The sequence below is a fragment of the Rhinolophus sinicus genome, linkage group LG02, assembly GCF_036562045.2.
Source record: "Rhinolophus sinicus isolate RSC01 linkage group LG02, ASM3656204v1, whole genome shotgun sequence".
Lineage (NCBI taxonomy): Eukaryota > Metazoa > Chordata > Mammalia > Chiroptera > Rhinolophidae > Rhinolophus > Rhinolophus sinicus.
In genome coordinates, this window is record NC_133752.1 from 155,111,755 (window position 1) to 155,183,843 (window position 72,089).

Sequence of the window (72,089 nt, forward strand, 5' to 3'; positions counted from 1 at the left end):
CTATTACATATACAGTGTATGTCACACAGGTTAGCATTTGATTAGATATCATATTGTTTTGTAGCAAAAGCCTAACTTCAGTGAAATGAAAAGGGCTCGTATTTTTTTCGTTATACATGACACGGCCCAGTACCCGGGTAATCATACAGTACGTGCTTTGTAAATGCTTGATCTTGTATTGAAAGGAAGTTTGTGAATGCCAGGTTATTGGCAAGCTGCTCTCAGAATTATCAAGGTCCAGTTTATCTTAATGCAGTCATTCATAAAGCATCTTATAGACAAGCTGCAATAAAAAGAATAACATGGCCTCTCTTCTCAAAGAAGTTGATTTGTCAAAGTAAGGATAAAAGCAAAGTAATCTGACTTTTAAGTTAGAACCACATTTTCCAAATGACGTCAAAGGCTTTAGTTACAGGCGCATCTTTTTTTCTACTGTGACTTCTGGTATCACAGAGACCCCCAAGGCCTGCTGATTATATTCCTTGTGACAGGGTTCAGGCCTGAGTAGCCCCTGCTGCGATTGATAGATGTAAACAAGACTTGCCTTAGGCTTGTGTAATCCAGAAATTAGAACTAAGATTTATCTTCTCAACAGGGAAAAGGCAAGTGCTTCCCAGGACTGGAATTCAATGTACAATATGGCTAATAATATCTATCCCATAGAGCTTCTCAGAAGTTTACATGGTGATGGGTAGTGATAAACCCCTAGATGGGACCTTGATACCACTGGGTCGGGCACTCAGTAAATGGAGAGAGTGTTGCTATCATTATAACCTTGATTTAATTGTCCATCTCCAACTGCAGCATTAATGTCTTAGGAATCCAATTTGTTCTTTTGGTTCTTACTAATTTTTATTCAGGAACTTTTCTTATCTTTGCCATTCCCCACCCCTTATAAATCCCTCTCCAGGTCATTTGGTGCCCATCATACCAGTCATCCAAGGCTGACATGGTAGAACGCAATTACCATGACTGACCTTTTCCCAATAAGCTGGTTCACATCTAAAACAGGCCACTCTCAGATACTGTAAAAATTTCATGTCCTTATTTGTCCTTCTTTCTGGCAAGCTGCTTTTGAGTCTCTCTGTACCTTTTAAAGATATCACTTTGGGGGAAAAAAACAAAACTAAAAATCAAAACAATGTTCATGAGCTGTTTGTTGCAATTCTGGTAAACGATTAGATGGGATGAGGGTAGAGATTAAAATTCATAGATGAAATGAAGTAATGAGGTTTTAAAAGTATCAGTTGCTATCAGCTATCTATATTCTTTCATGCTCTCCTCCCCCACTCAGCTTCCAGTTCTCATTACCATGGACAATTGAGAAATTAAATATGCAAATTCAGTGTTATCTAATTTGAAAAAGAAAAGAAGAGTTGTACTAAGGAGTTATATTATGACAAAGGGTAAAGATGTCATGAAGGCAGTATTTTCTCATTCCAGAATATCATTATTTCCTCATTCTAGAATATCATTATTTCTTATCCAGACATTCTGTCAAGAATTTTTTTCCTCATGCCTGACTTCTGTCTCCAACCAACCGTGTGCCACTTGAGGATAAATTTATTCAAGGCCCAGTTTGTGTCTAATTTCAATAGTAAGAGTAACTTTCTAATGCCAAATGAAGAACAGAACTTTAACCTAAAAAAAAAAAAATGAAAATTTTCAATTATGACAAGTCAAATTGAATTTTAATCTTCGTAATTTGTTCCACTTTCTAAGACTTTTATAGTCTTCACATACTTTCCTAGATTGTCCTAATCTATCCCTCCTTGCTCCTTTTGTTTACCTAATAATCAAAAGAACATAATATTCTGAATTTCAGCTAAATATAAAACATCCTCTCAATAAATTTGTTTTTATTATATTGAATTTGGCCTTCTCCAGAGAAGCAAACACATAAGCAAACACAATTGGTAAGTTGGAATTTAGTAAACTCATTCATGCTTGCTTCATGGTTTATCCTTAGCCCCTTTCACCATTCGATTGCATCCAGCAAAAATCTATTGAGCACCTACTCTATTCCTCAGCATATGTAAAGGAAAAGGAAAACATAATTCCTAACCATCAGAAGTGAACAGTTTATTTATTTAGTTTCTACCATGTTCAAAGCACTATATTAAAGTATGTTCACTTATTAATAGTTACATAACAGTACACAACAGATACAGTGTTTTCCCGAAAGTAAGACCGGGTCTTATACTAAGTTTTGCTGCAAAAGACACATTAGGGCCTATGTTCAGGGGATGTCATCCTGAAAAATCATGCTACCATAGGGCTTATTTTCCAGTTAGGTCTTATTTTCAGGAAACATGGTACTAGGGTTTAAGAGAAACTACTTTGGATTCTGTTCCATCTATGTTCAATGACAGTGATCAGCCACTTTGCCTACCATGCCCAATATCTTCTTCTAATTTTTTAATTTGACTAGTTCCATTCATGTCCCATGAAAGGCATAGCTCTACTTTACAGCATGACCCTTCCTGCCCCAACAAGAGCTGCTTGGGTCAGTGGTGGATTCTTGATTAGTAGTGGCAATCCATAGGTTAGGAGGAGTCTCTCTCTCTCTCTCTGTCTCTCTCTCTGTCTCTCTCTCTCTCTCTCTCTCTCTCTCTCTCTCTGTCTCTCTCTCTCTGTCTCTCTCTCTCTGTCTCTCTCTCTCTCTCTCTCTCTCTCTCACACACACACACACACACACACACACACATATTTTTTAACTAAGAGAGAAAGAGACTATATAGTCACATTGTAGTGGGTACTGGACCCCTGATGTCACTTATGCATAAGGCAAAGCCAAGTGTGAGGAGGAGGTGAAAAGAGAATGAGCACTCTAGTAGACTGCAAAAATGACCAAGACTCTTCCTATCCCTATAGTCAAGCACCTTTGCAAGGTGACTTTGCATTTCCTCACATCTTCAAGGTCAAGTTTCTCTCTCCATACTTTGAATCTAGACTTGGTCATGTGGCTTGCTTTGGCCATGTGACACAAGGAGAAGCTGAAAAAGTGGATCTGCATTGGGGTTTGCCCTCTCTTACTGGCCTTTGGAATCCTGAGACCACCACCATATAGAGAAGCCTAGGCCAGCCTACTATAGGATGAGAGAACATATAGAGCAGAGATGGGCTGCCCTGCTGAGCTCCCCATCCGCTAGCCCATAGAACCAGCCTGCCACTGCCAGGTATGTGAATGAAGCCATCCATTCCAATGGCATGCTGCCCAGCTGAGCCACCAGCTGTCTACAGATATCAGCAGAGCCTGTTCAAACCTAAAGAAACTCCCAGCTGACTCACAAAATCAGTAGAAATAATAAAGGTTTGTTGTTTTAAGCCATTTAGTTTGGGGGTGTTTTTGGTCTGTTTGCTTTGCTAAGATTATATTGGAATGGACACTTTGTCACCTCAGTATTTTTCCTGTTCAGGTATAGCACTAGTCCTGTGCAGTGGAGCTGTCAATCACATGACTCCCACTTCCCCACCACAGAGGTGCACATGTGACATAGGCTGGCCTAACAAAGCACCCCATGCCCCTGGAAACAGCCATGGCCCGTAACCCAGGTAAGGACAAGGAGAGTCTTTTTTTTCTGAAATTGCACCTGATCAGAGCCTGCCTAAGATTAAAACCAACACAGAAAGCAAAACCAAGAGACAGAAAACAAAAAAGAAAGAAAGAGATCAATTTTTGTAACATCATGTGAACTGCTAGGTCTAATCACACCAAAAGCTCTTGGACTTCATAGTCACTATTTTGTTTAAGCTATTTTAGTTTGATTTCTGATTCCAACAACTCAGAATCCTAATGCATTATATCTTCTCAATCTGTTTAAAGTTATATATATATATATATCCCATATATATATATATATATATATATATATATATATATATATATATATATATATATATGGTGTCTACCCCCTCTATTTGATGGAGGTGAAAGGTGAGGTCTCTTGTGTTTCTCTCTCAAAAGATCAAGGCATCAAAAAACAACTTCAGGAAAACAAACACACAGATTACCTTGGAGAGAGAAGCCTCACAGGGAATGGTATCACTGATAAATTATAACAACATATATTATCTCTGAAGAAAAACAGTAGGGAAAAGAATATGTGGTGATGATTATAAAGGCAGTTACTACATTCTCTGACTCTGCAGAGGTCTGTCATACTTTCAAAAACTTATAATTTCCAATCTTCTCTGCTTTGTTCTGGTAAGTGGTGCTCTTCATGGTAGAAATTGGCTTTATCATCCTTTCTTACCTCAAAATTTACATCTGCTGTGAAAGACGATGAATGAATATTTGTTGTTTGGGCCACCTTGCATTGATTCCATTTCCTATAGTTACTGAATGTTCTTTCACTTGAAGAGTTAGTTACCTCTGGACACAGTCTGAGGAGCAGGCAAATGACCCAAGCTAAGCCAGTCACATAGCCCTCATGGGAATTTGAATACTGAACAGAGGAACAATAGAATTTAAAAAAAAAAAATGCTTTTTCTGTCTGACTTATTTCGCTCAGCATTACACTCTCAAGATCCATCCATGTTGTCACAAAAGTCATATAAGTCAGACAGAAAAAGCAGAGAACCATGCGATTTCACTGATATGTGGTATATAAACCAAAAACAACAAAAGAACAAGACAAACAAATGAGAAACAGAAACTCATAGACACAGACAATAGTTTAGTGGTTACCAGAGGGTAAGGGGAGTGGGGGGTGGGGAGTGGGAGATGAAGGTAAGGGGGATCAAATATATGGTGATGGAAGGAGAACTGACTCTGGGTGATGAACACACAATGGGATTTATAGATGATGTAATACAGAATTGTACACCTGAAATCTATGTAATTTTACTAACAATTGTCACCCCAATAAATTTAATAAAATAAAATTTAAAAAAAAAATGTCCATTTCAGCAGCCTCATTTTGACAAAACCTTCAGGTGTTTTTGCAACTTCACCCTAGCAATGTCCCTATTGGTTGTTTGAGCCACCTAATATCCTCCTAACAAATTCATTTTACTACTAAAGTTCTCCAGAGTCCGTTTCTACTGCTGACGTTAAAGAATGTTGGAGCAAAGCAGGCTAACTCTCCATCAAGTATCGTGCGCCCTTAGTAAAAGTTGTTTCTGGGAGATGCTGCCAGCCAGGGTTCTGTTTCCAAGCACCCTGCCACCCGTGGGTGTTCATGTGGCTCATTCTCATTCTAGAAATTAAATGTCATTGATTTGTGGCATTTGCAGACCCAAGTGGTTAAGAAATAGGTGTGGCTTCTCCACCCTCTCTTTATTCCTGTCTGGGTAGAGTAAATGTTGACACCCAAGGCAACCTTGGATGTCACATGTTGAAAATTGTACATCTTCCATCAGTGTGAGTCCCTGAATAACTGCATGAACCAGTGTACCAGCCACCCCCTCCATGACCCTTACCTCCACCACCTCTTGCACATTATGAAAAACTGCTATTATGTTAAGCCATTTTAAATTTTATCTATTATAGCAGCTGGCAGTACTTTAATACAAGCCCAGCCAACACAAATGAAAATGTGAAAGTATTTTTATTAGCATTTTGAAGACTCTGAAACAACTGGGGAAAGCCTATTTGGCAGGGGCAAGAGTCATCCGACACTTTCCCCAATGATCCAGCTGTCAGGATGCCAGACACTGACCCACTCACTCTCCCTGTCCCCACTCCATTCTCTCCTTACCAGCAGAAAATGACATTTTCTCTCTTCTCAGCAACAAACTGCTCAATATGTACATTATCCAAGATGAATTAAGTTCTGAGGTCAGTGTTGCCTTATTAATGACATCATGAAGATATCTTAACACTTCTGCCTTCTTACTAGTACTTTTGGAGCCTTCGAAGGGACTCTGAGCCAGAAAGATGCAGGTTGGACAGACCCAAACAAAAAAGCAAGTAATATGTCCTCTGAGAAAAAGAGCTTGGAAAAAGGCTGGGGAGCTATGGTTTCTATTAAGTGTATGTATTCATTCTAGCACAAGACTAAGAACTTTGAGCTATATTCTTTAAAACTTCTAAGTGTTTCACACCTGAATATATTAACTGTATTAAGCAAAATGTTTGTGCTAATTTTTTGCCTATAATTCTTTCTTTCTTTTTTTATAATTCTTTCAATAATAATAAATTATCATATAGCAATTTGTAGCTTTGTGTATGTGTGTGTGCGTGCACGCACACACACACGCACACACAGGATCAAAATGAATAAGAAATGCTTATCTAAAAAGTTTTGAGTATTGTCTGAGCACCTGGTCAGTAACTCTCCCTCAGCCTGACCTTCAAGCCCCGGACCCCATTATTTGCATTTTTGGAAAATGTCTGTGAGGGCAGAATGGGTTCTGGGTTAGCACAACCCCATTTGAACCACTCCACCATCAGCCACATATAAATCTGTAACCTCCCTGTGACCACTTCCCTAGCTGAAAAATGGAGCTATGGTATTATACTTTCCCGACCACCTCCAACAGAGATTAGGAGAAAATGTACCAAAATGCACAATTGGAAATTTATACTGCTCTGGAAGTCAGGGCTCTGCAGGGCTCAGAGTTGGGGTGCTCCAACCCCCCTCATTTTGTGTGGCTGTGTAATCATTGCCCTAAAGCTTCTGTCCTCTCACCAACATTTAGCTAAGGAGGGAGTCAAAAAGTGAGCCTACTTCTCCCAGTTTCCTCAAGTATAAAGCAATATATCTCTGGCTGGTTTGTTGCACTCACTGTATCAAAGGTAATACAGTGCCAGGAAATCTATATAGTGGACCCTCAGTATTGAAGTAATTGTAAATATTATGCTTTACCTGGGGCCACACAACATCTTCGTGAAGTCTTAATGCAGAGGATGTCCATATTTCTGACAAGGTTTTTCACTGTCTTATGTACTCCAGTTTCATCTGTCAACCCTAATACTTCAAACTTTTGTGGGTTCTTTTAGAACTCAGCTGGGGGCATGACTAATACAGTCCCTTTATCTTCCCTCCTGAGAGCGCCCTAAAAAGTACTCTTTTGTCAGCTGAAATTAACCCAGTCAACCACCCTTGGATTGCTGGAATAAAGACTTCATGGTCATAACTGTTCTCTCTCAAGTGTTGTTTACCTTTACAAAGTTCTTTGAGAATATGTTTCTCTTCAGAGTATGGTAGTCTATGGTAGATTTGTCACTTTCACACTTATTTTTCCTGTCTTTTCCACAACGTAGACCGGAACTATTTAGTCAGTTCTATATTTCGATATTAGGGATTTGCAAATTTCTGGAGTGTATGTGTGTGTGTGTGTGTGTGTGTGTGTGTGTGTGTGTATTCCATTTCTATTAGTGTGGAAAATTGTATTTGCAAAACTCTTTCTTGTGAGGTTGGTATTTAGAGTTAAGATATTTTGGGGAAAGATTGTTAACAACATAAAAAAGTGAAGTGATTTACCCTAACTATGTGTGGTTATCTGTTTGATTTTGTATTGATCTTAAGATATCAAATTCTTAAAAGAGCTTAAGAAATATTATCTGATGATAACTTTGATGATTTTGAGGTAAATTGCACATTCAAAGAACAAGATGTAAATTCTTGTTTCCTGGATGTCATAATGTCTCCTTTTAAGCCACCTTGTCAAGACTCATTTATAACTTTCTTATGGGGTTCATAACTCTTTGTTCTTACTTAGAGATTTCCTACCCATTAGAGACCATAAATTAAAGCACACCAAGATAACCATTGGAGGAACATACTTCCATTATGAAAGCTTCTTGGATAATACCCAGTATCCTTGTTGCCAATTCTTATAAAGAGTTCTTTTCTTTCTCCAAAACCTCAAAAGCCCTTCTTTACCTAATTGGTAAGTGCCCCACACATTTATTTCATAACACAAATATTCTTCAAAGTGATAAGATTAAAAATCACATATACCTTTTGTCGTTCAATCTAAAAAGTTACAGTTCTGTGTGAAATCCAGTATTATATCAAGTTTTAACCTAAATCATCACCAAGCTGTGAAATCAATGCCTTGAAAGGTTCAAGGTTTAACCTTAAAGAATTTACTTTGAATTTAAGTCACAACCCTCAGAAGGGAAATACATTGAAAGACTGATATAACATATATACCTTGTTTTGTCTGACCATTTGTGTCTTTATCAGTAGGATCTAGAGAAGTGCCTAAAGGAAGGAAAAAAGGAAGGAAGGAAAGAAGGAAGGAAGGAAGGAAGGAAGGAAGGAAGGAAGGAAGGAAGGAAGGAAATTGAAAGAGGGAGAGAAGAGAAAGAAAAAAGAAAAGGGAGGGAGAAAATGGAAGGAAGAGAAAGAAGGAAGGATGAGAGGAAGGGAAGGAGGGAGGGAAGAAGATGAAGGTTATTGTCTAAGTTGTCAGAAAGTTGATTTGTTTCTTCTTTCAGTAGGTGAGAGGGCAAGCTCCTTGCCACTTCTTATGATTTTTCAGTGCTATTCAGTGTCTTGGAGCCCACAAGGTACTATTTCTGTAGGGGACATTCCCCAGCAGAGCCATCACTTCTGAATCTCCACATTTTGGAGAAGAAAAATTGACACTCTTTTGTTTTATAAGGTAAAAAAAATCTATGTTATGGGAGTCCACAAGTTGGTTATTCCCTTCATGTATATGGAATATGATTCTTGCATTCCAGACAGAGATTTTAGCTGCTCTGATTCAACAATATTAAATGTAAGAAACTAACCATACTAAACTCTGGAGTGTAGAAGTCAATATTCTACCACTCTTGTGCTCTTTTCTACATACATAGTCTAGCTTTAAATTACGCGTACAGAGTGGAATTCAGTTAAAAAATATCCTCATTTGTCTGGGTTGTGAAAACAATGTAATAGTTCAGTTTTCATAAACCAGGCAAGAAAATGATTTCTACATTTTATTACATGTAGAAATCATGTAAGTGGTTAGATTGAATTTTTCACTTCTACACTTGTAACACAGCTTTTGTAATTCTGCTTGGAGTACCTTGTTCCAATGCATAAATATAGTGAAGACATGTACCTTTCTTCATGGAGAAGACTAGTTGCTACACCACTGAGTTCCATTTGTCCACATCCTCGAAGAAGGGGGAATGAGGCCCTGTAAACCTGCTGATATGGTTATCAGGGTGTGGAAGGAAGGATTTATCAAGAGGTTACTGACTTTTCTGCTCCTACTTGCCAGACTGACTAAACCAACTAATTTCTCTCCTTCACATGCATTCCTTGGGTTGCCTGGACTTTGAAAAGTCACTGGATATTAATATATTTGGTTCTATTTTTCTGGCAAAGCAGACATTCTGAGCTATATTGCAGAAGAAGCCTTTTTTTCTTGCCTTCTGGCAGTCTGTGAATAGGTTAAATCAACTCATACATTTTTTTAAAAATCAGTGTTCAATTGATATACTGAGATTATGATTTTCAGAGCTGCAGTGAAAGATGCCCTGTTTTTTTTTTCGTTCAAAAAGGTAATTTTGTTTTACATTTTAAGAAAATGTTTTTAAAAATACAGTTCAAGTAGAATTTCACCTAGTCTACTTTAGCTTTCAACTATATTACTTTAATGAGAAATAAAGTTTAAGAGCCTCACTGAATCAGAGAATTAATTTTCAATGGAAAGAAAAAGTGTATAATAATTTAACTGAGGATATACACAGGATCAAATAAATATCAATAGTTGCAAATAATATAAGAACAGGTACTGTTTTAAGCACTAAAAAAGGTATTCATGCAAAATCTTCAAAATTACTAACTTTTTTTCTTTCCTGTCTAAAGCCCAGCATCACATCTACCCTTTTCCTCCCAGTGTATATTTTGTCTGTTCTCTGGCTTATGGATGCCACTCTCTTCCAAACAGAAGCAACTGCATCTTCGACTTGGTCAAGTATTAATAGAGGCTTGCCTCCAAGCTGGGCAGAAAACACAGAAAGTATGAGCCACGGTAGCTCAGGTTACATCACTATAGGCTTTGCTGGGGCTGGAACAGAAAATTCAGTGATGAAATAAGGTCAAGCACACAATTAGTCATTCTCCCACGGACATTTCAGTTAAAACCACTGTAGGTCTTTGGCCAAAGAAGCCAGAAGTGATGCGTATTTCTCTCCTCATTGGAGGAAAAAAAGAGAAAGAAAGAACAACCCAAGAAGACAGACATGCGAGGCTCACTTCGCCCTTCTTGCCCTCCTTCTGAGCAAGTCAAAGAGTATCTTTCCACTCCAGGATGTGGTTTTTTTGCCTTAGATCAGCTGCCCAGTTTCATGACTTAGCTTGATACTTTTCTCTACCCTCAACATCTAGCCCATTTCACCTGGTTTCTCCTTTGCCTTGATGTCATTTTCTCTAAAAAGCCTTCCTTTTATTCCAAAACCAGACTAGGTACCCCTTTCAGTGCTCACAAGGCCTGTCTTTCAATTGCCTGCCTGGAGTATCCTTGAGGACTGGCATACGGAGGAGAGAATGGGGGAGGAGTACTTGACATTCAGTTACAGAGTAAATGAATAAATCACAGTTTTACCTCTCCATTTCCTTCCACTCTTCTCTCATCACGCATTACTTGTCTTTCTCAACTACCTTCATGATAGCAAAGGTAAGAGAGTTGTAGAGAAAAAACACTAGATTCGGTTTCAGAAGACCCAGAAGTCCTAACTCAATTATTGTACTATTTGTGCTAGCTTGGACTCAGTTTCCCCTTCAAATCTTTCATATTTGTGGTAAAGGTAAAAACATAATTACTAGAAAACAGTTTATAAACTTTAAAGTGCCATTCAAATGTAAAGTACTATTAAAAGTATTATTTTTCCATTCCCACCAGTTGAATATAATACCTTTTGAAGTTATCATCAAAATCTTTTGTAGCTATGACATCAATCCCACTAAATACAGTGATCAAGCGCATAGGAATAGATGGAAGACAACATGAGTTCCTGCCACAAATATATGGGCATCTGAAATTCAATTCAAGAATCAAGAATGGGGCTCACTTCCACTGGGCCCAAGGTCATGTTCCTTAGCACCATACTCAAAGCCCTCTGGATTCTAAACCTACCTATTAGTCAGCATTATGCCTTTATTGATGTTCACATGAACATTTTGCCTCCTCTGGCCCATGCATATGGCTCCTGTGTCTTTCCATATAGACTGCCCTTCCTCTATCTGACATCGTTAACCTCAATATACATTTTCCTTTGTGATAAGCTTCTTCCACTAAGTCATACATGAAGTCCATTCACTGTGGAGAGTACATATATTCATACAGTCGTATATTCAGATATTCATTCATTTATTCCATAAGCATATATTAGCCTCCTACTATGTACAAAGCACGGCTCCTGATGTTGTGGAGAATACCAAAATGAGTGAGACCTACTCCTTCCCCAGAAAAATATTACATTCAAGGATAGAAGACACAGACTAAACAAAGAATTGTTATTTGATGTTGGCAGGGAAAAGTAAAAGCACTCTAAAGAGGTTTAATCAATGCACTACGGCAGCATGAGAAAAGGAGTGATAGTTTCTAATCACGGTAACTAGGGAAGACTTCACAGAGTAAGCCAATTTGAGCTAGGCCTTGAAGAGAAACTAAGAGAGATTTAGTTATATAGGCAAAGGGAAAATATGAGTAAAGGAACAGGGCCCACTTGGAGAACCATGAGTTGTTTAGCACAGGGAATGCGGAGGGACGAGGTAGTAGGACTTCGACCTGGAAAAGCTAACTTGTTTTTGCAGTCAAACAGGAGTTTCTTGTGGCCATGAGATATGTATAATTGTTTTACTCAAACAAGGTTAACTAGCCCTAAAAGGATAGTAAGGAAAGGATAGTAAATGAACATTCATCCATCCAGTTAGGATACATGGAGCAACTTCAGTTGGAACTGTGCCAGGGGCTGGAAATAGAGCAGGAAGCATGCAAGCGGCTCTACCCTTACGGAGATCAGCAGCCTGGTGAGGAGACTGACTGACTGACAGGTAATTACAATACAGTGCAACAGGAGAAATAAATACAGTTTTGCCCCGGGGGATGGGGAAGGGGTGTAGGAGAGGTAGTCTAGACATTATGCTCCATAAGAGAAGAGCTGGTGTGTCTTGTTCGTTCCTCTGTCTCTAGTGATAGGAAACGGCCTGGTTCATAGTAGATATTTGATAAATATGTTGACTGAATAAAATAATTAATTAATGTGATATGAAGTTCCACCTATATCTCCAATCATAAGAATAAGTGTAGGGATAGTGTGCTGATATGCTTCCTTGAAAAACAAAACAAAAAATGAAAAACCCATATATTCTCAAAGATATTAGTCTTATCCCCATGATTCAACATTCCAAATATAAAACTTAACTGTTACCAATATAAAGCATCCGCTTTCCACATATGCCATTGTTTTCCAGAAGTTCTCTAGATGTCATATTTTAATGTTATCTAAGCTGGCCACATGTTGAAGACTTAGAAAGGCCAGCAGTCAATGAATTTGCATGACATTTAATTAGACCTTTAAAAAATCTTGGATTTCAATGGTAATAATTACATTAATAATAATATATACCATGTATTGACATATACAATGTTTTATTCTAAGCTAACCACACAGAAAACATTTCTACAATTCAAAATTTGCAATGCAGTCACAGTTGTCAACAAAAATACTTCCTTGAAACTTCCAAGCTAACCTTGGGCCATGTATACCAATAATCATGGTGTAAATTGGTAAACTTCTCTGGAGGGCACTACAGAATGTTTCAAAAGTCTTCAAATCTGCATTCTCTTTAATCCAGAAATTATAAAAACTTACTCTAAGAAAATAATTAAGGATAAGTTCAAAATTTTCCTAAAAGACAAAGTTATTCCATGGTTTTTATAGTAGCAAAATATCAAAAACAATCTTAAATGTCCAACTACAGTCATGGAAAATTATGCCATATAAAAATATTTATGGATGTTAATATCAAGTCCTGATTTACAACTAAGCAGGAAAAGTATGTTATAAAATAGTATGTAAAATGATCCAAATATGTGCTTGTTTGCATGCACACATGGACACGGGGACCTACAAGAACAAACCCCAAGGTATTAACAGTGGCTATAATAGGAGTATAAAAGACTCCTTTTCACTGATCTGGGTTTTCTATTTTATTGTTTTTCACAATGAACATTGTTTCCGCAATGTAAAAAAAAAAAAAAAAAAAGTTACTTTAATTTTTTAAAAAATTATAGTTTTAGCTTTCAAGAAATTTGCTCACACCTCAAAGAGAATAGCCCACAATTTAGGTCCATTGACAGAGTCAGTGGGATGCTTTAGCCATCTTGTTTTAATAAAGAGGCCCAGGGTTTCCTTCTCAACATTTTATATCCCTGCAAATTCATAATGTATGCTATTTTTGAAAAGTTTGAAATATTCTTATATTGAAAAATTACAATATGACCCTTCCATTCTTTTCATTTTTTCTTGGTCTCCTCCCTCTTTTATTTATAATTGATTTGATAATAGTTGGGTTGATTGAACTGTGTTATCTACCAATGCTCCAGTCTCTCTCTTTCTCTCTCTCTCTCTTTTTCTCTCTCTCTCTCATGATTTGCTCTATACTTTAATAAAATCATTTCTGACTAAAAATTTTAACTCAATTTACAATATCTATCAGTTTCCAAGCTGACATTTTGCCACCTAAAAAGAAAATCTAAGACTTAAGTTGTACTGCTCTTATGCTTCTATAATTGTTGTTTTCCATTTGAAAGAAATAGATGCTTCTCCAATGAACCCACATATAAGTCCATTTTTATGAGCAAACTTCTTAAGTAACAAAAACTTTCAAAAATATCCATTCCTTCATCTTTTTTTAGTTTAGGGGGTCATGTTTTCCAGAAAAATGAAGAATATTGGAAGAAGTCCAAGCAGCATCACCATACATCATGAACATTCAAGTAGAATCCCACTTTCAAATATTTTGATTTTCAGCCTTTTAGTTTGGAAAATGTTATTTTCTAAAGTATATATGTATATCTAAGATTTCCAAACAACATCACAATGACAGAGGCATCTTTGATCTGATAGCAGGTAGGAAAATCAACTACACTGTTAAAATTTCAATTATTTTTTTTTTAATTTATTTTGTTTTTTAGTTAGACCTTTTGCCTAAGGCTGAAATGGAAAATTATAACCACACAAAGTTTTAATGTATAAAAATACTGAAATAACAGAAGCAAGGGGGAAATATCAGTATGTATGCACCAGAGTTTTGTATAGCATAGTGACTTCTGCGTCATACAAACCTGGGTTCATAATCCTTAATTGGCCATTTTCTAGCAGCATCAACTTGGGGTAGGTACTTAACCCCTGAAAAGCTTCAACATCTTCATTGGCAAAAAGGGTTATAAACTGACCTACCCAACAAGGTCTTCGTTTTAAAGAGGACTAAATGAGATAATCCATGTGCAACACTTCACAGAGTGCCTGACACACAGTAAGCACTCCACAAACACCATGTCATCATTTCCGAGATATGGCCATGTGTTCTACAGACTGGTTAGTATGAATACGTACTGTATGTAGATCATAAGACACCAAAAAGATGGCAATGTCTATGTATTACATAATGATTTTCAGGGGTAGATAAAGTGCTATTCGGCCTTCTATATACTATAGTCTGACCTTGAAAGTATTTTCCCAGACTCAGATGAAAGTCATAGGAGCTCAGGTCTGCAGTCACAAAAGGAATGTGGCTCTTAAAAGCTTAGGACAGACCGCAGATATGGAGCAGTTAACTTATCAAAAGGAAATGGGTTCTGGTTTTCTTTGCAGGCCTCAGATCCAGGAGCTGCAAAGTTGAGTCACCAGCTTGCTATCTGACCCCAGGCCAGCCACTTAACCTCTCCCTGACCCCATTTCCTTACTTAAAATCAACTCTCTGCTTATGTTCCATGCAAGTCATTATCTCTGCCCACAAAAATTGGTAGTGACTAAGGTGTCCGATAGATTTTGAAAATTAATTATTCAGTGTGTTGGGTTTACAAAAAAGAACTGTGAAAAGTTCGGAAATAAATGAGTCCAGCTCTGCTTTTTGGTGTTTAGGTATTATTTTAAGAGCTCTCTTCCTGGAATAAAATCACCCAGACAATAAGTTTTGTCTGACACTGTGACCCTAGTTGCTGATGAAGCTTCTTGTGTTGGTATTTCTGGGAGTGACAGAATTGAAGGGAACAAGAGTCCCTTTGTCAGAAGGTAGTCAAGAAGGAAATAAATTTTAGTTATTTAAAGAGAGTTTAGGACAAGCTAGGCAGCATCATTTGTTAGAGAACTAAACCAGGAGGTTGGATTATTGGGTTTTACACTCAGCCACAGTCTCTCTACTTGACCTAGGACAATTTGCACAACTATAGGTAACCATAGGAGTATTCCCTGAACTAACAAGCTGTATCAACTACCCACATACACAAAATAAATGTACACGCACACCCCTGAATAATCATCCAGACAAATTTCTCACCTCCCTGGGATCTATTGTGAATACCTTAAATGCAGAGATATAATTGCATTTGTTTTTTGTCCTCATTTGCACAGTGGCTAGCTCCATAAATGTTGTTGACAAAACAGGTGACAAGGGAAACTAAGTGTCTAAAGTGTCAAACCTACAGGTAACTGAGTTTTACCCTATTTGTCAGAAGTTTTTAAAAGTCAACTGTCTTCAATAAAAAAACTTCATGAAATATTCTACACCTTTTCCTGCCTCTTTGCTGACTTGACGTCGGCCACATCACCATTAATTGATTTCCTGGACGCTAATAATTTTTCTGTTTCCTCACTTGCTCCCAGAAGCAGCCCTTCCTGCTTCTACTTTGGTCCCTTTAAGCTACTGAGAAATCAAATTAACAAGGCCTGTCAGTTAAAGTTTGGTTGAGCTGTGAGTTACAGAAACCCAACTGTGTAGTAGCTTAAACGCGAAAGATGTATTTCGTTTGTATAAAAGAAGTGTAGAGGCAAGCAATCCAGGGAAGAGGACGCCACATGCTACTATCAGAGGCCTTCCATCTTTGCTCTGACCTATGTGACTTGTCACAGTCTAAGAAGGCTACAGGAGCCCTGTTAAAGCAGCAGAAAGAAGAAAGGGAAGAATGACAAAAGGGTACGACTCTCTTCTTTTCACAGAAGTGTTCTGAAGTCCTACCAACATTTCTATTACATTTTATGGGCCAAAAGTTAGCCACATGGTATGATTCTGCGGACCAGCGTATTATGTATATATTCAAGTACTCTAAAGGCTTCTGTTTGTTTGCTTTTTATTATTTCCTTGCCCTCAAGATGTAGAGATTGCTGGAAATCTGACCTACTGATAAGCAGCAATTATCCTCAACTATCAGGAATGGAGCATTAAAAGTAGAGTGTTATCGCTCTGTGTCAGTGCTGGGTGACATCTGGAAACCAGGCAAGATCTCATTGTCTCTGTGAAATCTAAGGTCAGGTTTTGCAATCTCTTAAAAATCCATGCTTTCTTTTAAAAACATAAAAATTATATGCATTCCTTTATTGTACTTGAAAAAATTAAATTAGATATTAAGATTCGAAATTACTCATGTCATAATAATCTTAGAGCATACTTTTCAAAATATACAAACACTCACACATGCCAATGAAGATCCTGAATTCACACTGGCCACGCTACCACCACCTGCTTTGAGTATACTATTCAAAGACAAAGGCAAGCAAAAGATAGACACAAAATGTTGGCAGATGGTTTCACAAAAGCCTTGGGAAGATTGAGAGGATGAATGAACTCATGACTCTGGATCCAGATCTGGTTCTTCAGCCTGCTGATTTATCAGCCACCAAATTGGAGAGGTAAACTGAAGATCTGATCCAAAATAACTATAGTGCTTTATTGATTCAAGCTGACTAAAACAGAGGCATTAAGGCTAATGAGCCCATATTAAATAGATAACGAATTTAAACCAAATGCAAGGAGAGGTCATATTTAATAGAGAAGAGAGTTGTGGGAAAGCATATTTAGAACTTCTAATTACACATAGATGGCTCCTCGCATTTCAGGGACCCAGCACCTTTGTTGAATGGATGAGTAGACTTGATACACTGGGAGGCAGAGACCAAGAGATGAGGAGAGTGAGATAGTGAGGTCAGATGAAGGAACACCAATGAGTTTGGTGGTTTCCAACCTGTAGACAGAAGATGTCAGAGGGGGCCTAGTAACTATTGCAAGTGTCTGCAACTCCTTATGTAAAATAAGCACTTTGCTGTAGATTAAACAAAGAAAAGTACAATGACTGTCATGACAGCATAGTAGGGAGTCCCAGAATATACCCAAGAGTACACAAAGTTACCACAAGGAAATCTCACAGAAGAAAATCTTAATCTCCCACGTAAATGTGCAGAATCAGCTTCAGGTTTCTAGCTCTGTGGAGCACTTCCTGTGTACAACACTTTCCAAAGTTTCCACTAAAGTAGCCCTTTAAGACAGAGAAGAGATTGCCAGAGCATGGAAGGTTTTCTACATCATCCGAAAGCAATCCCCAACATCAAGCTTGAAATTTCTTTGAAGTTTTTGCTTAAACATGCATCAAATTGTATTCTACCCAATAATGTTTAGTTTCTGTTTTCTAGTTTTCAATGGCATTAAAGCATAATTTCCATAGTCTCCATCTTATTCTATCCTCCATGCCTCCCAGTGTCCTGACATACACATAACCCATTTAAAAAACTGATAATCTGACCTGCAAATAACCCAGAGAGTTACTGTACTTAACCCTGCTTGAATGTTTTCATGTGCTACATAGATAATTTTAATGGGGTTAAAAGACACTCAGCCCTTGGGTATTTCTAAATTACATTCTAAATGATATTTAGGTGGGCTTCCTCTCACTTCAGGAGCCAAGGATGGAATAGGGACAATTGTAAGCTGTCAGATGATAGTTATTGCCCACACAAAGGGAATGAAAAAACGGATTTTATGGAACAGCATCCCTAAAATATCACTGACATAGAACCAGAACTATATTTTTCAAACACATGTAATGTGTGAACTCGTTTCAAAGGAAAATGACCCTGCAATTTCAAGTGCAGAACCATCCATTCTGACTTAAATGGCTTCTATCAGAATGCTACTAAATGTAAACAATAAAAGCATAAAACTTGGTATTAACTATTTCTGCTTGTGTTCTTATGCAACTACATGATCAAAACAAATTTACATATTAAATAAAAACAAAAACAACAAATTATGATTAACAGCTTCAATTTTGTGTAACCAATGATGCTGTATAGAAAAATCAATCTTGCGATGTGAATAAGAGTCTGTTTATTACAATTGATTTTTTTCACGTAGTTGTAAATACACACTTGAGTACAAAAATTACAGAATGTTACTCAGTGACAAATTAGTCATCCAAATGACCAAGAACATGCTTTAATTTTTAAATTATCATCAAAATGAATTTAAAAGTGTTTATCATAGAAAATACCCAAACTTCTAAGAGGACAGTCATAGACTACCACTCCACAACCCCAAGGTTAGATACATTGATCTAGTAGGAGAAACAAAGAGATATAAATATGATGAAAGCCCTTATCATGTTGTATTCTATCTGTTTATTAACCTGTCTCCAGAACTAAAGAGAATAAAGAAATACGCGGTCTGACTCATCATCGTACTCACTCCTAGGTCTCTGTGCAGTGTTTGGCACATAAAAAGCCCTAGAAATGTATTTATTAAATGGATAAATGAATTTCATAGAATTATACAAAAGAGTTTCAATCTAGGTGCTGATCAACAGAGTAAAAGAAAAGCTAACCTAAAATTCAAGGGAAGATGTGCAATGATAAAACTTTGGGTCTTATCAATAGAGAGTTGTCTCCTGTCCTGGAGAATCATCTGTCCCTAGATGATCACAGCAGCTGTTGGGATGTAGGGAAGGTCTGGGAAATGACTGCAGTTAATTGTATTGCCAGAAGCTTTAGAGGAAATTGTGGTCCTAAAAGCTGAGGTTACCAATGACCTGGACTGGTTTATGCTCTATTTTCTTAAAAAGCTCTTGCTGGAACCCAAGGAGATATAAAGGTACGTTTGCTAAATGATTTTCAATTTATGTGAATATTAAGTTTAAAAGGGAAATGGAACCAGCCATTTAAATCCATCTTTTAAGTACTAATTATAGCATAATTGTGAAATATAATGATCACATAGGGCTTATGATACTAATTTCATTTCTCTACCAGTTGAAGAGAAGCTGGGAAAAGCCTTAATTAACCAGGATAGACAAACTTCTTTCTTTTTCTCTTTTTTTTTGCAAAAATATCTTGAACATAAAAATAATCCTATATTTTTCCAGGTGTGAATTATAAAAATAAGTAAGTGAAATGAAAACAAAAATCTCCTTTTAAAAGAGGCAAAAGGTAAGTTTTTGTGTGTACAAAAATATTGGAATTCAATGTGTATTTTGCAGCCTTTCCCCCCATCTCCTAAGAAGATAAATAGTAATATGGTCTCTATGTAAAGGTCTAGCCACTGACAACACTACTTGTTTTATCTGTCCTAAGGGACAGGTTTGACAAGAGAGTCTGATCATAAGGTCTGGTGAGAATGGAGGAAATTACATAAAAATACTTTCTTTCTCTGTATAATTTAATATACAAAGGAGAATTTGTCTTAACGAAAAGTTTTCCATTTTGAGAGTTTACAATATAAATATTACTTTCTTTTCATGTTAACTTGCTCATATTCCCTTTTTTATATTAAAATATAACCTAATTTCAATGTTAGATTCTGAAGTAGAAATTCAGGGTCTATGAGCGCAAGTTTCTTTCTGGGTTGCTATTTGATCAATCAATCAAAAATTATTTGGGGTACTTACTATGTGACTAACATATGTTCTAATCTATATTTTCCTTCATTCTGAAATCTTTATTTAACATTTGAATATAATATTAGGTAGGTGCAAAAGGAATTGCGGATTAAAAGTTTAAAAGTAATTGCAAAAACCACAATTCCTTTTGCACCAACCTAATATTACCTATATGTCCCCTCACATCCTTGAAGGAATGATGTGGAAGATGAATGGATGGATGATGGATGGATACATGCATGCACAGATGAATGGATGGACAGATAGACAAATAGGTGGATGGATATACAAAGAGAGAGAAAAAATGTTACTAGCACATAAAACAGTAAAGACTATAAGACAATATATAAAAAAAGTACAAAAGTATACAATATAGATTCTAGTGCTGCCGGAATTTGAAATAGTTAATAATAGATGAAATTGACAGGAAAAGGTTTAAGTCTTTTAGTCTCACACACACAGCCCAAAAAAGCCACATGAACCACCAGATTTTTCTTCTTTCAAGTCTCCAGTCATTGCTGGAGAAAAGTCACATGATATCTCTCTCCTCTTCCCCTCAGTGAATTTTTAAGCTTTTATTGCTTTCTTCCAGGTCTAGTCTTCTTCCCTCTCACTCTCAGAAGATTGCATCTCCCACTTCACAGAGAAACTTGTAGAAATCAGATAGAAAGTTCATCAATCTTTGTTGTCCAATCCAATGAGTACAATTTGGTTCTTAACTTTCTTGACCTTTCTAAGGCACCTGACAGTGATCACCGGTTTTTCCTTACTCAAACTCTAGGCAACCATGGTATTCCTCTCACCTAAATTCTCCCTTACCCATCTGGCTCTTCTTTCTCAGGTCCTTTTATGGTTCTTCTTCCTCAATTTATAGCTTTTAGTTTTATTACTTAGCAATTTGCTACAATAATGCTGCTTAACAAACCATCTCCAAACTCAGGGTCTTAAAATAACGAGCATTTATTTTTGCATTTTTGAGCCTGCAGGCGAACTGTAGTTCGATCAAACTGGGGTTGGCTCAGCTTCAGACTGTGTGTCAGCTGGACTTGACTCCAGGTTGCAAGTTGAGCTCAGGTCTACTCTCCCTGTTTTGATAAGAAGCACAGCCTAAAGGGACAATGGCAATCGGGGGCATGTCTCTCATAGAAGATCACGAGAACATAAGAGGGGAAGGCCAACTACACAAGCACATTTCAAGTATCTGCTCACATCATGTCCACTAACACTCCATTAGCCAAAACAAGTCATAGAGCCCAGTCCAGTGTCAAGGTATGGCTATATAACTCATCCACTGAAGCCACTGCAAGGGTGTGAATATATAATTCAATTACCAGGTAGTAAATAATTTGGAATAGGCATTCATTCAATTTTATTTCCTCAGCCTCTTTCCCTTCTCATCTCTTCTTGGGTTCTTATCCATACCCATTTATGTAATGATCCCTAAATCTATATAGCTTCCATCCAGATTTTTCTGCTGATCTCCAGACCTATACAACAAGTTGCCAAATCTCTGATTGGAATTCCCACAGGTGTCAGAAATGTGAGATAAATAAAAACTTATGGGACTATATGTTTTATCTCTCTATAAAGAGTCCTAACTATGACTCTGATCTAATTACTATTTAGCGAGGGATTATTATGTGTCAAGCATTATTCTAGGGACAGGAGATAGAGCAGTGAAAAAAAATAAGTTTAAAAGATTGCTACTTTCATGTAGCTTACATTCTACATACTTGTTAAATAAATTAAATTGTTATGTATCAGTCACAGCTGCATCACTCTATCACTAAAAATAATATATAAAAGGAATTTATTATAGAGGTTAGAAAGTATGCAATTGTGGGAGTCATCTATGCAGGCTGATGGAAGAGTCTATGCAGGTTGTTTTCTCTGACAATGATTGATCCACTATAGTTAATTCACGTTAGGTCAGCAAAACTGACAGTGGGGAGGGTAAGCTGAATATAGATGAGAAGAAAGACAACCAGAAACCATGAGGATGAGCTGAGACCTATGTCTGTCTCTGACCACCTCAACCTTGATACCCTAGATGACCTGCTGGGAACCTTATCCATGGAGCTGCATGGTCACCTGGCTGAAAACTGGGGGAAGCTGATGGAGGGCATCTGGTGAGAGCTGGAGGAGCCGCAGGACTGGGAACTGCCCTGTACCACCTGTAACTATGTGGAGAGTTGCCGCAGAGCATGTTGCTCAGCACCAACCTTCAGAACTCAATATGGCTGCAACTTCACTTCAGCTTTCCAAATCTTGGGCAAAATGTTTCCTGGGACCAACACTGACCAAAAACCATACAAGGACGAGAATTTGGGGAAACGAATGTAGTTCCAGAGTAGCTAAGTTGACACAGTACAAAGCCATCACAGTTTGTTTAAAAATATATATGTATATGTGTATGTGTGTGTATGTTATGACTTACATGTGACCTGAATGGTGTGTAGAATTTGTGTAATTCTGGAAGTGAGAGGATTCACCCAAAAGGCAAAAATAAGTATAATAATTTATCACAGTAAACGATTTGGCCTAGCTTCACAGGCTTATCTCTTAGAAAACTGTGATTAATAATATACTTGCCTGCTTAGGGACCTTACAAAGATTTTATGAAACCTGATAAAAAGATGCTAGTAAATCAATATACAAATCCCAAGTATTAAGTATTTTTAATTATTTAAAGGAAAATTGTCACATAGAGACGAGTCCTTGTTCTTTACATGTACAAAAACGTCTGGCCAACAGGGTCCATTTAGTACTACTATACTGGAGTAAGTTATTGGTGGCCCAAAAAAGTGAATGCACCAATCCCATGACTCACTTACATGCAGGTACTAATTTAGTCTACTGGAAGCATCTGGCTCATCACTTTTACCATAGTTTTCATACATATTCTGAAGGTGTCAATCACTTGACTATCTGGGTACAATTGACATAATTTAAAACAGATGTCACATCTCAATAATGGAAAAAAGATTCTGTTTTGAGAACTGCTGAAGGGTACAGGAAATACGTGCAGCTGGTAGGCCCTGAAGCAAAGCCCACAGGCATGACCACTGCTAGGCAAAGTTTTAAAATAGAAGTTGACCTGTAGTACCCCGAACATCTACTTTCTTCACTCTTTTGCCCTTTGCCCTCTCTCTCATCATCTACTCATCATTCTCCCTGGATCTAAGGAAAAAAGTCAATAAAGTAATTCACACTAAGGTGTAAAAACCTGATAAGACTGCTATGGGATATTAACAAGGTCGTAGCCAAGAAGAAACATCCTCGCAATGAGATTTGAGGGAATCTTGAGCCAGAGACAGAGGACATAACCTAGTCCAGATTCCTTCAAATTATTCCATCTACTCATTTAGAGCCTACCTTATCCCCTATCACAGAGAACTCACAGATGGTAAAAATGAGGACTGTTTTTCCTCAGCACTAGTGCTTCACTGCAGACTCCAGATGTAGGGGAAACTTCAGCCCACCATTTATGTTTGTTTCTTATGAGCAATTTAAGTGTTCTAACTAGTAACAGGGCAGTATTATCTCCTCCTATACACTGCTTTCCTACTAACTGAAACTCATAACCTGTATGCTCAAATTATCTTTCTAGACATATTTTTCTCACTCCTGAAATCTCTCTCCAAAACTAAGATTGGATGGATGGATGATAGATAGATAGATAGATAGATAGATAGATAGATAGATAGATAGATAGATAGATAGATAGATACATCGATACATAAATACATAGATACATAAATACAAAGATATAGATAAAAAGCTATCATAAGGGAGAAATATGAATTTTCAAATTAAAAAACAAAAGGAAGTGAAATTCAAAGTAGTCTGAAAAGATTTCTTTGCTGGTATCAGAAAGGCTTTCAAACCAATGCATGAGTTTACACACTCTACAGAACTGTACTTCTAGCCCTCTAGATTCCTAAAGAAGCATCCTTAATGGTCTAGCCTTGCATCGTCCTACCCTATTGTCTGCCCTCCCCGCTGTGCCAACCTTCCATATCCCCAGCCGTTAAACAGCTCAGATCCATTTTAATGCCAAGAAAGCACTGCATGGGGGCCCCAATGTGCTGGAGCCAAGGGCAAAAATAAAGCTATGAAATTGTTTGCAAGAGCTTAAAATAACTAGTCTGGCAAAGCTAAGCTACACTTTGAGAGAGACAGCAGAGAAACACAAGAGAGAATTCTAACCATCCTGCTGCCCATAAATGACCTCCCTGCTCTGCCCAGCAGTGCACATCCTCCCTATGAGAACATCTCCCCCAAGGCAGTGGCCATCATTCAGCTTTTTATCTTTCACCCACATATCATCTTTCTAAATGTCTGCTAAATAGTAAAAGACCAGTGGCAATGAGAGAAGAGCTTAGTGTAATTTAATATGACTTCAGAAACCACAGCCAGGAGACAAATACATTAGTGGAAGTACTTTTCTTTTCGAATGACCAAAATTTACTCATCACAAAATCCTCTGTTGTAAGCATGTCCCAAAGGATTGCAAAACAAAAGCTAGATTCACCGGCTTCTTTCTTGTTAAACAAGACTCGCCCTGTCCCTTGGGGCAGCCAGCAACCAAAAAGCGTTTTGCACCCTGCCCCACAGGGCAAGTGGCTGAGAGCAAGAAGGAGCCTTAAAAATAAAAGGAAGGCTGAGCGAAGGAGGTCCTGGTCCCCACCTGCACTGTCCAGGGCACTGAACCAAGTCACTTGGATGGAGGTCCAACAGTTGGGTGCAGGTTAATGAACCAATTTCAGCATTTCTCTGAAGCAGGCACAGAACCAACATGATGCACCAGCAAGCATACAGACACTTGCCTTCTTGCCAAACCCTTGGGCAAGCTGGATCCGTCTCCATTATCTAATTTGACTCTGAGCCTCTGGCTACAGTGGTGGATGAGGTCCAAGCCCTAGTAAACCACCATGTTCTGAATGGTTCCCAGGAACGCAGGTCAGCGCTGGCCCCTCCTGGGTCCATGCTCAGACTGCATACCCTCCCTTTCTCCTTTACTAGTAAACCTGCAGCTTCCAAGCTGGGCCCTGGAGACTTCCAAACTGGAGGAAGCCAGGGATTAGACAGGATATTCGTAAGAAAAGATGAGTAGAAACCAGCATGAGCTCCACACCAGGATTTCTGAAGTGTGAGGAGCCTCAGTACTTTCTGAATATGCTGACTCCAAGACTGATGACCAGAGTTTCCAAGTTTCATATTATATCTCCATCAAAAGTCATATGAAAGACTAGACTTGTCCTAAATAAACAAATTTCATCTATAACCATCACCCATCACAAAACATTTTTATTGTAATTCTGGCTATCTGACAAATCTGAGGGGCTTAGAATCCATTTTGGGTTCATCTTGGTATTCCCAGAATCTAGCATTGAGTCTGGCACACCGTGTGTAAGCAACAGAACTTTATTGAACTGAATTATCTGTGCTGGTAATATGGTACATAAGACAGATACATGCCCTCTTGAGTTAAATTTATTTTTATAGTATGTTGTATTTACTTGTATACCATCTTATAAGCATGTACAGGACTCAAGGGATCATAGATGATTAATAAACATATGTTCGTGAAATAAATGAAGTCAGAGAAATCATGAATTTCTCAGAACGTGAAATTCTAAGAAAGTAATTGGGGCTTATTGTTTCAAAATTATTTACCACCAAGTTTTTATTGACCACTACTGTTAAGAAGTTGCAGAATGATATACATTGACTTTAACCACGTCATCTAATCAATATTCTAATGGGCACAAAGGGGAAAGGAGAGACATCCTCCAAAAGTTAAAGGTTTAGTTAAGGAGTGGAAGACTTATCACCCAGTGAATTCGTATTTTCTGTACTAGCAGGGCTACTTAAAAAACTTTCTGCAATGGGAAGGGTTTGCGTGGTACTGGTAATGTAGGCACCTGGTCTCTTGGCTGTTGCTCAGCAGCCTGGAGCTAGGGCAAGACACATCTCAAAGCAACTTTTCCATTCTCAAACACACGACATTTAGCTGGTTGGGAGAAATGGTTCCCATGGATACATCTTATATCCAGAATTGTATGATTCTACATGCAATTGTATGATTGCTACATATTTGCTTAATGCATTTTCAGTTTTAATAAATTCAAATTGGTAAATATTACTAGAAAACAAGAAATTCCTAAATAAAGGTGAAAATTTAATGCAAATCCACTTCCTGTGCAATACAGATTATGATGCAATTCATTAAATGAAACAGTATTTTTCAGAGGATCTAGAAAAATAGAACGTGGATGACATCTTAAATATACACCATTCTAATTTTACCCAAGCTAAATAATTGTATGTTATTATAATAATACACACTATTACTAGGTAATAATAGGGTTGCATTTATATACTAAGCACTTTACAAACTACAAGCACAATGGTATTTGCAGTAATGGTTACTGTCAAGTTTGCAAAAAGCCTGCTGCCTCCATTTTCACATGCTTACATGCCCTAGCATAACTGAATTTTCCAAAATTCTTAGAAAAGTTACACAGGGTAAGGTAACAGAAGCAGAGAAAGGTGAGGGAGGTTTGCTGCTTCAAAAGGATCTTGATTTATTTTTTAAAAAGAGCATGAATTTAGGAGTCAGACTAATCTGTGTTTGGATCCTGGCTCTTACTGACCAGCTGTGTGACCTTAGACAAGTAATTTATCCCCTCTTTCCTAATCTGGAAGAAAAGAGGTAATAATACTCTTCAGAAAACTGATGCAAAGATAGAGCCGGAATAATGTATGTGGAAATACTTCGCATTGTGCTCTGAAAATAGTACATGCTCATCAATATTTAGTTTTCTTCATCATGTAAGTTTTTTTGCTTAAAATTCACAGCGGAGACTGGGGAGCTTTGAAAACTTTGCTACCCAACCCACCCCTCCATTTTCCCCACATTCTTGCAGATAGCTAGACCACATCTCACAGTTCTGCCCTCCAAGCTCTCCTTATTCTTCATAAAATTTTGATCTCAGATAACTGAGATTCCAATGAGTTAAAATGGTACCTTCCTACAGGCAGGGGAAATTTTTTAGGAGAATCTAGAGTTTTGGTTCACCTTGTATCCTAAAGCAGCATCAGGTGGAGGAAGTGGCCTGTGAGGCCTTTAATTCAGACTAAAAAATAAATAAAATAAAACATGAGCTGAAAAATCTGGGTTCCCCTGTTCTGGAGACAGGCATGGTAACTGGCTCAGTGGAGATTACAAGGAAAATGTCGTATGCTCACCTCACTAGACAATCACAGAAAGTTTTGGGTTGGTGTAAAAGTAATAGCAGTTTTTGCAATTTATAATCTTTTAAACCACAATTATTTTTGCCCCAACCTAATAACTTCCTTTTAGGGAACTCAGAGCCCTTTAATATCAACAGCTTCACTTGTGCTGAGAATATATTTGCCCTACTTTAGCAGCTCTGGAACTCTCTCAGGCCATTAAAGGGAACAAAAACTTTAACACTGAGAGCTCTTCATATGGCTTCCCTTCAGGATATGTTTAGTTCAATAAAGGAAAAGTAATTTACATGGAAGATTTATTATGTATTTCCAAAAGATAGACATTTACTCTCTCCTCATCACCAGGATTAGGCACAATTATGTCATTAACCTTCCAAACATTCCTTTTGGATACTGGCGAATTTCCTAATAACCCTTATGGTCAAGCTGAGGTCAGAGGTAAACAAAAGGTTAAGTATCACAGGCTCTAGGGTCATATAACTTCAGAGGCAAAAACCATGATTGGAATCTAGGTTCTCTGGCTAATTACCTCACTGCCATCCAGGCTGGTGTGTCTCCTCTGATGCCTACACAAACGTTTAATTCTGATGTGCACAGGTCACAAGGAAAGCTCAAAAGAGATGGAAAAATGATCAAGTAACCAGGGACAGAAGGAGAGGCTCCTGAGCAGCTTCGTCGCATTATGTGTACCAGGGGACACAGCTTACACTCCTAGGGATTTATAGAGAAAAATCTAGACCAAATGGGTAGGTATATTCAACAAAGACAACCAACCTGGAGCAGAGTAGCATTAACTCATAAAGAAACAAAACAAGATTCTTGCAGCTGACCTTTTCCATGCTCTCTATCTAGGAAATAGCAGAAAATTGCTGTCCTCCTATTATGTGAATTATCCACTTTGCAGCTCAGGTCCTAAGTTTACCAGGTCAAAATAACTGAAATTTACTGAGATTCTACTGCTTGCTATATACCATGCTGGACGTTTTACATACATTTTCTTCTTTAATCTTCATAACAACCCTACAAGTTATATATTTTGCTCCCATTTTACCACTGAGAATACCAAAGCACCAAGAGACCAAGTAATTTACCCAAGTGAGGCAACAGAGATAGGACTCTTACTAAGCAAGGTTTAGCAGACTCGAGTCTATTTTTCTGTTGTGTTTGAATTTTCTTACAGAGAATCTCTGTAAGGTAAGGGCCTGATAAGACTCTCTCTCTCTCTCTCTCTCTCTCTCTCTCTCTAGACCACTCACCTACAGCATCTGAAAACTATCTTTAGCTGGGATTGATTTCTTTGAAGTGAAATCAATTCATCCTCAGGAATCAATTTGCTTCTTCCTGTGTATGCCAAGGAAAGACCTATACATAGATAGTGACCACAATACCTAGTTAATCACAGGATCCCCAGGAGATACCCAAACTATGAACTTCCATAAAAGGAAGATGGTGGACTGACCATAGATTCCAATCTATGTCCACTAGGATAATTGCATTCAATGTTATAGTTGCTAGAAACATAGCAAAAGCATAAAAGCTTATCATTAAATTAAACATGATCCCTGTCACGTCCATTTCTTGTTGCTTTTTTCTCTCTACCCCTGATTTAGGACCTGCCTCTTCTCTCTAAAATCTAGAGTCTAGAGCAGGGCTTCTCAACCTCAGGACATTTGGAGCTGAATAATTCTTTGTTGGGATGAGGGGGTACTGCCCTGTCCATTGTGAAATAATTAACAGTATCCCTGGCCTCTACCCATTTAGATGCTAGTAGCAATGCCCCCTCCCCAGTCATGAAAATCAAAAATGTCTCCAGATGTTGCTGAATGTCCCCTAGAGGACAAAATTGCCCCCAATTAAGAATCATTCATCTCAATAATACACTTAGTTACCAAAAAGCTCCAGGAAGTTCTAGAGTGCTATTGTACAGCCCTGAGATCATTTTTGGGAAACTACAATGCTTGCTCATCTTAAAAGGCTGGTATTCTGGACTCCAAAGTAGATGGCACTTTCCAGATGTCATCTGTAGAGAAAGAGAATAAAGAACTTCCAATCTTAGAGAATTTTGCAGGAAGTAGCTATTTCCTAGGTAGTGAGGGGACCAAAAAAGTTCCAGGATGAAAAGCATCAGTCTTTAAAATGTATGTACATTTTCAATTGAATCTTCTTAAGTCATGGGAATAAGAAAAATATAATTTTCCTACCCATAGAGCTTTTTTTTTGGTGCAAATAAATCATAGAATAAAACTTGAAGATATTCAGATGACTTCCCTTCTCAATTGTATTTAGTACCAATGCATTAGAAACACTTTTCTTAAAAAGTGGGAAGGAAATGTCTATTGTTAATATACTATCTGAGTCATGTTTGTTATTAATATGCTATTTGAGTCTTGCAAAATTGTTTTAATTCTGTACTTTTTTTTGTCTTTATTCCTAGGCCTTACTGAAGATGTAAATTGAAGAAAAAGCTGTACACCATAGCCATATAAATATTGATTTAGGTATGTTTGATCTTCTTTTGCACCTTTTCCTATTTGAATTTTTTTATAATCTGGCTTGAGTCGGTTACACGAGAGATTAATAAATAAAGTCTTTGTTTAGCTATTACATTTATCTATGACTCAACACTATGTTGTTATAGATGAAATACAAGCAAATATCTCCAAGCATTTCAATGCACAGCCAGCTATGGGTGGGTTGGATTAGGAGTGGCTAGAGATGGAATGATTATAAGCAATAGAACATATGAACCATCAAATCATATGAAATATCAAATCATATTATTAAACTAGAGTCAGAATGTTCTAAACTCTTGGAAAGGATGCAGACGAAAGCATTGTATGTAAGATACAAATATACACAACAACTCCAAGAGGTAGATAATATGATTATCCCTGTTTTCTGGTGAGAAGCTGAGGCACAGAAATGTGAACTAACTCAAAGCCAAAATGACAGGATTTGAACCCTGGTAGTTTAACTCCCTCACTCATTCAACTATTGCACAGAACTGCCTCTTAAGAGATTAGAAGAAAGGACCTAAGAAAGAAATGGGATCATTGTCCCAATGATGTATAAAGTGATAGATCGTTTAAAATATGCACATTGAAGGAAGACCTGGCAATTATTCTGTTAATATTATCTCTATAGAGAGATATTCCTTTGGAATTAAGGAGAAGGGGGTTGAAACTACACTTCTGCTATCTATACTCATCAAATTAACCATGTAATTGCCAAATGCCAAACCTACTTGGTAGGTATAGCCATAATGTTATTCTTTAAAGATAAACAGTTTTGTCAACAAGCATCTTCCCACTCCCACTGACGACTAAACAGCACTTCTGTGTGGGAGGCTGAGTAATTACCTCAGATCTGGAATAGGGACTCCAAACCCAGGAGGAGACTCCTCATGGTTACCTCAGGAATAATACTGGGGGTTTGGATTGCCCTGCTCCTACCTGTTGCTACCATTTCTCTTTCCTCTAATCTTAGAAGCGCCCTTGTTTTTCCCACTTTCTCCTCCTCAGCCTCCCTGCCTCCACCCGGCCTCTCAACATAGACATTTCCAGGATTTTGTCCTCAGCCACCATCATGGATCCAACCATCTCTTATAAAACAACTCAAAATCTAAGCCTCCAGTCTAACCTCTCTGCTGATTTCCAGACCCACATGTCTAACTTTCTACTGGACAGTTCATTCATTTGATCAAAATAGGACTCATATAGTCCCCCCCTCAAAAAAAAATAGAAAAATTCCAATGTCTATGATTATAGCTACTAGCCATTGTCTCTGTCACTCAGTTCTTCCCACCACTTCCTTCCACATCCCAACATTTACCTAATGCTGATTTCAAGGTCTATCACTCTTGTTCCCTTGCTTTCCATTTTTGCAGCCCAACTAGATTTCCGTAACGAGCTCCTAGCAAATTACCCTTCCTTTAGAACTGTGCTGCCAAAGACTATAGCCATGAGCCAAACATGGCTATGCAATACCTGAAATGTGCCTAGTCTGAAATGTGCTGTAAGTATAATTGCACACTCCATTCAAAGACTCAGCAGGAAAAAAGTAATATAAATATCGCATTAATGACATGTATATTGATTACATTTTGAAATTATAATATTTTTATATATTGGATTAAAATATTAAATTATTTTACCAGTTTCATTTTATATCTTTTTTAAAGTGGCTAAATAATGACCTCCCAAAAATATCAACATCCAAATCTCTGGAACCTATGAGTATGTTACCTTACAAAGCAAAAGGGACTTTGGAGATGTAATTACATTAAGGATCCTGAGAAGGAAAGATGATCCTGGATTATCTGGATAGGCCCAATGTAATCACAAGGGTCCTTATAAGAGGAAACTAGATGGAGATTTGACAACAGAAGATGACAGCTTTGCAGATGGAGAAAGGGTCACAACCCAAAGAATGTAGGTGGTCTCTAAATGTCAGAATTATGAAGGAAACAGATTCTCACCTATACACTCCAGAAGGGAAACAGCACAGTCAATACCTTGATTTTAGATTTCTGATCTCAGAACTGTAAGAAAATAAATTTGTGTGGCTTTAGGCCACTAAGTTTATTGTAACTTTTTACAGTAGCAGTAGAAAACTAATACATGTAACTACAAGGAAATTTAAAATTACATGTGGCTCCCCTTTGTAGCTCATATTATATTTCATTAGGATAGCACTGTTCTAGAATCTTCTCTATCAATCCAATCCCCTGCAAGACTGATCTTATGCTGTCACTCCTCTGCTCAAATGCTGTCAATGGTAACACAAGTGGATAAAAAGAAGCCCAAATTTTGTTTGGCTTCCAAATATGTCTCTGTCACTTCACATTTTCCAGTTTTTGCAGGTTCTTCAACACTATAGCCCCCAAATAGCTTACCTTTCAACCAATCTGGTCTACCTCTGTTGCCACAAGTTTTCCTTATCTTCATGTTTTTGTTCCTTTTTCCAAGATACTCCCTCTACCCTAAATGCATTTTATTTTCATTTATGCCCATCAAAATCGTGTCTACCCTCCAAACTTTAGCTTCAATCCCAATGCCTCTACGTAGCTATCCACAGCTCCCAATAGGAGTTAAATTAGCTCTATTCTAAATCTCCTGTTGTGTGTTATCACTTGTGCGATAGCATTATTGAAATCCGACTTACAGTAGAGATGACCCTGCACTGGGGTACTTCCGAGGCAGGAGCCCACCTTACCCATCCTGGTCTGCATTCACCAGTGGTGCCCTTCCTGTGCCAATGATATCAATGCAGAAGTTGTAGGAGTGGGTCTCAAAGGGCAATTCTGGGTTTCGGTTCCACTGCTGTAGTAAGGATACTGAGGATTGACTTGTGGCCACCATGGAAATATTTAAAGAGGGAACTTCCAGGAAAACAGTGGACTTCCTTTGTGAACTGGTGGAAGCTCAAAGCTGGTGAGATTTGAGATCAATGCCTCATTGATCCGACCTCAATTGTACTTACAAGTTTGTGAAAGCTGGAATGCACTGGAGACAGAGATAGACAAGAGAATATGCAACACCAAATAAAAAAATGTAAATATAAAAGATGTGTTTCCCGAAAGGCATTTCTGCCAACCTCCTGGTTTATGACAGAATGACAACCAGAGTACAGGTCTCAAGGCTTCTTATCCATCATCCATTCAAATATTCTACCTTGCACATTCATTTTTCTGTGGTGAGATCTTCGGAGAGATTTTTCTTTATTTCCATGAATCAAATTTTTTAATAATCATTAATTTCAAACTTCATTCATTAAAAAACATATATTGGGGAAAAGGCCAGATGAAAACTGTTATGTAACGCCAACATTAAAGGTCCCTTGATTATATTTGTAGGTGATGACAGCTCTCTATTCTTAGTTCCCTGAGTGACACCAGCTGTCCACCGTAAAAATTCTGAAACATTTCCCCAAAGAACAATGTGTTAAATTATGTACTTTTACCACCCTGTGAAAGTCATATCCCAGTGCTCATGGTGTGAAACTTCTGCCTTCAGATGAATCAGGTTGAAATTAGACATAAACTTAAGAAAGATATCTTACATTTATAGAGTTATGCACAGGCTGTATTATTTTGGTTGAGCCTCATACTAACCTTAGGAAGGTTGGTAAAACAGGTATTTTTATCCCTATTTTATAGCTGAGGAAGTTCCTAGTGTTAGGATGTGGTAGGGGGGAAATTCAAACTCATGTTCTCATACATGATCAGAAAACATATCTTAAAATGTAGATACAACTCACAGACTGTTAGATTTAAAAAGAAATCAAGGGATCATCTAGTTCAACACGCTGGTTTTACTGGCAGAAGAAAGACTAAGAACTATTTATTTCCTCTCTTCACTGAGCTTTTGACCTTGCTCGTCCCACTTCATAAAAAATAGTCTGCCAGCTATCCTCCCAACCCCAAACCCAAATGCTCATCTAGAACCCTTGACTGACCTCCCTGACTAAGTCAGATTCCATATTCAATAGTCTGCCCGCACCATTGACTTCTCCATAGCACTTACCACTCCAGTAATTTTACATGTATTCATGTAATTCTTTAATTATACAAGATTGTATAATCAATTTAAATGGCTATCTTCCCCACTAGTTTATAAGCTTCATGAAGGCACTATTGTACCCTCAGCATCTAGTAGAATGTTAAATTTGAATAAATATTTACTAGATCTTTTTATCTTGAACTCATGTCTCCTGACTCTAGTCCAATTTTTTTTTTTATCTGTTGCATGATGGAAACCTGAGTTCATCCTTCTCCACTTACATTCAAACATTGGTCACCATCTTAAGGGAGGATTCTGTTCAAAGTAGAGTTTCTTAATTAAAAGAAAGTAAAAATTCTACACATATACTAAAAGATAATGTATTCCCTCTCACAGCTCTAGGCCCCTATGCCTAATAAAACCTACCTGTGGAGAGAATCTGGTTCATTAATCTTGTTATCCCAGATGTAACCCAAGTATCTCAGGCTTCACTAAATGGTGAATACAGGTAGATCCCTACAAGTATTTATAGCTAATTGTCTTTGACTCCAAAAGGTGGGTAAACTCTTAGAAAATCTCCCTTCAGCCACAAATATGTGAAGGAAACTTCAGGACAAACATACCAGGACATCATTCCCCATCACTATCAGGTGACCCGGGACCACACAAATCCAGCCTCTAGAAATCAACTCTGGGTCAGAGATTCTGCTTCTATGACATTTCTCCCTGAAAACTCTGTGACAGTGAAACTGGTGCATTACGTGAGAGCTAAGTGAGAGAAGACTATTTCTGTAAGACCTTCAGTTTGGGTCCATGTGGTTTGATGGACCTCTTCCACTCATAGAATGCCTCTTTTTCCCAGGATGCCTGGGTTGGAATGGGTCCTGTGACAGTGAATTGTCATACTTCTCCTCTCTGACCTCCAGGCCAAGGCTGGATCTGACTCTGTGGGCTATATCCTCCCTTTCCCACTTTGGTAAGCTCTCCCCAGAGGCTTTCTGGAGTCTCCAAATGACCCATATCCAACAGGCTCAAACAGGCATGATGTTACATATGCTATGCCGCTTAACACATGGGTTCAGTAGAGATGGAAAACTTTTTCATGATGCTAAGACAGATCCAAACTCCATTTGGGTTACCTTAGTCCAAAAGACCTATTTTTATCAGTCTGGCCAAGTTCACATTCCTCCCAGTGGGCCGTCAGACCCTTCATAAATTGAGGCAAGAACATGTACCTGACTGACAGGAGAACTACCCCCTAACTCCAAACACCAGAAAGATCTGCATCCCAGCTTCTGTCCAACAAAACAACCCTGTTTGAATTAGAATGCACAACTAAGTCTTCCAAGCATTAGGGACACTTGAAAAGCTGTCTAAAATAGTGGGAAATATCACCAAATCTGCAATAAAGACCTTCACTTAAATTTCAACTCCATCATTTACTATCTATATTACCTCAAGCAAATAGCTCTGTGAGCCTCAGTTTCCTTATCCCTTAATTAGGGATCAAAATGCCTATCTTGAATGTTGGTGTATTAAAAAGGAAATAGCATATGTAAAATGGCCTCTCACAGAGAAAGTGAAACAAACATTACTGCCCTATCACCTTCCTTTCAAAGGTATTAAAGCTAAGATAACAGAGAGAGAGGACATAATAGAATAGGAGGAAGAATGTAGGACCCAACACTAACATCCACTAATTTACTCAATACAACCCATTCTATCTATCAACCCATTCTTGAGAAAATTGAGGCACTGAGGAAGTGAACTTCCAGTTTCATCCAGGAAGTTATTACAAGCGTGAAGTGAAATCAAAATAATCATAAAGTAAAACAGAAAAAATAATTAAAAGGAGGTATACTTTTAGGCCTCTTGATATTTCAAAAGACTAACCTAATAGCTGATTTTTACTTAGAGCCTACTTACTGCTTATCAGACAGTCTACGAGGTGTTTGATGCAATATTTTTATTCCACAAATATGGAGCATTTTCTCTAAGCCGTTCAATATACTAGACACTGAGACTATAATGATAGGCAAAAAATCAACATGGTGTCTGTTCTCATGGGGTCCTGTGCAGGACCCAGACACCAGTCAAATAGTCACAGAAGTAACAGAATAATTACACACTGTATAAGCACCATGAAATGGTGTGAATTCACACAGTGTGAAAGGGAGAGCTTCCCAGAAGAAGTGGTATTTGAGTTGAAATGTAAAGGGTAAATAATAGTGAACTAAGAGACCAAGAGAGGGAGAAGTCTTCAGGCAGAAGAAACAGCAAAGATACTGGGGCAGAATAGAGAAACTAGGTCCGGTGTGGCTGGTTCGCAGACAAAGAGGGAAGAATAAGGTCAAATGAGTCTGCAAAGACCCTGCAGGGCCTAGTATACTCTACTGGAAACTTTAGTCTTCATCTTAAAAGCAACAAGAAATAATTGAATCAATCAACCAATTAATTAATCTATTGAGTGTTTCAGGATTTTTCTGGGATACCATCCTACCACAAATATCTTCATAATATAGAATTCAAATCCACTACACCACAAAATAAATCTTTCTGCATCTGATTCATAATCCAATAGCCCTTGTGAGTTAATAGCTGCCAGATAGAACCAAACCTTTTTTTCCACAGACTCCAGTGCAGGCTTTTAGAATCAAACAGGCATGATGTTACATATGCTATGCCGCTTAACACATGGGTTCAGTAGAGATGGAAAACTTTTTCATGATGCTAAGACAGATCACTGCTTCTCATATATGTTATTATAAAAGTAAGACATTTTGAGGTAAAAGCTGAATTTTGGCTTCAAAGGTTCTCAAGACAGCTACATCTGCACCACTCAACATAACAATCTGGAAGTTCACATGGTGAGAATTAAGCATTTCTCACTCAATATAAACTGTGAAATGCATTTGAAAATAGAGTTTTCTATTAAAATTTGCATTTTCTTTCATACCTGGCCAGCAACTGCCATCTTGTTACAAAGTCACATTATTTATAGCATGAAGATTATTGAGATGGACTGGCGCTCTGATCCCCATGAGCTGTCACAGGCTTAGGAAGGCACGTCAAGTAAGGACAAGTACCTCTTGGCTCTCAGTACAGTATGTGAAATGGTATAAGACCAGAACACAGCTCATCAGAAGACCACTTTAAGACAAGGTTTGGGAAAGTAGAAACTCAGGCTAAGTAAAGTTTCCAGATGCACAATGAGCCCATAATATCTTAAAGCTTTTTGTCTCCCACCCATCTGCCAGGGATTGCAAGTATTTTCAGTGTTTCCAAGCCCAGTTACTGTTTGTTGAATTTATCAGCAGCTCTCTTTTTTTCTTAAATGTACTTCATTTCTCTTAAGTTCACTTCATGAGTGGCATGCCACTTTTTAAATAAAAATGAGTTTTATTTAAAAGTTTTCCATTTTAAGAATTTTTTATACCTTTAACGTAAGCAGAAATAGCCTAGGTTTTTTGCCAAAGTATAGTTTAGTACCCACTGCTCTTTATCTTGGTCAGACTAAAGACCCTGTACCAAGTATATAAAACTCATAAGAGATGGAGAAGAAAAAAAATTCTGTGCTAAATATTCAGAGTCAACTATTTTCAGGACCACGAATATATGAGTTCCTATGAGAAATATATGTCATTGTTCAGTTAATTCTTAATTTCTGAACTGGCAACTCATCCATGTCCTTTCTTTATTATTTCCTGTCCATATTTTGGCCATTATGAGGATTATTACTGTTTCTCTTGGAATATTGGTAGGTGGAGGAAGCAACAAAATGGAAACAAATCTCTATGGCATCTTGTCAGCAGCTCTTGAGGCAACACAGTCAGATAAGACACTGAAATTCTCCTATCCAATGAGATTTCTGCTTAATCTGAGGGTTGTCTGCTTTCATTCTCTCCCCGTCTGTTGTTAACATGTCTCACCAAGACCTTGACCTGCATCTCTTTGGGATTTAGAGAAGAACATAATATCACCAAAAAAAATTTAACAGCTTGACTCCTGGAGCACTTATAACCTGTACAACACAATTCAACGTAAAAAGTTGTGTGGAGTCATTGAAGAAGCACTGACTCTGAGTCAGGAAAGCTGGGTGGGCAGCTCTGCCTCTGCTAAAAACGACAAATGGTCTTTAATAAGTGAAGATTCAGGGCAAATTTTCTCCACCTTTCACAACTATCCCAATAGAATAAGATATTCTGCCATCCTCAATATTCCTTCAGCTCTGTTCCATCTCTTTCATTGGGTCTATAGCAATAGTTTGTAAACACATAAATGCCTATCTATTTACCTCCAACCCTCATCCCCACCACTACCTTCAGTTTCCTTGGAAGCAGAAATACATCACTCATTTTTCTCTTTTTAATGATTTGAATGGTGCTTGACACATAGAAGGCTTTCGACAAATGTTTGTTGCATAAATGGATGACCATGAGTTCTCACTTCTGTTTTACCGAATAACAACTCCTTTTTTCCTCTCTAAATATCTCTGGGTACATCCTCAGGACTTCTTTTCCTACAGATTGTGTTGCGATTATCACTTGTTACTTGTTTTAGGCTGTCTTAAACTAGTAGAAAATTTAGCACTAACTTTAAAACATCTCTTTGCGATATCAAATTCTTCTTGCTCATTTAACAAAAACGAGTTCTTAAATGAATTTGCCTGCAATTCTCTCACTCCCCAGCAGACTAACTACAGCAAGCCACCATAACCATATTTCTCACCCCACATGTGCTTCTAGGACCTTATCAAAAAAGTGGGATCTGTGTTCTCACCCCTTGAAGCATGGCAGGCCTTTGGTCTGCTTTGAATAACAGAGTACAGGAGCAGAGGTGCTACATGATTTCCAAGTTAGATTATAAGAGGCAATGCGGCTTCCACCTGGCTCTCTCTTAGAACACTTAGTCTTAGAAGCCAGCCACCATTCTGTGATGAAGCCCAAATCACATGGAGAAGGCCATGTGGGGTGGAAGCAAAACCCGCCCCACCTCAGTCCCAGCCAAGCTTCCAGCCAGCATCCAGTGCCTATTGCCAGGTATGTACGTCATCATAAAAGCAGATCCTCCTGCCTTCGGTCAAGCCACCTAGCTGACACTGCATGGAGCAGAAACAAGCTTTCCTTGCCGAGCTCTGCCCAAATTGTAAATTCAAGAGCAAATAAATGATTGCTGTTATTGCAAACCACTAGTTTTTGTGGTGGTTTGTTGCACAGCAAAGAGTAACTACAACAATAAATGCTATGGTGGGAGCAAACCAGGAGGGATAATTTTACTTTCCAATTGACTCAAAAGGAAACTCAGAATTTACATGTAGTCAAACACTTCACATCTTAAAAAAAAAAAGAAAAAGAAAAAGAAAAAAAGTTTGTGATGATAAAACAATTTTAATTTTTAAATAAAAATAAATAAACCAATATGAGTACACATTCACTTCTGAATGGAGCCTTTGGCATGCAAAAGCTTTTCCTATCTTAGTTACTACAATGTGGAATCCTAAAGTAGTAAACTTTTCCAATTTTACAAGTCTCCATACTTTTTAATTTGCTTTCTATTTATAAGCAAGTCCATGCCTGAGTTCATCTCTTATTTCCTGATACCTTTTAATCACAGCCAGTAATAAACAACACATACTCCCTACCATTGTTTTCTTACCACTTCCTCAAGTGGTACAGGCTACACAGGTACTTAGTCTGCCTTCCATGTTATCATAGACAATGGTTTTGCCAAATGTTTTGCCACTGCATGTCTCTGCTTTTTCAATCTCTGCAATTCATTTACTTGATGCTCAACTCTTCTCACCTTCCACCCAACCACTAAGCCAATGTTCCATCTTTTAGGCATTGTTAAGGCAGAACTTTACTTTGGGTAGCAGTACATGTATTAATTATGATAATATTACCTGTATACAAATATATCTCTGTGGCTTAACCAGTGGTGTGCAGGTAAAATGACTCCCCAGAATAAAAGGCCTGGTTTGTAGCATTTGTCAGTTTCTATATTGTAAATGCTCCAATCATAATACTTTCAATCTATCAACTTGATGGCAACTGGCTTATAAAGTTCCTTAAAATTTAACTGTCAGCTCTTGCCAGCCAGCATGAGCCTCATACTGCACACCAATGGACTCAGCCTAATGTATAAAATCCTATCAACTGTGGAAGAGGCTGAGAAGGTGAGTTGGCTTCGCAGAGACCCAGAATAATGAAGGCTTTGCTATGTTCAGCACATGGTTTTCAAGGTCATTTGATGCCAATATCCAGCCAGGGAGGAAGGAGAGAGGGGGATCCTAAGAGAGGATTTTATGGGTCATGCCAGGAAATGATGTACATGATAACTTCCAGTCATGTTCCATTTGCCAAAATTCTGCTGATTGTTACCCCTACCTGCAGGAGAGGCTAGAGAATGTTGTCTAGCTGTATGTCTGCTGGAAAGGAAAACAAGTTAGGCAAACACCTAGCGAGTCTCTGCCACATTCCCCTAGACCCAAGTTTCAGCCCATCATAGTATTAATATGCGTACCATATCAACAGTCACTGAACAACTCAGTTTTGTTAGCCACAGAAAAGGAAATTATGGTCACCATGGTATAAAGTATAGCCTAATATTATCAGGAATTATGTAATAATTGTTGCTGCAAGCACTGAGCAAATGTATTTCTGATTGGCATTAGAGTGAGAGGTTTACTATAAGCCCTGTGTGGCTATGTGCTACCAAGTTCATGGCAGAGGTGACTTGTCCAAGTTTTAGTTACAAAACCACTTTTTTTTTATCTGCTCATGCAACATTGGACACGCAGGATGACAAGAAAAATATTGAACTTGGAATGTAGAGGAATCCATGAGTTCATAATGAGTTCAACCCTTTAAAAAGAGACAGGGTTCAAGTGGTCTGGGATTCCCATCCCAGCTTTATCACTGTCAGCTCTCTCTGAATCAAGTCCCTTATGTAAGAGATAGAATAATTACACCTAATTCAAAGAGTAGTAATGATTAATTTAAATAATTATTACAAAATACTGGCACATAGAAAATAATAAATGTTATTTCCTACTCCCTTCCCCACCTAACAGCGGGCACACTCAGCCAAGTACTAATAAGCAAAGTTAGTTGCTGGTTTTCCTCCACAGATCTTCTTGATATGATCTTACACATGCTCTGTAGTTTCCCTCTTTTCTCTTTCCCCTAGAAAATTTCTGTAGCCTTTCCATCTGGGTCATGCATGGCTCTCTACTAAGCTGGTTAATGGGTTTAGTAATTCTTGCACATTTTGGAGATATTGTTGTTGCTAAAATAACTGAGGGGAGAGAGTCAGAGATGCTAAACATCCTACAATACCCAGGAAATTCTGTGCTACAAAAAAATTACCCTGCTATAGTGCCTCCCACTACAATGAGTTCTTTAACAGCAGAAATTTCAAAAAACCTTATGGTGGAGACACAGAGAGAAAGAACATTTTTGTGACACCTTATGATGGCCTCTTCTGCCCCTAAATAGTCTTTGGCTAACCCATCTCCTCTGATGTATTTCTGTAAGAGAAAAAAATCTTGCACTTCCATCTTCCCCCAAGTAGCTTGATGTCCCACCTGACTCTCACCCCTAGAATTCTACTCACTCTTTCTACACATCTGATCTCATGTAATTCTAACTACATGTAATAAACTCTGTGGTTTTATCATCCCATGGGTTAAGGCCATTTCTTTTCACTTAAAATGGTGATGATTGACCTGGGAAGCAATAATTAAATCTTGATATAGATAAACAGTAGGCAAACTTGCACAATCAGATTCCTCATTACAACCCGGTCAAAGTTAAAACTAATGACAAGTTGTGTTAAAAATAATGACACACAAAAACCCCCATTCAAGTGTGTTTAGTTCAAAGACAATCACTTCTAAGCATAAAACAAGCCTCCTATTCATGTGGATGTCATGAAATTATACAGTTTAGGCTGCCTAATTTGGAAAACTGTTAGCTGATGCATATTTATATTTCTGTTTAAAAACTAGAGTGTTAAATCTTTTCCCCTAAAGAGACATTGAATTGATCAAAGATACAGGATTGTCCTAATTCTTTTCAAATGTAGACCATATTTAAAAAGTTACAGCAGGAAACATGTCTACGATTAAATGAAATTAAAACTTATATGATGCTTGCAGTTTAAGATTTTTATCTTTTTGATGGGACTAATCTCAAAGCATTTTATTACTGGATCAAGTTCCTTTCTCCATAGCGCGTGTTCTGTGTCTAGGACCCAGTAGGTCACAGGTTTGCCTATCAAAATACACAATTTATGGAATAAAACTTCTCCAAGGCTGAGCTAAAAAGCACAGAAGGTTCTGGAGTGCAGCAGTCTGCCTTAAATCCTGTGTATTCACAGGCACTGGGCATCTGGCCTTCTGGCTCCATACCAAGGAAGTTGCTTCAGAATGAGCTGGTTCGTCCCTGGGGTGATTTAGACTTCACTCCTCAGACAGAGCTTGTTTAAGCGTTTTGCTCTTCAAATCCAGTTTTGGGCCCCCTTGTTCTTGAGGGGCTCTCTAAACCTCTTATTTCTTGTCTTATGACCCACAGAGGACCTCTGTAATTAGAATGGAAGAAGCAGATGACGCTGTACCTAAGCACTTTTCCATGAGCCTGAAATTTCTGGCATCTCCTCTGCCTTTCAGCCAGGACATTTTGAATCAGCCAGGACTGGTTTGATTCCCTTATTTAATGTGATTACCTGAACACAGTGTTATCAGGAGGCCTAGACAAGATGTACAGGGTGGTTGTGAACGAAGGCACCTTAAGATTGAGAGATATACGCTAATTCTGCTTCCCAAGACCCGAGGCATCAAACTTCTCTCAGTGCAGATTTCCCCAAATTGGAAGAAAACTGTCATTAAAAACATTACTAAAGATCTTCTCTTTCCCAAGCAGGGCCCCACAGCCCCTCAGTCAGACACAGTTGCTTTCCTGCTGCCTGAAGAATCGTTTTGGGAGCCAAGACAGCATCTGGAGGGAGAAGGGTATCCCTGGCCATACGTGTTCTCACTGGGTCCTTTCCTGACACAACTCCCCACCATGATGCTGCCCCGTAAATGACTGACAGACGTCAGTCTTCTCCACCAACTACTTGATCATACGGGGTACCGCCTCAAACCTTATCTCGCGTCTACCTCACAACCATGTTGTGAGGTCTACATTATTTCCTCCACTTTATACATGCGGACACTGTGGTCCGGCTTTCATGAGTGACCAAGTGTCAGAGGAAGAGGAGAGCAGAGCTCAGACTGGAAGTTGTCTGGCTCCAAAACCGAAGTGCCTGCCACTGCCCTGTTGCTGGCCTCTCTTTCTGGCAGCAGCAGGGAGCGCCCGCTGTGCCTGGCCTCTTGTTTACTGAATGGTGCTGGTGAGGCGACTGCACGAAGCCAGCAAGCATTCACTTGCAACTACTGTGGGCCTCTTCAGCTTTGTACATGACTTTTTTAATCGGACAAATCTAAACAGGACACTAGTGTGGGTATTTCTTTTAATTCAGCCTCCAGACCACAACTGGAGAGCACGTTGCTGCTGGTTCTTAGCAGGTCAATTAGTGGGTGAACACTGGCATCCTCCAGGAACCATATCCTGCTTTACAATACTTGTCCTACACAAACGCCTTTAAATTATAGGAATTGAACTATAACATATTACATACCCAGGTCCACACAATCAAAGGGAACTACTCCAATTATGTGCCGTCAAAAATGGCTCAACGAGGTCCTGAATTGTTTGGGTAATTAAGGGCAAACCAAAGCTGCTTGTCAGAATTACCCACTTGCATGTGATTTTCTGTGCTCTGTAGACAAGCCCTATAAACTTTAGCCATTCTTTTGTGTACTTTACATACTTTCATATATGTTTATGTGAATTTTTATATTTTACAGCCTCAGTTATTTTTGTGGGTATTTCCAGACTTAAATGAAATGGTTATTTCACAAACTACAGTTTCAATATTTACAAAATTCATCATGAGCGACAGAGTGGGCCTACTTGAAACCAGATTTTCAAATCACTGCTCTGCCTAGGATGGTAATGACCTACACAAGGAACCGTGTGTGCAGACAGTGCAAGAAAAGCAGAGAGGTTTCTCCAGCTGCGGAAGGAGGAGACCCTCCTTGTTATTTCAGGGGCCTTTGGCGTTCATCTCATTTCATGACTCTTGCCACCAACTAGCACTTTCTTCCTTTCCCTGCAACAAAGTCATTCTGAACATGTTATTCTCTAGGACACTGATACCATTTACATCCATTGGAGGGGAGAAATATAATAAGCTAAAAGTGAATGGATCTCTCCCCTGCTTTACGAAAGCAACAATGGGATGTGCTGAATATTATTCTCTGACTCTTTTTTATTGTAATGTTTCCCTGCATCTAATCACTTTTCCTTCTGCTGTCTGCAGCTGAATAGACAGCTGGAAGTCAGCTGCATAGCATCCTGAGTAATAGGTTTTTAAATGTTTTGCCGCCTGTTAATTGTGTGACATTGTCGCTCATTCTGTTTTGTGAATGTACTATGCTGTATGCTGGAGCTAAGCAGACAGCTCAGCAATTTGCCACAGTTGGTTTCTAGACAAGCAAACTTTCCCTCTGTTGTCCCTGCAGCCAAGATTAGGAAACCAGGAAGGAGAGAGTTGGGAAAAATCCTAACTTCCCAGATGTCCCAATGTTAAAGCTCTCACTAGGGTGCCACTGTCCCAAATTATCAGAGTTCTCTCCAAAACCAAAGTCCAGTCTCATCCTCATTAATAATTTTGGTCACCCACATGAGTTCTTTTTATTGCTGGAGGGGGAACAAAGCCTCTGCTTTTATGATTTTATAACCCTTTCATTAGAAATGTTTGAAATAGCATTCCACCCTCAGGTTGCATTGTTTGGTTATGAACTTCATTTGATCACTGCTCCCTCAATTTGACATTAACTGCTGCGATTTACAACAACTCCAATTTTCCATCTACTATGGTACCTTCTGCATTGGAAAATGAGGGAGGGGGAGGGGGACCTCTGCTGCCCAGGGGAAGTTTAAAAGAATGTGATGTCTTGTTAAAACCTGAAGGGCAATGAAGGGGGGTGGAGGAAAGAGGGACTCTCTGAAGGCAGCAAACCAAAGCCTGGTGATGAATAAAGCCTCACTCGTGCTGTGAGCATCCCGGTGACCTGGCATGTTCTGCAAGGCCTGGGAGTGAATAATTCTCTGTGCGAGTCATCAGCTTCCTGGTAGGCCACAGCATTGCTTTGTCTTACAAATATGTTCTCCCACAGAATCAGACTTGACAGGCGGGTTTGCTCCAGAACTGTTTAAACAAAAGCCTTGTGTGATGGAAAGAGCACCTTGTGATTTTGGCACAGGGCTCCCAGTGCTGAGGTTCCTGGTGAGCGGCTGGTCTGGCTAATAAATCGGCAAGCATCAAAGCCAAGGCAGACATACACGGAATGGGTCAGAAGACACCGAGGCCTTGTTCACGTCTGATGAAAGTGTGATGAAGTCAGGCAAGAATCCGTTCTTACCACACATGCCAATTGAAGGAATAGTCATCGTCTAACTTAGACCCACAAAATGAAGAAAGTAGAGCATAGCTGGGAATCTCAGGTGACTTTTTGACCTTGATTCTTAGAATTTTATTAAAATAGGAAAAAACACTATCTCTCTCTTGGAATGAAGAACCAGAAAGTCATCAAGATTTTTTTGGTTGAATTTACTCTTTTTTGGCAACTTGAAAGTAGACTAAAGAGGGGTTGTTGTTTTTTAGGAGGGAGACAGGGCAATTGGTTGTTTCTCTTGGGTTTTGGAAGAAGGAAGGCCTCAATGTTAGGACAAAGAATAAGATCATCTGTGCTCTCAGCCCCTCTTTTTCTTGTAAGAGGACCAGGCAGCCATGAAGAGATGAATGAAACAGGAGGAAGTTAGAGCCAACCTCAAGGAAGAACATTTCACAGATTTACCTTGTTCATTATGTTCCTCTTTCTGCTATCAGAAGAAGGACAATATCACAGAGACCTGGAGAGAGTACCCCCCATGAGGCATATGATATCCCTTCCTAGAGATCAATATTTCTGTAATGTAGCTGATTTCTAAGTACAGGAAGAGAAGAGAAGTATCATGTTGGAACAAAGTTTTACTCAGTTCTGAATTAACACTTAACCATAACTAAATTGCTCATTGGTATGTATCACAAACTGCAAACTAAGCTAAACCAGCCTTGAAACACAGACTTCCCAGCAAAGCTCCCATGACTTTGAGCAGAGACTCAGACCCTGGCCCATCTCACAGGAAAAGGCTCTAAAATTCCTAAAACAAGGACAACATGCTTGTCATGAATAGTCACCTCTGTATACCTCCTCAAATAGGCTCCAGGATGGAAGCGAGATGAATTAGCCATGGAGCTCTTTCCTGCTGTTCAGATGTAAGAGTTAGCATTGGCCTATATCCCTGCCAACATGCAGCATTGCCAGTCTTTTGAATCTGATGTGTAGTGGTATCTCACTGTGATTGTAATTTGTATTTCCCTGGTAAGTATTTGGTTGATGCAAAAGTAATTGTGGTTTTTGCATTGTTGAAATTTGTCATTTGATATTGGAATGCATTCTTAAATAAATGTGATTATGTCATACATCATTTTAATGCACATTTCTCACTTTATGTTTTTTTGCTAATAACTTATTACTTACTGTTTATTTTATATTTATTTTAGACTATGGAAATGATATTAGACAAAAGCAAATTCGAACGATTTTCTTGTTTGAGTTCAACATAGTCGTAAAGCAGCAGAGACAACTCACAACATCAACAACACAGGAATTGCTAACGAATGTACAGTGCAATGGTGCTTCAAGAAGTTTTGCAAAGGAGACGAGAGCCTTGAAGATGAGGAGCGTAGTGACCGGTCATTGGAAGTGGACAACGACAAATTGAGAGTAATCATGGAAGCTGATCCTCTTACAACTATGTGAGAAGTTTCTGAAGAACTCAACATCGACCATTCTATGGTCGCTCGGCATTTGAAGCAAATTGGAAAGGTGAAAAAGCTCAATAAGTTGGTGCCTAATAAGCTGACCAAAAATTTTTAAAAACCGTCATTTTGAAGTGTCATCTTCTCTTCTTCTACACAACAATGAACCATTTCTCGATTAGATTGTGATGAGTGATGAAAGGCGGATTTTATTCGACAACCAGCAATGACCAGCTCAGTGGTTAGACCGAGAAGAAGCTCCAAAGCACTTCCCAAAGCCAAACTTGCACCAAAAAAGGTCATGGTCACTGTTGGTGGTCTGCTGCCATCTGATCCACTGCAGCTGTCTGAATCCCAGCAAAACCATTGCATCTGAGAAGTATGGTCAGCAAATTGATGACGTGCACCAAAAACTGCAACACCTGCAGCTGGCATTGGTCAACAGAAAGGGCCCAACTCTTCTCCACAACAATGCCCAACCATAGGTCGCACAACCAGTGCTTCAAAAGTTGAACGAATTGGGCTACGAAGTTTTGCCTCATGCACCATATTCACCTGACCTCTCACCAACGATCACTTCTTCAAGCATCTCGACAACTTTTTGCAGGAAAATGCTTCCACAACCAGCAGGATGCAGAAAATGCTTTCCAAGTGTTCATCGAATCTCGAAGCACGGATTTTTATGCTATAGGAATATACAAACTTACTTCTCATTGGCAAAAATGTGTTGATTCTAATGGTTCCTATTTTGATTAATAAAGATGTGTTTAAGCCAAGTTACAATGGTTTAAAATTTATGGTCCAAAACCGCAATTACTTTTGCACCAACCTAAGGCCAACCACAGAAATGTATCATCTAAACCAAAAGTAAACGGGGAGTATTTTTAAAAATTTAGCAAATAAAGGACAGTAAACTGAGACTGTCACCAGCAAACTAGGATAGATGTGGCCCTCCTACTGCTAACTAAATAGATTAAGCACTTTTTTATGTATTTCTTGGCCATTTGGGTATTCTCTTTGAGAAATTATCTATTGGGTTGCCTGTCTTTTTCCTACTCATAATAAGAGTTCTTTACACATTCTTTTTTCATTTTAATAAATATATATTCATTTTCATATTTTCAAATATATTCATTTACATTAATTTCATAAGACTATATGTGCTTTTGAAATAAATGACATTAATAAAATACCGCTCATCTATTACATATTGGAGCTTAGCATAATAATTGCTAACATGCTTGAAAATCATTGCCCTAAAAGGCATTATACTTTGCTTTTACCTAGATCATCATGGAAACCTATCAGTCCATGTAGTGACATATTAAGACTTTTATTCAGAATCCATTTTTCCCATTGAAAGTCGTCCTTACAAACAAATGTACTTTATTTTTAACTATGAAATATCTCTATTGAAGTTAAAACTTTATTAAAATTATAGAAAATAACAGTGAACATTCTTGACCATTTTGCTATATTTGCCTATTTTGTTTGGAAATAAAATATTAGATACAGTTAAAAATTCCAGCATGTCATCCCCCAATCCTATTCCACTCCTCCCACACCAGAGAAAACCTCTCTCATGTATTCTGTTTTTCATTTTCATACAGCTTTAATAATATTACAACTTATATATGTATCAATGTTTTTTTTATATATATAGTAATATTTTTGCAACATATATATTGTATGTTTTATACATATGATAACCATTCTGTACTCTTGTTTACTAAAATTTTTTTTTGAGATTTATCTATATTGATACACATGGTTCTAATGAATTCATTTTAAAGTGGTAAGTTAGTAATTACCAAGCTATGACTATATCACAATTTATTCATTCTCCTGGTCTTAGACATTGAGGCCATGAACAGCCTCTGTTAAAAACAATGTAACAATAGAGAAGACTCCTTGTTCACAAATATAAGGTTTCTCTAAGGGATTATCTAGAAGTGGAATAGTTGCTTCATAGAGAATACTCAGGAACAAAAGTTATAAGGGATTGCCAAAGTACTCTCAAACGTGCTCTCCCTAACATTCTATGTTCTTCTCAACACTGTGTGAGAGCTCCAACTGCTTCCATCCTCGGCAGGATTTAGTGTTGTTCACTTTTGCCAATCTGATGGGCATGAAATTGTATCTCACTTTTCTTTTAATTTGTATATCCCAAATTACTAGTTAGTTTGAGCATCTTTTTATATGTTTATTGTCTATTTTAACTTCCTCTTCATAGAATTTACTTTTTGTTTCTTTTGCACAATTTCTCTGGGGTTGTTTGTCTTTTTCTTATTAATTGCTAACAGTGCTTTATATAGTCCCTTAAATAATTGTTTGGCAGTATACGCATGACAAATATCTTCTTCCATTCTGTGACTTGTCTTTTAACTTTGTTATAGTGTCTTCCATTGAACTTTATTTTAAATTTTAATGTAGTCAGATATATCATCTTAGTTTTTCATGCTTCATATTTTTTGTGGTATCTCTAAAAATGTCTTCCCTACTCTAAGGTTATACAGGTGTGTTGTTATATTTTTGTCTAAAACCTTCTATTTTTTTAATTTCATATTTCAGTCTTGAGTATACCTGAAATGATTTTGTGTAGTTAGAAGTAAGGATTTATGTTTTTACATGTGGCTAACTGATGTTCAAACAAGATTAATTGAACATTCTCTCCTTTTTTCCTACTGATATGAAATATAAGCCCTGTCATATATTCATATGATCTGTTTGTGGGCACTCCGTTTGATTGGTCAAATCATTAATTGTTACAGTGTATAATAGACCTTGAGATCTAATAAGTCAAATTCCCCCGTGCTGTTAATCCTCACAATTTTCTTAACTTTCAAAATTTGCTGTTTAATTCTAATTTTAGAATTGAGTACCACAAAATATGTTTATAGCATTTGACTAGAATTACACTAAATATAAGGATTAATTTGAGAAGAACTATCATCTTTACAATATTGAATTTTCTTAGTCACGTACATTATCTCTCTCCATTTATTCAGTTTTCTTTTGTGTCCCTCAATGTTTTATCATTTTCTCCATGAAGGTTCCACGCATTCTTTATTAGATTTATTTCTACCTATTTTTGGTTCTTTATTATATTTATTCCTTCTATTTTTGGTTCTTATTGTAAATGGTATCTTTTAATCTATTCCATTTTCTACTTGTTCCAGAACGTTATTGATATTTTTATGTTGATATTATAGCCACCAATTAACATTTTACTATTTCTAAGAATTTACTTGTACTTTTTTTTTGCTCTTCCAGGTAGTGAATCCTATCATCTGCAAATAAGGATAATTTGCTCTCTTCTTGTTTAATCATTTTTATTTTACTTGCCTTATTTCATTGGCTGGAATCTCTAGTACAAAGTTGAAAAAAAATATTGAGTAAGGGCACCCTTGAGTTTTTCCTGAGTTTAATGGTTATGTTTCTAAGGTCTTACTATTAAGAATGACGCTTAGTGCAGATGTTTGGCAGACACATTTATTAGGGAAAGGAAATTTCCATCTATCCCTATTTTATAACAGTTATAGTAAAATATTATTATTAAGTTTTGAGATTATGAAAACTATCAATAGTCTGTGGTACTTTTTATCATTTTAATCCAAGCACTCATGTCTTTCTTTGATTCTGGGACATTTTTTAACTATCATCTTTTGAAATATTGATTCTCCATTACCTTTACTTTATTCTTCTTAAATGCTTAGTAAAGACATTTTGGAACCTTTTCGTCTATTATCCGTTTTTCTTAACTGTTCTTTTTTTTCCCTTAAACTTTTTTTAAATTTTTACCACATCTTGTTTCACAATTTCTTGCCCTTCTTAATGAAAATCATTTTTTCATTTGTCTCTTTGAACATTCTAAACATATCTATGTCAATGTCTTAATCAGACTATTTCATAAAGCTGTGTTACTTTTGTAACTGTATTACTAAACTTTTAATTTTTTATTTCTTTTGGAAATTTGGTTTGCAGGTTCCTTTTGAGTGAGTGGACATCTGCCCCCACACCACCCTCCCATTGTTATGCATCCAGTAAAGAAACTGTGTAGCAAAATTCACTACATTTGAGTTCGTAAAATAAATGTATACAAATAAAATACATGTTTAAGAGTTTACATATTAGAGTTCTGCATACTTTTTATGCATGAAAGAAGTATTTTTTTGCAAAAAATAAAAAGTTTGAAAACCACTTGTAGTCCACTAGACTCTCCAACCCAGAGAATATAATTTTTCTTAGAGTGCTCCTAAGAATGCTATAGTTAGTGTTTTAGGCACATTGCAGCTACTGAGAGAAGCTTAAGGTTCCTTCCACCTGGGCTTACTATTTACTGAGGAGGGGCATGCCAACATCGTGTTGAGGCAGTTCTACACAAAAGGAAGTTCAGTGGTGGAAATGAGAGGTTTCTGTAAGGCCAGTGTCATGCTCTTCCTCATTCACGGGCACAGCATTCTCTCACTTTGGTGTTCATCTTTAGGATTGTGCTTTCTTGGCTCTTATTTCTCTTTAGACTTATTCTGCCTTGAACACATCTATCAGCTTTTAATCTTCTATTTCAGTCTAGACAGGCAAGGGGCATGCTCACACCTAATTCATCCCAACCACTAGTATTTGAGTCCAACGCCCTATCGTAACCAAAAGGGTATATATGTCCAGACTGTTTGCTCTGTTCTCTTCTCTCTAGAACCTATAACAGCAATAGTGAAATAATTGAACATTTAGGTTAAGTCTTCTATATTACTCTCCAGTTATCTAACAGAAGTCTCCATACCAGGACTTGCCCTGAAACAGAACCAAAAGTCACCCCATCTTTCCCTGCCTTGTCACCACTTCCATCAGAGACATAGCAGAGAACCTGAGGAACACTTGGTCCAGACTCTTCTCCAATCCTGGAGAAAAGAGCTGGAGACCCTCATGATGCAGGGTTCTAGCAGGGCCACTGCTGTGATATGACAATGGGCAGCTTGTTGGCCTTCCTGCCACTCGGTTCCTCTCTCTCAGATCAAGAAGTTGCTAGGCACTTGCAGTCCTTTTCAAATGTCCTCAATTATTCTTCCCATGAAAAGAACTAAATAAATGATTTTCATGAAATTATCCTGTTTGTGTTAACATTACCCACCCCCCACCCCCATGTTGCTCACCATTCCCTAGTCTCTCTCTGGCCTCCAAGAATCTTCTTTTTCCCAGAAAGTACTCACAAGGTATACACACGTCTGTAGTCACATTGACCAAGGACTTCCTATGCTCCTCCAAAACATTGAAAGCCTCCTAGAGTGTCCCCAAAGACTGTTCTTGCTCCACTGATCTCACCTCAAACGGAAACCCACAAGGCACACTGCAGAACCAGAATCACATCAGCCACCTACAGCAGTACAAAGTGGTGTAGGGCATGGTCAGAGACATGGTCTTTGAAAAGCAAGGTTGGATGAATGCTCCCTGAACCCCAGACTCGTCACCTGCCTAAAAGGGGTGATGGTATCTGCCATTTTGTGATCATTGGGAGGGTTAAGAAAAATAAGTGCTTAATAGTGAGGCAAAAGCAGAGAAGGTGCTCCGATAATGGTATTATTCTCATTCCACCCACAATAGAGGCCCTTTGCTCACATAGAATGGGAGATGAGACAATTCTTAAATCAGAGCTACCTATAGTGTTCTGTAGTGTTCTGTAGTGAAGAGAACATTTGGCCAGCCTGTATTAAACACATTCTATATGCCAGTCACTCGCGTAAGCACTTTGTATAAGCGGTTATCATCTGCCACTTATAGATGATGTTTTGGGAGCACAGAGTAGTTAATCCTGCCACCCAAAGCCACTCAGCTAGGAACTGCAGAGACCAGTCAAGTTTAAGAGGATGAGATGCAGATGCCAGAGTAAATAAAACTATGTGCCAAAGGTTAGCAGAAGTATAAATGTATAAAGGACTGAGGTTTGTTTGGGTATACAGAGGAATTAGGTGTGGAAAGTGGCCCAAATGATACAGGACTGACATAGAAGACAGATGTTTCAAGCATTGTAGAAACACATGTAGCATATAGGAATACATATGAAAAAGCAGTTGGGAATGTGAACACACAAGTACCCAAAGGTACAATCTGATCAGAATCTAAATAATGGACCCAAAGTTCAGTTTTGAGCCATTCGGGGCTAACTTTACTATAACTGTCAGAAACAAGGGATGATCTTTACCACATCTAGACTGAGAAAAGTGCAAGTTTGGGAGACTAATTAAAATGTTTACAATATAATCAATTTTGAAAAACATGAGGTTATCCATGAATATTTATGAAGGATCTTGTTGTGTTCCTAAACTTTAAAAGTGACATCACAGGTTTTAATTTCTTTCTAAAATGCAAACAAGTTATTCTTATTATTAAATGTTGTGTTTTTGTCTCTATACAATCTGAATGTTGGTCTCTAGTCAATCAAACGCCCATCTCTGTTCCCACTACCCAGTGAAGTCCCTAGTAAGCTGAGTATCAACCAGGGCACAACTGAATCACCAGTCTCAGAATAGGGGGATGGACTGAACCTGGCCCTGCCAGGTGACATGGCCGTCCCTTTGCACAATGTGACAAAGAGACACACATTGCAGGAAGCAGAATGTGTCAGAAGAACCGGGCAATGGACAACAGGGATGGTCCACGGGACCCGTCAGTATCCAGAAGCCTCATCAGAGAGGCCCACATGGAATCGAGGTGCTAAAACAGGAGACAGAGCAGAGCTACAGGGGATCCAGGAGGAGCTGGCTCTTGGCAATCAAGGCAGGCATTGAGCATAAGAAAGTTCTGTCCTCACACAGCAGAAGAATGTAATGTCTAAAAGCAAAGACCCACAAGTGACTGAGTTCACGTCTCAGCAAGGGGCTCAGTGATCTTGGACAAGTTATGCAGCCTCTTTGAGCCTCCACTATCTACTTATAAATTGAGAAGTTTATATTATCTACTTTATAAAGTCTGTAAAGATCGAGTAGGATGATGTATGTAAAGCACTTAGCACTGTGCCTGGCACGTAGTGAGTGCCTAATATATGTTAGCTGTAATTTTATTATTACTTATTATTATTATTATTATTATTATTATTATTATTATTCAGGGCTTCTGTCACCTGTCTGTGATTAGTGAAATGCTCCAGACACTGGCAAGTAAACCAGGAAGAGCAGGAGCGGACTCAGTTTTAGAGGAACCAGGACTCTAAGTGACTTTAATGAGGAGGTAGGCATATGGGAGCAAGAGATTGGATACAAAAGAGAGAGAGAGAGAGAGAGAGAGAGAGAGAGAGAGAGAGAGAGAGAGAGAGAGCAAAAAGGAGGAGTATCAGAAGCTTGGTTTTCAGAGCTGGGACACAAGGTCTAAGCCAGGCCAGCAGAAACGGTGACTTGACACTGAACCTCAGAGTCTGGGGTGGAGCTCCTTCATGCCTCTGTCAAGGGTCGGGTTTAGTCACAGAGACCAGGACAGGGCTGGGCTGGCAGGGAGCAGGGAGCAGCTAGAGAAGACAGCAGAGGGTAGAGATCAAAGCAGATGGAACTCTGGGGGGATCCTGAACTGGACACTTTATGTGTTCTCTGTGCTCTCTAGGTTATTTCCTCTCCTGCACAATGCTCACTACGCAACTGGATTCAATTATCTACAATGATAGATAATGATGTTCAGTATTTTCCCCCCCTTGGGACACGTATCATGAGATTTCAGATAGAGTTTTACAGTAATGAAGCAACCATGAAAATGTGGTTGTCCTAGATCTCTGCTCTCCAAAAAGTGTTATGTCTTCCAGACATGATACATATAAGAGTGAACATCATAAGTTCAACGTGTGTATTTACTTGATTCTGTGCCCACAGGAAAGCCTGCAATTAGCTTAAAGTGAAAAGTTTTGAGGCATTCCAAGGACATAGCATTTCTCTTAGAAAAACCTGTGTCTTTAATGAAGTGGCTTTGTAAACAGCCCCCAGGCAAAAATGCCTAGTGCTCCAGAATCACAAGACTTTCCTTATGAAGTGTCAGCCTGTTTGGGTCAAGTCCTCAGGACAGACATAATTGTCTCCAGTATGATACCATTCCATAGCAATGCCATACATAGCTCTGGGTTTGGGCTCGGGAGAGAGTGTGCAACTGGTTTGGGCTCAAGAAGAGTGTGTGATTACAGAGACCACTCCCTTACACCTTTGAATTTTTTTTACAGTTCCCCAGAACAGATACATAGTGGTTTTCTGGCTGTCTAACAAGAAACCTGGTATCCCCTAAGCTATCCTGGCACAGCCTCTGAAAATTTTTAAGATGAGCTAAAGTCAAGGAAAAACCAATGTGGGTAATTAAAAGACACATAAACAAAAGATCACTTATCAAGATGACTGGAAACCCTTTCAGTAAAACCATTGCAAATTGTGCTTTGGGGAGAACAAAACAATAAAATATTATAGCAAGTAAACACATTATTGCATTAAAAGTAATCTCAGAGCTATGGACTTTGTCAGTTCTGCTTCTATAATTTTCTATAATCTTTATGATTTTTAACTTGACAAAAGCCCTGAGAAGCCAGTCTTCAAAACAATGGTCCTTGTTACAGTGTAGGGGCAGTGACATAATGCAACAAGGTAAAACGAGACCCAATGCAAAATTCAAGGAGAACCCCTCTTTGTTGTATGCCATGTACACACACACACACACACACAATCACACCATCTCCCGCCTTTCTCCACTAATCTGAGTGTATTGGTTTGGCTAATAGAGGTAAGTTCTTAAGCTGGAAGGAAGAGTGTGCTCTTTGTGAAACGGAGGAAGAAGCTATCATGCGGCAAGAGAGAACATCAGGGAGTCCTTGCCAGGAGCGAGAGGACACACAACGTACTCTATCAGCAAAGGGAGGAACACACAAAAGCCTCTCATCCCCACCCACTGTGAGGGCCCCTCGCAATCCATGGGCCTGGCAAAAAACAATCTTTGGGTCCAACATTGCCCAGGGTCACCACTGGCTTTCAATCACCATTGAGTAAACTAAAGCCAATCCAAAATTTAGAAGGGTGAGGTCAAGGTGGATCTCACAACGAATAAGAAAAGTATTCCCAAATCACACAGATCCTCGGTGAAGTCAGGAAGATCACCAGGAAAGGAAATAGTGAACTGGGTTTGGAAGGTTGCAAGAGGTCAGTAAAACAACTATTTGCTGAGACTGTCTATAAACCATAGACTATGCTGTTCCCTTTACACAGTTATGTTATTTAATGGCTACATTATTTAATATATATGTTATTTAACTCTGAAGCAGGGACCATATCCCTGCATTCCAGTAGAATAGTGCATATTTCCTCAATGGTAGGCTAACCCCACACCCTGCTCAGGAAATGCCAACTCAGTAGCATGTGGGCACTGAAATCATGTGCCCAAATCCCCTACACAGGGGTTATAAGTATTCTCTATCTTCCTTTTTGCGGGGTTAGAACTAAATATTGGAAGTCAGAGCATGCATAAGGTCAAGGAATTCCCACTACCATCAAATTAATGAACCGGACTTTCTAAGTGAAATGATAATAGTCCCTAACATTTGCATTGTATGCATTTTAGTCGTGCAGTAAACATTTATTGAGTGGGATACAAAAAAGAGCAAGACAGTCCCCTGCCCCTCCCAGAGCAAGCAATGTCACAGACAAGCAAGCAAGTGACTACAGCGATGTGGGATAGAAGGAGAGGCTGCTGGGAAAGATCACTGGGAGGGTCCCAACCCAACCTCCCAAAGGGCTCCCTATGAACTTCCAAACACCCTCTCGTACCAGATGTCATTGTCAATTTTATAGATGAGGAAACCAAGAATTAGAAAGGCTAAGTGCCTTGCCCAAGTCAAACATATATTCAGATGGGGGTCTTGATCACGTGACACCATACAGCATTTCATAAGCATGACTTTTTTATCCGTAAAGCAGTAACTTATTGAACAGGACACAGATTACTGGACAGAGCTGAGGCAGTTTTCAAAGATCCCTAACTTAATCGCAGGGACTCGTTTTAGAACTAGAGAAATTTGATTCAATATTTGTAAGTCTCTCTTTTATTTAGTCTTACCTTTTAACCTCATAAAAGTATGAACCCTGGTTCAAATTCCCTTGGGAGAAACCACTGGAGACTCTATTTCTTTACCTGAGGATCTTTTCTATTAATACAAACTACAACATTCATAAAGGCTAACATCATGAGAAATGTTGAATACTCATATTTGTAAGTGCCTCTGTATCATATAATTTTGTCTATAAAAATGGAGCCTTCCATTCACCCCTTCATTTAAGAAACATTTTATTGAGGACCTGCTATAGGAAGGCAATAAAATATAGCCAAACAATTTAAGTGATCCCTTTAGAGCAGAAAACACCACAGCTGAGTTGAGATTAGATACCATATGGTCAGCTCGGCTCATTCACCAGTGAACTGACTCATCTCAATGTTATCAGCATCACTACATATACATTCAAATCCAGGCTTCAGCAGAATTATAAATACTACATGGATTTTTAAGTCATTGGTAGGTAATTGAAACTGTAAGTGTTAAATCTATACATGTTTTAGGTTCCTGTACCTGATTCTGGAGACTTGGATTCTAGCGTTGTTTGGCTGTGAGGCAATGGGTCAATCATTTGACTTCTCTGTGCCTTAATTCACTCATCAGAAAAACTGGAGGTGAGGTAGATTATCTCTAAGATTTCTCCTGATTCTATTGATTCTACGTTGACTAAGCGCAGTTTTGGAGTTGTGAATTTTAATATCAAGGGTTGTCTTAGTCTGTTCAGACTCAACAAAATACCATAGACTGGGTGAGATATAAACAATAGAAATGTATTTCTCACAGTTCTGAAGGCTGGGAAGTCCAAGATCAGGGCTTCAATTTGGTGTGTGGTGAGGCCCTTCTTCCTGGTTCATAGATGGCCAGCTTTCACTGTAACCTCACATGGTGGAAGGAGGAGAGGAGCTCTAATCCCACTTACGAAGACTCCATTCTCACGACCTAGTCACCTCCCAGAGGCCCCACCGCCTAATAACATCATATGAATTTGGGGGTAACACGAACATTTGGTCTTATTTGTTAGAAGCAATAGCCACATTATGACCTCAATTAATTTTCGTTAAAAATATTTTTTATTCTCTTTAGGGAATAATCTTTTAAATTTGCCTGTATTATACAATTATGAAATCTAGAAAGCAAGTGCTTATGACTGTATATAATAGAGAAGCAGCAGCTGCAGTAGCCATACCAATCAAGCAAATAAACATATCACTGTTTGCATGAAATCAAGTAGTCAAAATGTATATTTTTGTCAACTGTACTACAGCAGTGCCCCCTTATTCACAATTTCACTTTCCAGGGTTTTTGGTACCTGCAGTCAACCATGGTCCAAAAATATTAAATAGAAAATTCCAGAAGTAAACAATTCATAAGTTTTAAATTGCATGCCATTCTGAGTATGCGATGAACCGTTCTGAGTACATGATGAAATCTCACGCTGTTCACTCCATCCTGCCCAGGACATGACTCATCCCTTTGTCCACCATCTCCATGCTATGTTCACTCCCCACCCATTAGTCACTTAGTAGCCGTCTTGGTTACTTGGTTACAGATCGACTGTCAAGGTATTGCAGTGCTTGTGTTCACATAACTCTTATTCTGCTTAGTAATGGCCCCAACGCACAAGAGTAGTGATGCTGGCAATTCAGATATGCCAAAGAGAAGCCATAAAGTGCTTTTTTTACATGAATAGGTGAGTACAGTACAATAAGATATTTTGAGAGAGAGAGAGACCACGTTCCCATAACTTTTACTATAGTATATTGTTGTAACTGTATTCATTATCAGTTATTGTTAATCTCTCACTATGCCTAATTTATAAATTAAACTTTATTATAGTTATGTATGTATAGGAATAAGTATAGTATATAAAGGGTGTGGTGCTACCTGTGTTTCAGACATCCACTGGGGGTCTTGGAATGTGTCCCCCACAGATGAGAGAGCACTACTGTAAGGCTCTGTAGAGTGCAAGGTACTCAGTTATTCAATCTACAGAAATTCAAAAACTATTTTAAAATATCCCAGCCTTTGGGCCAACCTGTAGTCATATTTCTGTCTCCCTGCTTATAATTGCTTTTAAGTATGTGAGTGAAATCTAATTCTAGATCACCATTTTCCAAAGTAGTCCCACAATTACTGTTGCAGGTTTGCTGCTAACTGCTCTGGATGGCCTTTTTCAAGCTTGCACAGTGGTGGTGATAAAACTGCTGCTAATGATTAATATTCATTGGCTGCACTGTATGTCCACAAAACCATATGTGCAGTGTAAGCCTTCCAGCATCATGGACTCAGAGACAATATGTTCCACATAGCAGGACAGTCAACTAGAAAGGCAACGATCACTATGAAAGGTTAGTTTAAAGCACTGGTCACAAACCGGGCTTTCTGGGAACACGATGCAGCCCCCAGAGCTTTCAATGGTTTGGACTTCGTGGCCGACATTTAAAACCAGGGATATGGCAACATTTTAAAAACCTGCATTTTTTTGCTCCACTTTGAATAATATCTGGCAAGGCCCAAGTTTCTAGGTCATAAGGATGGATTGGAATTGGCTAGCACCTTCGAAGGGCTTCCCTGCTTCCCACCTCCCCACTTCATTCATTCACAATATTGTTCTGATAAACATTAAGTTTTCAACCTTTGTTTAAACGCATGTTTAAATAATCATTTGAGAAAAAATATGAACATTATGGCCTAAGTTAGCTCAGAGGAGCATGGTTCATTGCCTATGTCTGGCACAGAGTAGGAATGCAGAAATGTTTGATGGACCAAATTGAAATGGATATAATACAAAGGAAGAACACTGCATACCCAGGTTTAGCATTTGTAACCTCTGGAAAAGTTGGAAACAACCAATTTTGATAAGAGGATACTATAACCACAGGTATGGGCTCCTTTGCCACACTGGCATCTGGGGGCAAGAGGTTTGGGATTGTATATATCATCTGCTTCCTGCAGCAATAGTGCCTACTATATTGCGGAAAACTAAGGAAGTCTTTCAAACACTATCCTCTAAGCTACTGAGGTGACCAACTTGATCCCCAGCTTCTACAGACTTGTTGCATTAATGAGCTTCCACAGCAGAGTGCAAGCAAGCACAGGTGTGCATGCACACACGCACACTTGCGCATGCGTGCACACACACACACACACACACAAAAACACACCACAGCACACACATTTACTCGTATACATACTGAGGTTGTATGCTTGCAAGAGTGGAACAGTGGCAAATAAGCACGCCATATAGATGCTCTCTGAATGGCTTTCTAGCCAAAAAGTTTCAAGAAAAATATGATCAATTTATTACATACTGTCTAAGCAAGAAGTTCAAACCTTGGTAAAATCTTCAAATTTGCAAGCAACATTGAATTAAGACATAACATCTCTCTAGGCCTCTATTTCCTTATCTGTAAAAAGACAGGATCAGAGGTTCTTAAATATTTTAGTGAAAAAAATGGGCAGAATACTTTTTCCCTAAGAAAATCTTAGCACAACAATATATAAAACGAAACCTGATCTATTCTTGTCGAGAGGGACTAAGCCTTCCTTCCTGCCCTCTTCCCCAACTCTGGGGAAACTCTGAAACCCACTGCACTAAATAATGACAAAGGCTTCTCCCAGCCCTGACTTTCAATGACACTATAAGCTAAAGTTGATCATCTGTACTTGTAGCTCACGTAATTTTGGGTGTAATATGGCTAAATAGCAACACCTTTTATCTGCTTCAGTCAGGTATTGGCAGGAGGCTTCTTATGGCTTATCATAGAAGATGTTAGAGCTTTCAGGTTTTTGCCCGATGGAGGACGTGTTTCAGCTCCGTTATCCTGGTGCCAAAAACAGCAGATCACAAACCTTCCCACCACCAGAGAATGGGCAGAATGAAGATCTCAGAGAGAAGGAGCCCCAGGCTGACCAAGTACAACACGATGGGATGAGAAAGCAGAGCCCAGAATGGGCCACACAAGAAAACAATATGTCATGCCAAATATTACTTTATCAAGACGTTGCTGCCTTTATCTGTGTCCCACACCTTTACCCAATTTCTGTGAAAACTAAGACAGTGGAAGGGCAGTCCATAACTTAGACTTGATGTTTAATAAATAGTATTTCGATCTGAATTTCCCACCTTTGGAGTCTAAATGGAAGTGACATGCTTTCATTTTCATAGGAAAACCTAAAAATTGTGCCGTCTGTTTACTCAACCATACAAAGAATCAAAGGTCAGCTGAGCATATACTACATTAACATAAAGTTTCTATTAATGTTTCTACAAATGGAAAAATTGCTCTTAGAATAATACTGAATACTCCCTCTGACAGTAGCTTGGACATGAAAACAATGGATGACTCAATGTATTCTTTTAGAACACATTTGAGTCGAGATTTTAAATACAAAATCATCTTCAAGTCAAAAATGCATAAAATACTCATTCAACATTCTGAATGTATTATAAATGCAAAGTGGAATATTTTTAAGTAATTGTATTTCAGGTATTCTTTTTTATACTCAGATACACTGCTTTTTGAGATCCGATTTAATCAGTAGGCAACTAAATTGGGAGTTTCTAAAGGAAAAAAATGTTGAAGTCTAATTTTTCCATCATTTAAAATATGCTTTGTTTAAGCTCTAAAAGTGAAGAAAAACATACATTGTACTGTATTTTGCAGTGGACTAATAATCAAAATAATTTAACTGTAAATGTTGTAATTAAAGTAACGGATTATTCCATCTAGAAATGGCACTGTCTTCTTAACATTGCTGCTCTGCTTATCTGCTTAATAAGAATTCCTCTTCATTCTCTCTGAAAAATGTTGCACTTTAAAAGAATAACAAGTAGAAAATGTCCTTAATGATTAAAAGAAAACGGAAATTTTGAAGATGCTCCCTGGCTTTGACGTATAATTGCAAAGACCTTACAAAGAAATAGCTTTAGTTTTATGAAGACTACCAGGCAGTTAATTCTTATTCTCTTTTCCCCTAATTTAACTCAATCACTTCTTTTACTTCCTCTGAAACTTACTTGATAGAACTTTCAAAAACTTGCCATAACATAGATTCCAGTGCTGAGATTTTCAAAATATGATTTGATGAATACCGCCAGGGTGCATGGTATCCAGCTTGGAAATCGTTGGCACAGTTAACAGACCGGAGCCCCACACCAGGTCGCCACTCTCTGTCCTTCCGGCCTCAACTGTGGGTCACAGCATTAAATGACCCTGTTCATGGTGCTCACTGTTGAACTTTAAAACTCACAAAAACAACATCATGGAACGTTATCCAGAAACAATTGTTTCTGCTTCTCCAGTTCATCTGCATGGGAAGCAGCACGTGTCCAGCAGAAAGGACGAGCAGTCGATAGCAACTCCAGGGACCGCGCAGGGTTAACGGCACTTGGGTGAAGTTTAGGCTGTGAATTCCTTCCAGCTGGTCATTTATCCTCAGGAAATGTCCTGATTCTCTATCGTTATTTTCTAAGTCTTGGAACAGATGATCTCTCTTAGAATCTTGGAGCTGTCAATACGTGGAGGTCTTTATGTGGTTGCTTGGGAGATGTTGCCAAAATTTCCCAGATCTAGGAAAATCTCTTTCTCCTCCAATCTTGCTGGCACCAAAAAAAAGATTCACAGCAAATATTTGATAACTCCAAAAAAGTACATGACCAGTCTAATAACTGGTTTGTTTCTGTTTACTTTTTGCCAAGATGGTCAATCACATAGAACGCATTCTCAAGAGTTTGTGTAGCTTTCCTTATTCAGGACATGTATGGTGGTGAAATCTGCTTCTTTAACAGGATAATGTTAGAGAAATTTATTAATCTGTACCACTTTTAATGACTGACTTACAAGAAACCATTTGGGGGGCAGGGCGGGAACTCATGAGCCTTAAAAAATAGATTAAGGAAAATTTGATAAAGAACAAGTTAAGACTTTCCCAAGATACCTAAAAACAAATCAAACATTGTTTTACATCAGAAAACTTGACGGCTACTATTCTGTAATTTTTAAATATTTACTATGAACAGCACTAAGAGTTGATGCCTTCTCTTTTTCCTCTGAAGCACTTTGTCTTTGGTAAACTCCACTAGCATCAACCAGTGGGTTCTCTTACTAAAGGGCTTCCGGGCTAAGGAGTTAGAGGAGTTAGGACTTGAGAATATGGAAAAGGTAGACCTCTAGAAAACCAAAAAATAGTAAAAAAAAAAAACAAACGAAAAAAGTAAAGAAAAAAAATGACCGTAACATAGTCCCTAGAGTCCATTCCATTAAGAAACCCCATTGAAGCACCTCCTCACTCTTAGTTCCCATTCAGACATCACTAACTTCCTCTCATTGGGTTAGATCTGTCTTTTCTGGTAGAATTCTATCTTGCCCAGATCTACAGCTGGGTCTTGTTTTATATAAGTACCTTCCTTTTTATTCCTAAGCACATTTATTTGCATTGTCAAATAAGCACTTGCTATATGCTTCACTTGCTAAATGCTTCATCACCATGATTCCCACTTTTGCCACAACGGGACTTTATCTCCTGGACTGATGCAGAGGAAGAACTGCTTTCCATAACGAGTCAGGCAGCCTATAGGATTACCAGGAAAAAATTATTCTCAAGGATCTTTGGAAGAGCTCAAACACGAAGCCCAGAGATATGCTCGTTCTCATCAAGGTACCTTGGTTTGAATTTCCAAGCACAGTTGTCTAAGCCCTTTGGCATAATGGAACCGGCTACAAGGAGAAAAACCCCAGGGAAAAGCTGTCAGGACTCTTCCTTGAGCTTCAGAATAAACCCAGTGCCGATCAATTACTTTGGTCTTGAGCCAGCTGACTCGGCCACAGCAGATGCTGGGTGACTGTCACATGGGGGAGAGGACTGTTCTGCTCACTGAGTGCATTTTTGGAGATATTAGAGCCAAGAGGTAAAGTGTCAAGATACCTGCTTAAAATAGACATTGCCCCTGCCAATGATAAATGCCTACAAAAGTAAGGCTGCAATCCTGAGGCTCTAGATGGCTGTTGGAAGCATCTGCTTGCATCTCAAAGAGGAATATCAATCCTGCAGAGTGTGAATGTTCTGGTGAGTCAACCTATGACAGGAGCATACAAGCTAATTATAGTTATCAAAGATTATTCCATATTAGCACGGAAGCAAACTTGTTAGCTTGGTCTTTAGCTCTTCCATTAACAGAGAAAGTAGTCCTCTTGTGTGTTATAGTTATACAAGAACACTGAAGCTTGCCAAAAAGATTTTAAAGAAAAAAAGCCAATGCATAAAGCTGGTTGGTTTTTAATATCTGCTGTTTAAAGCTTTGATGAAGATTAGGCTAATAAGAAAAGATTGTGTTCAAAGTTGCAATCTGAAAACCTGGAGAGGAGAGATGTCCTACAATTTAAAAGAATCAGTGAAAACCTTTTCACCCAAGTGTCACACAACAGCAATTAGAGCCTGAGATGCAATGCTGGAAACTGAATTGATTGCAAAGATTGCCGTCATGCTTTAAAAATAACGATAGAAACCATACGATGCTAAAATATAAGAGGATGCATAACAAGTCGCTGCCTCTGACAGTGACACAAAGGGGAAGTTGGGGAAATCAACATTCACGTTCATAAAAACATTAATAAACAAATAACCACGGTTGGAAGGCCACATAGAAGTTAGCTAGTGCAACCTCCCATCATCCACCCTTCACATCTGACCTTGCTTTGCAAATAAGGAAGCTGAGGGATGCAGAGACAAGGGGATTTGCCCACTGTCACACAGCTAGTTGGTTCCAAAGCAAGAACATCCGTCCAGGGCTGTTGACTCCTGGGTTACTGCTCTTTCCAACCTCCACACATTAGAGATTCCACCTATGTATTCCTGGCTTTTCAAAAACTTCTTACAAAGAAAATTATTGTGTAAAATATTACACAAACCCAGTTTTAATCAATTTTTGACAATGAACTTATTCATAGTTTTAATGCATATAATACGGATAACGAATTATTATATATGAGTAGCCTGGATAGAAAATAAAATGTAACACTCATGCAAAATATTTTTTTCACACCGAAGTCCAAGACTAAGGTGAAGCTAAAAGCCACTCTTTGAATATATAAGATCCCACCATTTGTCCAGATTTAAGTTTAAAAAGATAATAGGAATTTCAAAAAGTGTAACCAGCCAGCAGGTATTGAAATCACACTCATAGGGACCCAAGAATTTAGGGTTGGTGGAGAGGGAATGAGCTTAATTTTTATCCCAAGCCCAATCCAGCTCAATGCCAAATCACAAGGAATATAGTCATACCCCAGTAATCCCAACCCAAAACAACCTAGAGGGTGACAGGAATGGGTCATCCTCCCACATGTAATCCCATCCAAGCCACGGAATAGACCAAGCAGAACAGGGTCAAAACTCTCAACATAACAGATTTGCCAGGAATGGGGCAAGGCTCGAATTTTAACCAAAATTGAAAAGCAAGTCAACAACATGGAATCATAAACCTGGTATTCACTGCCATGTGATGCCATCATTGCTGTGATACAGAGACGTATAATAAAGACTGGTGCTATTGTTGTGGTTCCATAGTTGATTCAACATGAACTAGCAGAAAGGACCACACTTGGCAAAACTGGGAAGTTTGCTTTGGTTCTCCATCCATCTTCCATTCCAAGGGGCCTCTTTCTTTCCCAGGGGAATCACAATCGGCCTTCCTTTCCATTCCTATTTTTCACAGTCCTTGCTAGAACTTCACGCTCCAAGCATACTGCGGTGTCTGAACTAGCCAGGCACCCTTCTCCTATCACAACTTAGCTTCTCTGTGTCCTGCCTTCAGCAATTCCTCACCCATGGAAAGATGATGACAGACAAACCCATACTCGCTTGTTAATGATTGAAGGTGATTTAATGCTGGATTGACAGCATTCTAAAGATAGAACAAAGTGGTAAATTCTTCTGTTACATGCCCAGGTACTTGCCAATAACTGTCAACTCTTATAAATCAGCATAGGGAAGGAAAAGCACAGCAATTCTATACAGCAAGTGTCCCTAAAGGAAAGAAGACAAGGTCGGTTACAGACATTAGAGACCAGGCCAGATGAAAAGCACCTATGGTGGGGAGGGGAGCAGGTTGATTATTTTGAGTTTTACTGTGTCCAAGTGTGTCTCTGGCCCTTGCTCAGGTATCAGCTCCTTTCATCAGGGAAGCAGAAGGGGTAGAGTCAAGACTCAGAATCGTAAGTGTGAATCTGGTTCTACTGTTTACCAGTTAAGTGACCTTGGCCAAGCTGCTCAACCACTCTAAACCCCAACGTCCTCATCTATGTCTCCTAGGGTTATTTTGAGGGTCAATGAGCTCATGAAAAAAAGGTACGTTGCACAGTGCCTTGCATACAGTCGATGCTCAACCCTGTTAAGTCACTACTATTACATGTTTTTAATATTAGCCATCCTGGTCATCATAACAAGCCTGTGCGTTTTCTCTTTCGTCATGCTTCCTCTGCAGTCAGCAGCAGCATTCTTGCACCACCAAAGAGGACAATCACATAGTGCCAAAGAGTTCCGGCTTTCCCATCACACAGAGCTAAATTTAATTGTCCACAATGCAACTTACTGAGCAAGTCACTTAACATCACTGAGGTTCCTCATCTGAAAGTGAGAGTAATAATATCTGTTTCCTCGGTGTCCTGCCAAGATGGAATATAGTAGAGCACGTAAAATGTTTAACATACAATCTGACATGCAAGAAATTCTCAATAAGTAATAGCTACATCATCATTCCATCTAAGGCACTTGGTACTTCAAATGACTCGTCAACCTGCCCCAGCTGCAATGATAACCCGAAAACCTTCATCCATTAGCTCTCAGTTCAAATGCCACCTCATGGAGTGGCTTTGCCCAGCCCTCGCCCTTTGAAGTCAGTCTCTCTACACACTCCTTTGTTTATGTACTTCCTTGCGATTGTCACAATCTGTGATTAACTTGGAGGTGTTGGTTTATTTGTTTATTTTCTTTTCCTTCTTACTGAAATGTAAACTGTGAGTGGGAAGGGGTCCTTATCTGTCTTGTTCATCATAGAACAGAATTTGGCTAATAGACATTGCTCATAAAATATCTGAGGAGTAAAAACAGGAAAATGAAGATGTTGATTAAGGGACTATTTCCAAGTTCCTTAATCAACTATATGACTAGACTGTATGACCCACAAGAGCAGACTGCTTCTGTATGTCATATACCCATACCCAGCAGAATTAGCTCATGATTAACGATTGTTAAATGGATACATGGACAAATTCTACTCTGAGGCCCAGCCTGCTACCTCCTGTGGCCCTCAAGGACTCCTTCTTAGGGTATCTGAGGGGTGTGTGGAAGTTATCCAGGCCGGTCATCAAGTACCTGCCTTGTGCCTCTGAGGCTGTAGATTTCAAAATTTGGTATGCAAAGACATCACCTGGGGAGACTGTTAAAATCCATATTCTTGGTCCTCGCTGCAGTCAATACTGGATTATTAAGAGGAGTGGGGCCTAAGAATCTGCATTTTAACTCGACTTCCCAGATGTTCCTGATGTAGGATGTTAAGGACCACAATTTGAGAAGCTCTCATTCAAGTATCCACCTTGAGAGAAGATATTTAAGATTTAGACTCTTCTTACAAGGTGAGATGAGACAATTTAGTTGAGGAGATAGAACAGTAAACCCTGAGAGAGTGATGCAAGACACATGTAAGGGTTAAGATGAGTATCAGAAAAAGTGCTCTGAAGCCTTTGGGAGTATAGCATGAAGTCTATGTGGGCCCTGGGGCTTTAGTTCAACTCTGAGCTTGACAGAGAAGAGAAGAAAAGGCCACTCCCCTGCTGGTGCCAGAAAGCTAGAACTAAAGAAATTTGCCCCGTGTATCAAGCCATTTGTCGAAGCAGTGAGTTACCAATATTGTTGATATCCTCAACATCTCAGAAAAAAAAAATGTGTCCTCGTTTCAGAAGTCTGACCTCTTCCCATGGCATGACCCACCCGACAGAAGTTTCTGGATAAATGAGTTCATTTAAAAGTTGTTTTCCTCTATCACTTTGGTTTTTAAAGAACACCTTTAATATTTTTAAAGAACGCTTTTTAAAAGCAAAAATGATAGAGCAAACTTCATAAGTCTCATTTCTACTTTTTTAGCTTATTTTCAAGAGCTGGATGAATGTGGGAGAAATAGAATCCGGATGGATACTTAAGAATTACATAAAAAGAAGATGACAGATTTGAGGGGGAGAAGTTAACAAGTTCTTACTTCATTAGAAGAAAAACTGTCAATTCAATTAGTATTTATTTCATTTCTGCAGGAGGAAGGGCACTGCTCTATGTAACAAAATACTGAAGAAGAGGTTTCTATTTCATAAATTCAAGCTAATTAGCAATCGTGTTCACTTCCTTCCAAAACTCTCACACTATGCCACAAAATATAATGAAATATGTTATATTCCACAATTGGAAAGTCCCTTATCAGCTCCAAGAATTATGTTACCACCCAACCTCAACATTTTCACTTAGAGGAAAAAATCATTTTAAAATCATATTCAAACATTTTTCTCTGTATAACAATTTTACTTCATTTTGTATACTTACTTAAAACGTGAGCCATGACTAGGCTAAAGGTGGTATTTCTTCCCTGTCATTTTCTAATAGGTTATTCTAAAGATATTTAATCCATGTAAGAGAAAGGAAATAGACAATGTTGAAAGTTTGCCTGGTCAATGTAAAATGTTGGCTAAATTCCACTCTCTGCAGGATTCTCAAAAGATGACCTCATGTATTTAGTGTAGGATTTAACTCTGAATTCTGTCCCCTAAGGAATTCTTCCATTCGTGGACTTCCTTCTGAAATCAGAACAGTAGATGAATTTGAGCAACAGTACCTAACAATGTATGAGGGGGACAGTGGGTGGTATTGAATAATCAGCTTACTGAGTATTCTCAGCACTGTAAGTCTGGCTTGAGGGAGCATTAGTTTAAAACAGGTCAGTTTAGACAACTTCTCATAGGCGCCTATAATCTATAAATAATGTCAATCTCATTGCTTGATGCTTAAAAGATAGAGGGGGAAACAAGGGGATTTGCTGCTCTCTATATAAACCCACTCAACATGGAAGAACAGGTTAGTGATACGAAAGTGACTGGAACCTTGAAAGGGATTGACAGTGTTTCTTGAAGTTAAATAAAAACAAAGAAAGAAGGAATATACATGTATGTATATTCTCCTAGACTCTAGATAGGATGTTTAAAAATCAGAAAAAAAAGAACTTATGGAAGAGAGAAGCTATAAAAAGAAACACATCTCAAGAAAGTCTAAAAATTATAATCCCTGCTAAAAAAATGTGGAGTGATTTTGGTGAGAAAAAAGAAGAACAGAATTAAAGACTGTGATGGCACAGGCTGCTCCCAGAGAAGTTCCAATTTTAGAAGAACTTAAATGTGAACAGTCCAGCTGACTCCACAGCCTGGCTCATACTTGCCCTGCCAAAATGCCTCCTCCACATCCTACACCCCCAAAACATCATTAGGAACTATTATTTATTGAGCATTTAGTATGTGTCAGGGAAAGATACCAAACTCCTTTTTACACGTCATTTAATCCTTACCATAACTCTGCAAAGTAAGTATTTATTACCTCTAGTGTAAAGGTGAGACAACTGAGATTCAGAGAGATAAAGTAAATACATAAATTTCCTTAAATCACACAGCTAATGAGCAGCAGAGTTGGGATTCCTATAAATGGGTTTAATTGTACTTTTAAACAACTTATAAGGAAAGCAAAATGGGAAGATGGGGAGACGACATAATGTTAGCAGAGGACAACAATAATGATGAGAATGAAGACTTATTGTGCATGTACTCTATAGATTTCATCTCTGAATATCTAATCTACATGTATTTCCCTACATATATTATCTCACCTAATCCTCCCAACAATCCTAGGTAGTAGCAACTCTTATCACCTCATTTTACACAGAAGGAACGAGAATAAGTAACCTGCCCAAGATTACCAGGCAAAATTTCAAGCCCATGCTTTTAAGCAGTAGGTTATAATTCCTTGCAAAAAGAAGCAGTACTGGTCAACTCCTCTTTACCTTTAATTAGTTATTCAACAAAGGTCTGTTAAATACCTGCTGGGGAACTGTCATTTTTCTAGGCACTAGAGATTCAGCAGTGAACAAAATAAACATTGACAGATAAAAAGCTCTGCTCTGGCAGAGCTTATATTCTTGTGGGAGAGTCAGATTTTTTAAAAAAGATAAAATATATGTTATGTTAAGTAGTGATAAATAGTTCTAAGGAGAAAAATCAAGCAGAGAAGAAAAAGAAGCAAGGACAAGACAGAAAGTATGCATAGGAGAATGAAATTTTAAATTGGGTATATACAAGAGGTTTCACTGAGACTTTTGAATGAAGATCTGAAGGAAGTCAGTGCTTGAACCATGTGGATATTTGGAGGAAAAGCATTTGGGGCATAGGAATAGCAAGTGCAAATGTCCTGAGGCAGTTGTCTGTCTGGTGAATTCAAGGAAACAGTATGGCTGAAACAGAGTAAGAGAGGAAAATTGAAAGGAGAGGATGCCAGAGATTAATTGGGCATTGATAAACAGGGAACCAGATCATATAGTAGGTTATGGATAAGATGTTGACTTTTATTCTGAGTGAACTGGGAAGCCATTGCAAGGTGACAAGTAGGGGAATGACACAATGTGATTTATTTTTGAGAAAGATTCCCTGACTGCTGTGTGGAAAGCAAATGAAAACAGAGCAAAGGTAGAAGCAAGACCAGTTAGGAGGCTTCTACAAATATCAAGTAAGAGATGATGGAGGCTCATCTAGGGTGATAGCAGTAGAGGAGGTGAAGAGTGATTGATTATATTCTGGGTATTTTTTAAAGGCAAAGGCAATAGGATTTGCTGATGTTGTAAAAAAAAAAAAAAAAAAGATAAATCAGTGACTCCAGGTTCAGGGGCTAACCAATTAAAAGAATGGAATTGCCATTATAGGGATAAGGAGGACCATAGGAGTAACAGGTTATCTGGGGGGAAAGGATGCTTATCAGGTGATCATTGTGATCTTGTTCAATTGCGACACCTATTTGATGTACAAGTAGAGATGCTAAGTAGGCAATTGGAGTATGAAGTACAAGTCTAATATTCTGGAGAGCATCTGGACTGAAGACATAAATTTGAAATCATCAACATAAAAATGTTACTCAAAGCCATGAGACCAGATAAGATCAGATAGGGAGCAATAGAAAAGAGAAGAGTACCAAGGAATCACCATGGATCATTCAATATTTAGAGGTTAGAGATGAGGGAAAACCAGTAAAGGAGAAGTTACCATGGAGAAAAATAAGTAAGGAGTAGGTAAGAAGAAACCAGAAGAGCAGGTGTCTTAAAAGCTAACTGAAAAAATATTCTAAGAGACACCAACCACTTATGTTAAATGCCTCTAACAGGCCAAGCAGAGAAAGAATGATCATTGATCACAAGATTTAGCAATGTGGGTGACATTGGTGACCTTAACAAAAGCGCTGTGGGTGCAGTAGGAAGGTAAAGCCTGACTAGAATCACAGAAATCTGAAGTATAGGCAACACAGTCAAGGATTTTTCCTATGAAAGAAAATAGAAAAATGGAACAATAACTGAAGAGGGAAATGGGGTCTATCGAGGACTATGTTTAAGATAAAGGAAATAATGTCTATATTATGATAGGAATGATCCAATGGAAAGACATTATATGGTGGTAAAGAAAAGAGCATGGAGGATTCCTTGAGTAGACAAGAGCAATGAGATTCAGGCCCCAAGTAGAGGGGACACAAGCAGAAGAAAAAGCATAGCGTGTGGATACAGATGCAGGTGGGAGGGTAGGTGTGCCAGGAAGGACTTATGGAAACCCTCTCCTGATGGCTTCAGGGAAGTGGGTACAAAGTCATCAGCTGGAACTGAGTGAAGGAGGATATGTTAAAGATTGGAAGAGAAGGAAGAGGAAGTGAAAGAATTTTCTAGAAAAATAGAAAATTATATTCAGTAAGAAAATACAGTAGAATTCATAGATAGAATTATGGTCCACTTAAGGTTAGTGATCATGAATTTGAGTAAGAACAGGCAGCAAGGTTAAGTGTTTTGTTTTGTTTTTTTCTTAGCTATGCTAATAACAGAGCTATAGCCATGGAGAAAAAATGAGTTGTGTTTAACCAGTGTTAGAGTTTCACCAAGAGAGAACAAAAAGAGAGTCATCAGAGTTGAGGCAATAATAACAATTGTAATTTAAACTAGGTGAAAATGGAGGTGAGATCATAGGGATGCTGGTGGGAATAGTTAAAATGTGATAAAATGATGGATCAAAACAGGACTTTCATGTATACTTGTGAGGTTTGTGCATCACATAAAAGTGCCCAGCTGAAAGGGGGCTGAAATCCATTCTGTATCTCAAGCCATGAGCCCTGGCATGAGACTGTATCACCCAGAGAAGACACCTCTT

General features: G+C 38.4%; 1 pseudogene; it reads left to right on the forward strand.

Annotated features, from left to right (window-relative positions):
• The first annotated feature begins 11,830 nt into the window (after positions 1 to 11,830).
• Positions 11,831 to 47,306, forward strand: LOC109456197 (histone-lysine N-methyltransferase SETMAR; annotated as a pseudogene).
• Positions 47,307 to 72,089: the final 24,783 nt, after the last annotated feature.